Source organism: Lacerta agilis, chromosome 3, assembly GCF_009819535.1.
Source record: "Lacerta agilis isolate rLacAgi1 chromosome 3, rLacAgi1.pri, whole genome shotgun sequence".
Taxonomy (NCBI): Eukaryota; Metazoa; Chordata; class Lepidosauria; order Squamata; family Lacertidae; genus Lacerta; species Lacerta agilis.
The window spans coordinates 25,588,416-25,660,504 of record NC_046314.1 but is presented as its reverse complement, the minus strand read 5'-3'; the positions used below and the strand labels follow the sequence as shown (position 1 = coordinate 25,660,504).

The following is a 72,089-nucleotide window of genomic DNA, read 5'->3' as shown; positions in this document are numbered from 1 at the left end:
ACCTAAGAGCTACTAGTTCTCTGTCTGCAGAAAGCATGGTCACAAGCAAAGCTAAAATAACTTTGAATTACATTGTTTCTTTAAAAAAAATGTAAAAGTTGCACCCTGAATTAAGCTTTTAACGGTGATTTAATTCCCACAGTCACATTCAAAATTATGATTTTGACATAAAAGTGACGTTTTAACACAAATTGCACTTCTTTTGCTAAATAAGCAGAAGGGGCAGAATGAAACTAACAAATAGGAGAGAGAGAATTACAATTGCGGATTTGAAACACAATGAAAAAAAATCCCATTGCGTTTCAAAGAGGGCCTTCTCAGCAGTGGCATCCACCCTGTGGAACGCCCTCCCATCAGATGTCAAGGATATAAATAACTATACCACTTTCAGAAGCCCTGTATTGGGAGCTTTTTAATGTTTGATGTTTCGTTATGTTTTTTATATGTGTTGGAACCCGCCCAGAGTTGGAACCCAGCCAGAAGTGCATGGAATAAATAATAAAATTATTATAAGATTATTATAAGTTCACAAACGAATGTATAGAATAACTCTTATAACATTACAAAACTGCCTATAGTTTAATACAATTAAGATAAATATCACAGCATGATAAATTATATCATACCATTTAACTATAGAATCTTTAAAAAATACACTAGGAATGTTTATTGCAAACTATATCCGCAAACTCTCTATAGTCACAAATACAAAATGACACATACAACTGTGAAATTTTAAAAGTTTCACCATCCAAGATGGGTTTGCTATAAGGATAAGTCACGTCAGCTTCCTATACAGAGGTACCTTGGTACCTGAATGACTTGGCTCTCAAACAAATTGGCTTCCGAACACCACAAACCCGGAAGTAAGTGTTCCGGTTTGTGAACGTTTTTTGGAAGCCAAACATACAACACGGCTTCTGCTTGAGTGCAGGAAGCTCCTGCAGCCAATCAGAAGCTGTGCCTTGGTTTTCGAATGGTTTCGGGAGTCGAATGCACTCCCTTAACAGATTGAGTTTGAGGACCAAGGTACCATTGTAGTTAGAATTGCTCTATTAGGCAGCTGTCATTGGTCCTCCTAGATCAGCATTACATACACAAGGAGTAGGGGACCTTTTCCAGGCAGCAGGCTGGATCCTGTTGGCTGTCCTACCCCCATGGGGCACTTGGACACTTTGAATTCAAGCTGGGTTAATGGTTCCCCATACCTGATCTACACCGATGGGTACCACTTCTCCAATGATTCAGTTGAGGATCCTTCTCCAAGGATTTCCCAGCCCTACCTGGAAATGCCAAAAATTGAATGTGGAGCTTTTTATATGCAAAACTCTGCTTGCAGACCCTCCAAGTTTCCCTATTTTCCATAGACAGTCCTGGATTTACAGAAGCCATCCCGGTTTCTGATTTGATTTCGAAAATGTCCCACTTTTCCTCAGAATGTACTTATTTTCATTGGAGAAATGTTGGAGGGTATGGAGTTATGCGACCCCCCCCCCCAGCTAAGGAGATAAGTAACTATACAAGTTTTAGAAGACACCTGAAGACAGCCCTGTACAGGGATTTAATTTTTTTATGTTTTAGTATGTTTTTATATATGTTGGAAGCTGCCCAGAGTGGCTGGGGCAACCAAGTCAGAATTATTAATTAATTAATTAATTAATTAATTAGAACGTCCCTATTTTCATCAGGTAAATGTTGGAGGGTATGTGCTTGCAGCCATTTCCTAGCACTGAATCTGAGAAGGAACCATTGCCACTGAATTATACGGCTTTCTGCCATATAGATTTCCAGTGGATGAGCATATACCACTGCCCCTATCAATAAATATTTAAGAAGCATAGCAGCTACCATCTATAATGTAAGATGCTACAAATAGGAAATCAGTCTGTAATGATGCAGAAGCATCATGAAGAGAATGAAGCACAGATAACCAGTACAGAACCACCTTACAGAAGGAAAGAAATCGAAGAAATTATCTGGAGCAAAAGGGTTGGCAAAATCACATTTTTACGCAGTCAACAGAAAAAGCATTGCAATACGTTCCAGTGCCTGGGTGAGGAAGGGAGCGGGGCGGGGGGGGGGCGACCGGAGGGGTTGAGGGAGAGAAGATAGATAATGTTCTCATGAACGACACTTTCCGTGTTTGTTGTGCAGCTGGACAGCACCTGCCTAACATTTACACCGGATAGCTTTTATTCATTTCATGGGATAGTCATCAAAAACATGGTTGAGAGATGGAGAAAATTCCAAGTATGTGTCATCACTTTCCTGGCTTGTGCAGCTGTTTCCTAAGGCACACAATGATGTTGTGTCATTAAGGAAATACACTGTTACTGTGCTGGACAAATAACACATTTGGTTTTATTGAGCCGCTCGACAATAATGAAGGGAAATAATAGGCCTAAATATACTGTTTATTCAGTGGCAATGAGCTCTAACTTCAGCATCTCAAAAAGCAAACAACAAAAGGTAATAATCCCAAATCACTTTCCTACTGTTAGTATCTTCTGTGCAGCCTGTTGGCTAAGACTGTTCTCAAATATTTGCTGATGATTATTCCAAGATCTGCAGCTGACTCCGGCAGCAGAATTCCACAAAGGTGCCAGTGTCTCTCTTAATAGATTCGGATGTGGGGCTGAGGCTAGGCCTGCTGCTAGAACTGTAATCGTTGCATTTAGACTGTGATCCAGACTTTCTGGTTTATGTGGGAATCGGTAGGTCTACTCCAAAGTCCTGTTAATTTCAGTGGGGCTTATTCCCAGATAGTTTCATATAGGATCAAAACCACCTGATTAGCCTGTCATAGAACCAGCTTGGCAGTAAGTGCATAGCTGCAAGCTGTGATATCTTGTTTACAATTTTCAGTAGCTTTGCAGTAATTTCCTTTATCAACATATATGTCTGTAATAGTCCAGAATAAGCATGGCCACTGTGCTCTTGAAGACTGCTGCCATCTATAATGTCATCCAGCTGCACCCATGAAAGACATCCTGGCTGCAGACTCCAAAATCACGATTCTAGCTACTCCAGAACCCATGAAATGGTCACATTCCATTTTCATAGAATGGTCACCATTTTTCCAAGATGGCGGCAGTTGCTAAAGTGGGATTGCTTGGGATTTTTAGCATGTTGTTCGGGAAGTCAAACTGCAGTAATGTACTTCAGCTTTTATTTTTTTAAAATCCCTTCTATAGCTACTCCATTTTGTTGGGGTTATTGTTCCTGGACTACGGTGGTGTTGGCTTTGTTTAATTTAATTCAGCACGAGGATGTTTTGTTTCTTCCTACTATCCACTGGACAGTGGTGTGATAGGTACACCAACATTGAAGGCAGTGCTATTTTTCTAGAAAAAGAGGTACTAGAACTCACCATGAACGTCTCACTTGTTCTCTTAGAAAGGCAATGGCTCCCACCTGAGAGGTGCCGGAATTGAGTTCAGTTGAGTTCTGGCTGGGGAAAAAAAGATTCAAAGATAACCTTGCCTTTTAAAAATAAAATAAAAAATATCCTTCCGGTAGCGCCTTAGAGACCAACTAAGTTTGTTCTTGGTATGAGTTTTTGTGTGCATGCACACTTCTTCAGATGCACAGTATCATGTGCATGCACATGAAAGCTCATACCAAGAACAAACTTAGTTGGTCTCTAAGGTGCTACTGGAAGGATTTTTTATTTATTTATTTTTTGACTATGGCAGACCAACACGGCTACCTACCTGTAACTTGCCTTTTCAAACAGGAGTGTGAGCCATCCTGAAAGCTGGGTTGCTGACTCTTAAAACTAAAACTAAAATAAAATAAAATTTTAAAATGCTGGTACCTGGGCAACATGTAGGGACCAATTCTTCTGTAGGTAAGTTACCCAGGAGGAACTGGGAGCAACTTCTAGCAATTTCTCCTTAGTCTGGAAGTTAAAGGCCCCTTCAGACCTGAGTTTTAGTGCCAGCTTTTTCTGCAATGTGTTCTTGGCACAGTAATAGTGCATTAGTGGTGGATTTCTTCTGCTTTATCAGTTGCTCTGTGGTGCTTCCCAATGATACTACATTATTGTAGTATGGAGGGGCTATCGTGCAACAAAAGAAGGACAAAAAATAAACCAGGTAGCTGCCATTTTTGTGCCACACAATGCAGTGTCAGAAGCTGGGGGCAATGGTGTATGTACCACAAGGGGGAGACGTGGCAAGAGATGGTTCATATGGAGGGGGAACATCACAAACACTATGCCAAGCACTTGTCCAGTTCTGGAGCCAGCCCTGGGCTCTTCTTCTTCTTTGGTGATCACTCGTAGCTGAGTAAGATTGTCTTCCATAAACACGGTTTTAACAATGAGTCCGTAAGTGACTGTGGAAGCCAATTCTGGATCCACATGTCCTTCCACAGTGGGGACATTGGTTCCCGGGCAGGAGTTGATCCCGGTGTGGATTTGCCATGTGTGCCTTCCTCTTAGCACATTTCTCCCTTGTGCTCTGAGTTCGAGTGTCTTTAAACTCCATGACACCTTTGGTAAAAGCTGTTCTCCAACTGGAGTGCTCGCAGGCCCAGTTGTCGGTGTTTATACTACTTTTTTTAGATTTGCCTCGAGAGAGTCTTTAAACCTCTTTTGTTAGGAAAGAAGGAGTTGGCAACAGCAACTGGAACGGAGCCCGGGACTAACACCCAGGTAAGTGAGGAAAGGTGAGGCAACACAGTCAAATGAGAGGCTTGCTAGCGATACTTCTTGCAGCTAGCTGGGACTGATCCTTTGCTCCCACAACTCTTCTGAAATTGTTAGCATTTCTGCTTGTTACATTTCTCATTAGGATTCCCCATTAGAAGAAACTGCTATAAAGACGAGTACCCTCGTCTTGCGCTCTCTCTCTCTCTCTCTCTCTCTCTCTCTCTCTCCAACACTCTCGCTACCATTCCACAAGACACGTTTTCTTTTTAATATTGAAAATGGTTTGCAATTGTCTGTTCTGACACAAATCCTTGTTAGGAAAAAAAAAAAGCGGGGGCACCTCAACCTCTGTGGGAAATGGAGCCATATAAAGAAGAGGCTGTGCTTGTCACAGACCATAATGGACCTTTGTGGCAAAGCGGGGAAGGAAAGCCAGATGTCCATAGTCTTGGATTTCCTGTACATCAACGAACACATTGAGGTTTAAAAATAAGGCGAAAGCTGCCATCTCTGGCTCCTTAGGGGAACAGTGAAGTAGGCTTTAATATATTGGATGCTGTTGTTTATGGACAGAAGAGCTATCCCTGTTGTAAACCTGCCTGTCATACATATTGTATGTGGATCATTTCAGAGGAATGAGGGAAGGAGTGGGGGCACACAACAACAATAAAAATCACTTAAATTCACTGCAGTTTACAGGAGAATTCTGGACACCACAATCACAAGTTTTGTGTGTGTGTGTGTGTGTGTGTGGCAGGGGGGAGGATATTGTTATAGAAACTGCAGGGGCATTTGCCCTTCAGGAGTCATAGTACTGTCACCATAGGAACTTGGAAGCTGCCTTATACTGAGTCAGATCATTGATCCATCTAGATTGGTATTGTCTACACTTGCAGGCAGTAGCTCTCCATAGTTTCAGGTGGAAGTCCTTCTCAGCCCTGCCTGGAGATGACAGAGATTGGTGCATGCTTTTATTAAACAAATCTGAGCACCAAAGGTGGTACTACATGGAGTCATAGGGTTGGAAGGGACCACAAAAGACATCTAGTCCAGTCTTCTTCAACATGGCACCCTCCAGTTGTTTTCAACTGCAAATCCCATCACCCCTGACCATTGGCCATGCTGGCTGGGTCTGATGGGACTCGTAATCCAAAACATCCAGAGGGTATCAGATTGGGAAAGGCTGATCTTGTCTAACCCTGATTGTTGCTGGCATCTTGAGAGACAATGGAGTGCAACTCTGGAAGTCAAACAACTGTGTTAGCAGCACCAAAGGGACCTCCCTGGGGCGCAAGCCTGGGCAGAGCATATGGAGGTCCTGGGATGCACAGACAACAGGACCCCCTCTCAGCCTCGTTGATGTGGTCCAGAGAAAAGCAGCACAATATTTTTGGCACCATCTTGGCAGCAGGAGCTGCTGGAAAGAGGCGTACAAGGTGCCAACCGAGCGGGACCCCAGATTTGTGTAGGGTTTATTTCTTTGCCTTTTGTTTCCCCAAAGATATCCCAGAAGGCAGCAGAAGTTTAGGATTCCTTCTTCTAGATGGACTACCTTCCCAGGATGATGAGCCCCATCTGCCCCTCACTTCTCTCCACAAAGCATGCAGAATGGCCTTCTTGACCATTAGACCCACTATTGGTCTCATCGGCTCAATTCTCCAGAGCCTGTCTTCACACACAGGGGAAGTCACTAACTCACTGAGGGTTTGAGACCCATCAGCTACCCTCACCTGGTTTAGCCAGTCAGTCAAAGCTATTTCCTGGGGTATATCTCTGTCACTTACTAACAGCTTCTATGAGCCACAGGTGAGAGCTGAGTGCAGGATGGGGATCAGAGGTGGACAACCTACCCCAGAAAGACCACAACGTGTCCCCCACCAGAAGTACTACCTCTCCCCAAAAACCCCTAACACGCCAACCCTGGTGATGCAGGAACTATAGCATCCCTGATCATGGCCATCTAGCCTCTACTTTAAAAAAAAAAAAACCCATAACAATATTTTATTTGTTGTATAATGCAATCAGATGCTGGTGAATGATAGCATGGCTTCACTCTGATCCTCTGTCTTGATCTACTTTTTCTGAGGAAAATGGAGGGACAGACTTATAGTAAACACTGAAAAGTGGGGCGCATGTTGCAGGATGAGGTTAAATGTGGGTTCTGGTCTGAGATGATGGAAGGCTACTAGTATATGTCATTGACAACAGTCAGAGTTTATCAACAGATGGTTAAGGTAGCATTTGTCATGCTGTAGGTCGGGACTGCATTTTTACTGTGCAGTGGTACCTCTGGTTATGTACTTAACCTGAAACTGTTCTTAACCTGAAGCACCACTTTAGCTAATTGGGCCTCCCGCTGTTGCTGCGCCGCCAGAGCACGATTTCTGTTCTTATCCTGAAGCAAAGTTCTTAACCTGAAGTGTTATTTCTGGGTTAGCGGAGTATGTAACCTGAAGCGTATGTAACCCGAGGTACCACTGTAGTAGCACCAGTACAAAACTACAATGCTAAAATGGATGTTTTAGCCAAACTTTATTGTTAGCATTACTAGTGGCAGAGCTTCATGCTCCGGCACCGGGGGTGGGAAGCAGGCGGGGGTGTGGCTGGCACGCATTCTGGGGTGGGAGCGCTGCCTACAGGGGGGCGTGCCACCTGCAGGGGCGGGGCATGCGTTCTTTGGCGGGGTGCCGCCCGCAGGGGCAGAGCACGCGTTCTGGGGAGAGGGGCACTGCCCGCAGGGGCAGGGTGTGAGTTCTGGGGGCAGGGCGCGCAGCGCGGGTGGGGGACAGCTGAGAAGGAACCCTACCGGGATCACGCTCCCTGGGGCGCCCCACCTCCTACGCCCCGCCCTTCCTACGCCAGTGAGCATTACTTTGTGTATATATCCAGAGAGAGGGGGAAAGAGAGATACACACATCCACTAAATTTGTTATTGTTGTTTTGCAAAATATTTAGTTTTCACATTCAGATCATTGAAATGCTATAATTTGGATCAAAATTCTATCTTTCCGAAGTATATATTTTAAAGTATAAATAGTGCGATCCACCAAAAATACCTTACTGTTTCTAATTTTCTTTGGGGCACAATTTAAGAATAATTTGCACACCTAAACAAACTTTTTATTACACCTTTTGAAAAATAGTGAAAGCTTTATTTAATGAGTGAATGTTATGCTGGCTTTACATATTACATGTTATGCTACTGTATTTATGCAAGTTTCAATGTTGTTTTCAACTGAAGATGTATTGTTGCATCATTTTTCTCATACGCCGATATACAAAAACGTTTTATTTAGAGGCAGGAATTTAAAATAACTTAACAATGCCCATAAACCATTCATTTAAAATTATTGGGTTTGTTTCTTCTGGGAGGTGTCCTTTTGTCTCTTCTCTGTAAATTCTACTAGCGGCTTTCTCTCCTTTCTTTTTAAAGAAGAGTGCATTGAAAATTAAAACACAGCTGACACTCCCTTTTGGAACCTCAGATTTAAATTAGCAGGGTCCCGTTTCCTTCCTTTGTAAGAAAAACTTTAGGTCCAGCTGGTTCATGAAGCCAGTGCAGCAGGAGTGTGATCAGAGTGGATAAGATTTGCATATACATTGTTGCCCTTGGCTACTGGTCCTCAAGAGTCTTCATTGTTCTGTTGTATAATTATCTAGCTCACAGGCAGCTCCAAGGAACCAGAAGAGAATAGAACACACACCTGGAAAATAGTGGCTTGCCAATATACCCATATGGATGCCATCTTCGCTTTGATCTTGTCCCTACCATAAGCAGGGAACGCAATTCATGCTCAGATGAGATTGTCTCAAAGCCTCACAGTGTGGCATGATTTTCGAGACTCAACCCCCCACTCACTTTCCCGAGATGACAAGCAGAATAAAAATCTCCTCCTGCCACAAAACCAGTCAAGTGTTTGACATGCTGATGTTTCCATTCCTGTAACAGGGGGGGGGGGGGGGAAATGCCTTAAATCCGGTATCTCAAAAAGCAGTGATTTTTTTATGAGCTTACCAGATTAATATACCTGCACTCAATTCAATTCAAATGAGTTTGTGTCACATCTAGCATGCCATCTTGCAATATGGCGTTGCAAGGGCACAGTTGGTTTGTTTTGTTTCAAATACTGCTGCTGCACTGTCTTTCAGTGAAAAATCCCAGGATGTCAATTCAATAGAATAATAATCCTTGATTATTGTTGTATGTTGCTTTGGAAAATAGCATACAGATGGAAATGTGCATATAGATATGTATTATGCACAATGGAAATATGCATATCTTTGGTCAAATACTATGTACTTTCGTTATGCATATTACATATCAATATGCACATTTACATTTGTGTGCTATTTTCCAAAGCAACATACAACAATAATCGAGGATTATTATCAGTAAAACAATGAAAAAGGCAGCAACAAAATATGCAAAGACATCAGGAGATACTTAAAAGCCTGCCAAGAAAAAATTCTTTTTAAAAAGCAAAAATCTTCCCTTCCAAAATATTCAAGATATAAGAATGAGGCGTCAAATTAAAGTATCAGAAATCTTTATTTCCTGAAAACTAGTACCAATTTACCAGAAAAAAGTCACAGGGACTGTAGAAAATTAAGACAAATGTGAGGTAAACTCAGATTGCAGTTGCCTCTCAGCTGCTAACTTGAAAGTCAAGAGGTGTCAGAGCTCTACCTTCAAGTTTATTGAAATGAGCACCAATCCTAAGCCACTGGCTACCTGCTGTGGTGTCACAGAATGTTCATTAATATTTGAGTTAGCCAGGGATATACTTCCAGCACAACATAGCTAGGCACAGAGGGGACTTTATTATGTTGATGGAAAAGGATAGGGGCACGATGAGGAGAGATTAATGCAAAACAAGCCAATTAGAATAAACTTTTCAGCAAATTTATCTTTTTTCCAGAGGTCAGTTTGCATCATTACATTTTTGTACTTCACCCATACACCTGCTCACTTGCTGCTGAAGACAATGGATGACTTCAACAATACATATTTTCACTAGAGAATTGGGTGAAAAGCAGCCAACACAACTCTTTCATCACGACAGAAGCATCAGATAGGAGTTTGAGGCGCAATTCTGTGGGACTTCTAAAGCAGCCTAGAAGGTTCCTATGTAAGGCTTGTTGTCTAACTTTTCTCAAGTTAAGGAGTTTAGCTATTTGCATCCAGTTCTGCAGCTGCACCAGGATGGAAGGCAAACCAAACCAACCTCGTTACAACTGGAGTTAACACAGAAATAGGAAACAGCACACCATCTCAAAAGATAATTACTGTACAGTGATTCTTAGCCTGTGATGTGTACATAGGCATTCTCGTGTGAATACTATGTTCTATGCATGTAGGAAATGTTTTATTTTATTGGGATGAACAATTACAGCCCATTCTCCCTGCGCCGGTCCTGCCTGTACATAGCCAGAAGCTAGTTGATAGATTCATTAGAACCATTTGACTTAAGCAATCCAGTCTGGCTTGTCCAGATTGGAGTGTTCCTGGTAAATCCCCTTTAGTTCCCTCTTAAAAATAACAATGACATAACAGTCTTATTTTAAAAGTTTCTTCAAATCCATGTGATCACAAGGACAACTTGTATCGTTTGAAAGCTTCTTAAAACCTTAAACGCCACCCTAGCCAGATAACTACTACAAATCTTGATAACTGGGCACAGGTCAATACCCATAATTACTGTGTGAACCATCCACCACATCCATAGGACCAGGGCTTTTTTTTCCAAGCCAGAGCTCATCTGTGCTCAGCTCTGGCACCTCTCAGGTGGGTGCCATTGCCATTCTAAGAGAACAAAAGAGAAGTTCAATTTTCTCTGGAAAAAAGGTATAGGACTTATACCTTCGTGTCTGCCAGTGTTGTGTACTTAATTACATGCATTAAATGTGCACCAGCAACTGACATTGGGCAAGTGGGCCTAACCTGAAGGCGAAGACTCAAGGACCAAAGTCAGATATAAATACAGAGGACACTCAAAACAAAACAAATCCTAAACACAGTGTTGCAGATTTCAGAGCTACTCTTAGGGAGGCAAAAACCATGTGGGCACATGAAATGCAAAAATATGTGGACAGGAGTTCATCCAGAAATGGAACTATATTAATCTGTAGGGTTTAACAGAGATTATGGTTTCTTTCCACACTATAAATTTGCACTACAGTGGTACCTCTGGTTATGATCCTAATTCATTCCAGAGGTCCGTTCTTAACCTGAAACAGTTCTTAACCTGAGGTACCACTTTAGCTAATAGGGCCTCCTGTTGCTGTCACGCCACCGCCACACAATTTCTTTTCTCATCCTGAGGTAAATTTCTTAACCTGAGGTACTACTTCCAGGTTAGAGGAGTCTGTAACCCGAAGTGTTTGTAACCCAAGGTGTTTGTAACCTGAGGTGCCATTGTATTTAGTATTGTCCCTTTAAGAACTTTTGAATGCTTTTTCTTGATCTGTTTTTAACTGTTTTTTTTTTTACTTTCCCCATTTCCAATTCAGCATCTGAAGAAGCAGGTGTTTGCCTGTCGTGCCAATTTGTAATAGAAGCATATTAAAAATCAGTCTTAAGGTGCCATCAAACACATTTCTCTTTAAGACACAATATACTATTAAAGAATCTTGCACACGTCTGTACAGAGATTTCACATTGAATGCATAGAGTATTGCTCACTGCACTTCCTATATAGGAGGAATCCCATGTTTGCATCTGAGCCTGCAGAGTTTGGATCATGCCCAATACACACACACACACACACACACACACACACACACACACACACACACTATGTTCCTTTCCTTCTGGCTTTTCCTCGATCTCACAACTCTTGCTCTTGAAGCGTTTCTCTATTTAGCAGTTTGCATTTCAGACAAAAAGCAGAAATTTAAATACAAGAATAAACTGAGGTTTTTATCTTGAAATACCTTGGAGAGCAAATGCTTTACCAAAAACGTGTTAATGCTGACAGCGTGATCATCCCCTCCCTCTCCGCTAATAAAATACCAGCTCAGTCTGTGGAAATGTTCAGGAAGAGATAAGTGCCAGTGATAATTCTTACACAGAGACAGCTGAGAGAAAATTATTAGCAGGCGTAACTTCAGTACAAGGCCATCATCAAAGCACTCATCCTGATGCTCGAATTGAAGGCATTACTTTACATTTAACGTGATTAATTGCTCTTAAAATAATAAAGATCACCCAGAACCGTAAGAACAAAGGGGTGGTTGAGCACTTATAAATATTCAAAGTGCAGACATATGGCTTCTTTTTATGTCTCTGCTACAGGTTGGAAGCCTAGCTTTAACCCACGGACATGAAATATTAGGCGGAATATGTATAAAATGTTATTGACTTGAGTGTCCATGTGTACTTTGCACATTTGGATCTCATCTGTAAATTCTGAGCCATGGGGAAGAAATGTAGCAAATGTATACCTGATGGGCAATGAGCACACCAAAGAATGAAAGGTGCTTCACTGTGTTTTGGTAGGACGGAGGTCTACAAGCCTACTAGTTCTTAATTAACAAGGCTGGAACTATTCCATTACTACTCCCGATTTTAAAGCAGGCATATTGAATGAATGAATTTATTTTTATGGTCACGGACCAACTTACTAAATCAATAATACAAAAATAATACATTAAAATTTACACAACGAAAACAATACACACACACACATATACGTATACAGCAGCAAAGCAGGCATATTGTTTCTGTCATGTTTGTCTTTTCAATTCTGTGCTCAGTTAATAACTTGTTTGGTTCCCACAGCACACCCAGCCATTTCTTCTTTTCCATTTGAGGAGAGCAACAAAAACATCTTAGTTACGGGTAGCTTACCTGTAGCCCTCCAATTGTTGCTGGACTACAACTCCCACCCCCTCTGACCATTCTGGCTGAAGCTGTTGGGAGTTGGAGTCCCACAACATCAGGAGGGCCACAAGTCTCCATCCTTTCAGGGCCGGCCTGACCGTTTGTCTCGCTGAGGCAGTTGCCTCAAACAGCAGGCTTGGGAGCGCTGGGAGGGGCAGCAGATATGGAAAGGAAAGAGATGGGTGTCCTCACACATGTCCTTTGGCTATGGATGCAGCACCACAAAGTCGAATTAATGGAGTATTGGGGTTTGGGAATTTGTTACCTGGTGGAAAGTAGTACTAAAAAAGGGGGGGTTCTGGAAAGTAGTACTAAAAAAAAAGGGTTCACTGTGGTAACTCCCATTATTGTCATGCTTCATGGTCCAATATTTTACCACAGAAGGTTGCCATTCTTTATATACTAAAAGTCAAATGTTTTACCTCAGAAAGAAACACACACACACACACAAATCCCCCCCCCCCAATCCACTTCTGCTGTGGCTGCACATTCCATTTTAAATCTTGTTGCTCCATTATAGTTGTGTTTGTTAAAAAAAAAACTGCTCCCAATTTCCCCCACAATGAATCTATTTTAGACCACCACCAACCAGCCTTATAATAATTAATATTAATTTTATTATTTGTACCCCACTCATCTGACTGGGTTGCCCCTGCCATTCTGGGCAGCTTCCACTATACAGTAAAATATTAAACATATAAAAAAACCAGCACCCTTCCCTGCTGCCTTCAGATCTCTTCTAAAGGTTGTAGGTACTTATCTCCTTCTATTCCAATAAATATTTTCTCATCTTTGGACACTTCCAGCTTAAGCAAAAAGCACTTGTGTGCTTGACCTCAGTTCAAGTAATATCCCGCCTGCTTTCATTTGTGTATTTTTCCTAAAACAGAGCATGCTAATATGCAATAAAAGATGAGTTAACAATACAGTATTCTGCAGTGGCCTAAGCGTGTGCCTGCCTCATTGTCAGCAAGGATCAAGTGATCACTGATAATGTTTATTACACAAAATAATGTTTAGTGGATCTGCACTACAATAAATTTATTTCTTATGTGATGCATGTTAAATATTTGATCAAGGAAGCTGTTTGACATACTTTAATGTGTGTAAAGACTGCGCCCTGCTGGTTTCCTAGCAAAATAAGTGGAAAATATGAGATGCTTAAAAACCCACTTGCTTGTAAAAGAAACAGGCAGAATTGCATCATTAAAGTAACAATTGTTGGGCCTTTAGCCATTCAGTTTTCAGGATGAGAAACCAACATTTACTGAAGCATAAAACGTATGCATGGTGGGTTTTGTCTGGAAATCTTTATGTTGGTAGCTCACATTTTCTAGCATGGCTAGACAAAATATTTATTATAATGACAAAAATGACACTCTCATGCTAATAACTGCACTTTTTTGATTTTTTTTAACACTTCACTTGCCAAATATTCATTAAAAAATCACCTCATTGTGTATCTATTGGGTTTGATTTAACTGAGACCTGTTCAACAGTTGCCCAACCAGGCTGAATACAACTCATATCAAAACTGGGGGCTATTAGTGATTCAATAAACTTGCTTTTAGTGGCTTGCCTGAGATTGCAAAGCAGATTTTTTAAAAAAAAATGTTTACAGTGTGAATATATGGCTGGTAGGCTGCATTCAGTTTAGAGAGGTGAAAACTGAGCAGGCCTTATTTATCCATAGCTTGAAAACAAAAAGGCTGTTCTTTTCACATCTTCCTTTATTCTTCTTATTTTAAATTAAACTTGATATTGCACTAGAATGATCAATTCATCTTCACAAATAAGTGTACACAAATAACAGATTGAATCACTTCTCAAAGGTGCTGCTGTGGAAATGATGGATTTCCCTGGGGAAACAAGGAAATCTTGTAATTTTTCTAAGCCAATATAGGGGTTTGGAAATCTACCCTTGCCCATACCAAAATACCGTCTCTGCCAGTGCCTTCGCCCACAATCCACCCAAACAAAATTCCAACTTCTTCTCCCTTCCTCCATAAGTGAGTGACAAGGGGTCACGGCAGAGGTGAGGTTCCCATGAAAGTCTTGTTCTTCTTTTCCCTCCCTTTCTCGTTTCTCAGTATACTTAGCAATGACACTTACCCAGCCCTCCTGGGTACATTTCTGACAGCCACTTGGGCTTTAGATACTGGCACACTGCTACCAAGTAGGTCAGGGTGATGGAGGAGGGAGGGGAAAACCTTGTGTGCCTGGCCATTATCATTCCAGCTTACCAGATATATGAATGGATGGGGCGAAATGTGTTTTGGGAGAGAGGGCTGGAGGGACAGGCAAGGGAAGCTAGGAATTCTTCCTCGGGTTAGATATCACCCGAAGCATTTTCCAGGCAGATGTCTGCAAATCTTATGGCTGTCTTGAGCATGCTGGCATTTTGACCTCGTTTCTGTTTACATCTCCAAAGGCACAGGTTGAACTCTCAATTTACTATACAAAAGTTGTGGCACGATCCTAAGGGTTCTTTGTTTTAAGTTGCTTTGCGGTGCCTCTTGTGCAGAGATTTGTTAATGGGGAAAAAGCAGTAACGATTGCGTTTTGATTCCAGGAAGAAGAAGAAAAAAGGACCAAGTGAGTTCAGATGATAATTTCACCTCGATTTGGCAGGTCAAAGTTAAGGCACACTTGTCGTCACTGTGCCCATGCTCACCTTCCTGTCAAAATGTGATCCTGCACACAAATAACAGTGCTGTCAAGTATCCCGTTTCCCCCGGGATTCTCCCTTATTTTAAGCAGTTTCCCGCTGCTCTCCCTTATTTTTTATTTCCCTTAAATTTCCCGTTTTTAATGGAAGCAGCTCCTCCCCTGCTGGCCAGGGACTGGGTGGGAAGACCTTGCCTACTTGGAGAGAAAAGCCTCAGCCCTCAAAGCAAGTGGGAGCCGTTTCCCGTGCTTACAGGGGGGTGTATTCTTCCCCCTACATCAGCCCCTATCCGTTGCCGCCAAGCCCCTCAGCCGGCCAATAGGGTTAGCTGGCGGGCAGAGCCTGGCTGCCTTTGAGCAGCTGCTGCTTCCTGTCCTGCTTTGATGGGATCACACAAGAAGACAATGGGGCTCCATCGCGCAGAGCACATGGCTGCCCTCTTTGCTGGCTGCCCTCCTCTTTGCTCCGCTCCAAGCCCAAGCCCGCTTGGAGTTTACATTGCTGCTCTGCCCACTTTTGCTTCTGGCTCCGCCCACCACTGACATGTGACTGTCCCCGGGATAGGTGAGACTGCTGATCCCTTATTTTCAAATCCAAAACTTGACAGCTATGACAAATAATCCAGTGCATGTAAGCTTCAAAGATACAGCTTATTCCCCAATGGAAAATCAACTGAGTGATTAAGGATTAAACACAGGGATGACCACTCGGTTCTGGCTCCTCTCAGGTGGGCACCATTGACATTATAAGAGAACAAGGAAGGTATTCATGGCGAGTTCTGGCACCTTTTTTTCCTAAAAATAAATATAGCAGTGGGAATGAAACATACAAAATCAGCCTGTATAGAAGTGCAGGGAGAAAGCATGCCAGGTTGGGGAGGGGGCAACCAGGCCCTGCTTACAGGCAGGGGGTTAGTTTGGGACAAAATATCATTGGAAACAGGACACAGGAGGCACTGTGGGTTAAACCACAGAGCCTAGGGCTTGCTGATCAGAAGGTCGGTGGTTCGAATCCCTGCGATGGGGTGAGCTCCCTTTGCTCGGTCCCAGCTCCTGCCCACCTAGCAGTTCGAAAGCACGTCAAAGTGCAAGTAGATAAATAGGTACCGCTCCGGTGGGAAGGTAAACGGCGTTTCCGTGCGCTGCTCTGGTTCACCAGAAGTGGCTTAGTCATGCTGGCCACATGACGCGGAAGCTGTATGCCGGCTCCCTCGGCCAGTAATGCGAGATGAGCGCCGCAACCCCAGAGCCAGACACGACTGGACCTAATGGTCAGGGGTCCCCTTTACCTTTCATTGGAAACATCCCAGGCTTCTAAGTTTAAACCGGGCCTTTTGACAGCTGCAGGACTGTGAACAGGTTTGACATTGAAATATTATTTCTTCACCATCTTGAGATAGTTGGGGTATGTGGAGCAGAAGTAGCAAGTAGGATGTTAGTGAAACATTTGGCAAAATTGAAATCTTGTCACTCTGTTATGGGTTGACTGGGAACAACAAAGGATTGGAGCCACCAGAGTCTCTATCAGCTAAAGTTGCTGATAAAGAGATTCTGGTGGCTGAATCTCTATCATTGCTCAGTTCCATGGGGGGTGGGGTGGATGGTTCTTTGTCTTGCAAGCATCCAAACAGATGAAGCGCATATTGCATGTGACGAAAGAATATAGTTTATCTGAAACAAACCAGTAGTCCCTGTGGCTTGCTGCTGACCCCAGGATGCAAATCTTAAATGTGTGGTTTTTTTCCCTTGCAGTTGAAAACATCCAATGCATAGCCCTGAAAAAATAATCACTTTGTGTTGACTTCTCATTGAGAACAAGCCCATGAGAAGGCTATTACGCTGAGAGGGAAAGGGAGTGGGAAACAAACAAACTTCTGACAGGAGACAGGTTCATTTAAAATATCTATTGAAATTACAAATAAAACTCTTCAATATGATTCAAAGTACAAAACAACATTCAAAGGCATTCAACAGCTCTTTTATACATCACAGTGTTAGTGGCACGAAATGTAGTTACATTTCAAATACAGAAAACAAAAATTAAATTCTTTTTTACACTAGTCAAATACATCATTTATACATATGCATGACTCCTCCGTGCTTCTCTATACAAGGTTAAAAATACATCCATGGTAAAATGAGTAAGGGAGGGATTTGTTTATAGGGCACATACCTATACCTGTACCAAAGGTTCCTCATCTTTGTTAAGAAAGATACACACATTAACAAAGCCAGAAACATCATGGGGCTTTAAACACAAATGGCAGGTGTTTACTTTATGGAAGAGTATTAGTAAGTAAGCATGATTACAAGCTGTTTGGAAATTCCTAATGCCATCATCATCAGCTAAATCCATTATTGTCCATCTTCAGTAGAGTCCCTGGGAGAAATCTCTTTGTAAAGCTAACCAGGCCAAAGAGCTTTGACACACACACACACACACACACAACCAGAGATGAGTTCCATGGGTTGGCTCTGTCCTGCATTCCGTCACCATTTTTTCTTGTTCAGCTCAAGACTTTTTTCAACACTATTTTTGGAATTTGCTGCAGTTTTTAGTTCACCTTTCTTTTGTGCCACCCTCTCTCCTACAGGTTACTACTGATGCACAGGAACTCAAATTGAAGTATGGGTTAAAACAAGGCCTTCAAAGGATCTTGGTGCAATCACAGCATTGCCTCAGGTGGACTTAAAAAGAAATCAACAAGCATGTATATGCACTCACGTTCATTAAAAACAAATGAGCAGGAACTGAAAACTGTGACACATTGTGTGCATGCATAGCAGCAGGAACAAAGTCTGAAAATCAAAAAGGAACAATGATGGATTACTAATGCATTGGTGCGATACTGCAAAGAAGATCAAGTAATTCAGAAACCCAAACCCATAGAGGAAGCAGCTCTAGGAAATAAACTACCGTATTTTTCCGTGTATAAGACTGGGTTGTTGTTGTTGTTGTTTTTTGCCAAAAAACTAGGTTTAAAATTTGGGCTCATCTTATACACAGGTAGTGCTGAGGGGTGTTTTCTTAATTTGGAGTCTTATACATGGGGATGTCTTATACATGGAAATATACGGTATTACTTTCTCCCCCTGCCAAATATTTACAATTGCAAACAATTATTTGTATATATTTCTTAACATGGTTCATATGTCCAAAATTTCTGTCGCTCTGCTTCTCAGACAAAAAGATATTGTGCTAACTACACTAGACCATTCGTTGCATACGAAAATTGGTCTAAATAGTTTTGATTTATTTTTTGCAGCCAAAGGTACACAGAATAAAACATCTAAAACACTGCCATGCCCAACGTTAGAAAAACGATGACTTTGTATAGTACAAGGGTTGAAGGTGAAGACAACCAGAATTGTACCCCAAATGCTTCCCAAAGAAGCTTGAAAGTCACAAGACATCTGCAAAATCAGGTTTGTTTATAGGTGGGTGATGAAAGATGCAGTCGAAATGACTTGCCCACATAGATGAAGCTCAATTTGGCATACACTGAAGTTTGGTCTAAAGTTTAGGGACCAGGTGTAGCAGAACATTTTGCTAGTTGCTGCTCTTCATTTTAGAGTGTGCAGAAGTATAACCCAGGTCAGCTGGTAGGGGTTGGAACGTCCTAGGCCACAGAATGAGCTTTACATCAGTATCGTCCAAAAGAAAACACATTATGTCCACTAAAATGGGATTTAAGGCAATTCACTAAAAGCAGCAACAGTACAGAAATAAAATACAAGTGATACCAGGAGATGAGGTCCACCCTTCATTAGAATGACAATAAAAATGCTAATATCTGATGTTCCTCTACAGAGGCTTGAAATGTAAAGTTTAAATAAGTTCATGTTATATCACACACCCCCCCCCAGCCCATTTCAAAGAAATACTGACAGTCAAAATATGTGATTCCTGACAAATGGCAACTACTTGATTCAAAGCAAGGACCCAAACTTAAAATACAGTGTGATGTGTCTGATATGCAGGATGCAAAAGCGATTTCAGTGTCTAATTTTAAAGGAGGTCCCCCCCCCCCATTGAAGTATTATTTGAGGAAGTGATATGTTAGGAAGAGCTTGACTTCCAAAGATAAGATGGAAGCTGCAACCTGAAGGCAAGTAAAGAAGTGTGCCTCTAACGTCATTTTGCTTCTAGCGCGATGCAACTTTGGATTTTTTTGCCGTCTGATGGCGTCAGATGGACAGAACGCCTCTGGGGGTTCTGTACCCACCCACATGCAAGCACACACAAAACAAAGTCGCAGTCTGCGACCTGAGGTAACCAGAGAGAACAAAAGCGAGTGCCCACCTTAGCGGGTCTCCTCCACTTTTCACCGATGCTCGCTGCCTCAGCTCCATCTTTATTTGAAAGGGTGAGAAACGGGAGAGCCAGGCAGTGAATTTGTTAACTTCGTAAACGGAATAGCTGAAAACACAGCAGAGGACTAAGTGTTTCCATACGTGACGGCCTGTGCAACTTGACAGGGAGCAGGCAAACCATCCTCACTCTGATGTTTGAGGGGACACCTCCACAGCAACATATGCTGCTGCTGATTGGGCGAATTAGTATATAAAACAAGGTCCAAAGATAGACAGAACAGGTTCCTTTCCCTCCTGCAATCAATGGGTCGATTATTTGGCATGTGGGGAACAGCATGAACCAGGTGTACATTAGATTCACATGCTACCTGCTCAATCCCCACTGCTGTGTACTGGGAATGCCTGGAAATTTTTGGTAGTCACCTACCTGAGATGTAGGCCTAGCTCCTGTTCACTGTCATTGCACAGGCATCGAAAGATTTCCCATTCCCTTCATTCTTCGGGATCACGTTTCATATTGATTATATACTACATTTTCAACTCATACTTTTTCCTACTATGGAAACTTACGTGCTTTTAAAAGAGTTTGTTTACAGTTCTCACCCAAAGCAGCAGGAAAGAATCACACAGAGTAGCCTATCGATATAGTAAGTTGGTGTCCACATCGTTCTCCTTCAGGATAACAGCAGCACCTCACTTTAGGCAAGACTCGGGACAACAAACAGAGCAGCAAAATGATAAACAAAGGAAAAAAGAAAGTGGGAGGAGAGGGCTGCTTAAAAACAAACAGAACAAAATGTTTGTTGTCACAGTATCATACAGCACGAGATATAACTGTTTTAAAAATGGATGGAAAACCCTATCAATCTCAAAAGACTCTATATTATTACAACTGAGGGCGCTTGCATTCATCAAACAAAAGTGAAAACAAAGCAAACTCAAGAGAGCGTAAAAATCTGCATACTCTATAGGGTGGAGATGATTGTAAATTTGCATCTCATGCGCTGAGATGGATGTAAGGCTCAATACTACTCTCTTTCCTTCTTCCCTCTTCATTCTATTCAGGAGAAGATCTATTTGGCTTAAACAGACATATAGGTACATAAAAAGATAGCCCTATTTATGCAACACGTAGCCACGTAACAGGCATGAGAGATGTAGAAAAGAATGTTGGACAGACTTTCAAAAAAAAGGAATACCAACATCTGTTTGTTTGTTTGTTTTTTAAAAAAGAGCCTTGATAATAATAACAGGTCTGGGTTGTGTATCTCAGCCTCAATGGTTTACAGTTCATTTTTCTGTTCCAAAGAACAAATGTGCATTCACACAAATAGTTCACGTTTCCCAAAATGCTAGGAGGCAACCTACTGAAAAGCCATAGGCACAGGATGCCCTAGATCAGGGGTGCCTAACCTTTTTCTATGGACACATTCATACTTTGCTAACCCTCCATGCCAGCGGTGGGTGCAGCTCGACCCCCCCCCCCCCATATTCTCACATGCTCACGGACAACACACATATGCATGCAGATCAGCTGAGAAGTGGGGGCTACAGCCCAACCCTATCCAATTCCCCATTATGGGGAAATGGGGATTTGCATCCCTATCAGGTGCAGGGGTGGGCAGAAAGGTTTCAATTCCCCCCTTCCCCCCGGGCAGTGTCTACTTTTTTGCTGTCACTACCAAATTTAGTGGCATAAGGGATGCAGAAACATTTGCTTGGAGGGCTGCATCAGCCCCCACCCTCAAACATTCCTGGCCTATACGTACTTGACCAGATTGTTTGTATAATGTTGCATGGGAAACAGCTTCAGGGGTGTGTGGATGCTCAACATTTTCCCAGGGCAAATATCAACAGAGACTTCAGTTTCATTAGACAGATATGTAAAGTCACACTTTAAAATGGGCTGATTTTTTTTTTTTTAATGGTAAGCGATTCTTAAAACACACATGTCTAACACCTCAATTTGATGCAAATAGATATGCTGAACGGGCTTTGTTTTGACACCGTAGCGTCTCAGTTCCACATCTGCCAACGTAGCCGTGCGTTACTGAACACATGATGTTTCTGACGTCCCAGCTTGCTTCACGCTAGCCCCCCTAAAACACACCAGGATATGCCTTGCACTCTGCAAACCGACTTGCGAGCGAGATCGCTGGGAATCGTGGCGCCTCCTGTCTCCTGCAACGTCGGGAATCAGGGCGAGTAAGGCCAACACAATGTCAAGTGCAAGAAGGGGGTGGGTGGGTGGGTAGGAAATGCACTGCGATGATGAGCCAGTCCCACTTTCACTCCACCTTAAGTCGGGAGGGGGTCATCGTCTCCTTTACTACATTTGCACTTGCAGCAAAGCACGAATGGGGTAGCAAGCAGAAGGAAAGGGGAGGCCACTAACAGTAACAGACCAAACCCTGCAAAGATCCCCACGACCTGGATAAAAAAGAAAAAATAAAGAAGATCACTTATGAGAGCAGTTGTTCGCAAATAATCTGCTTGTAGGGGGACTGGGGGAAGAGTTCTCCTTGCCCCCTTCCAAACTGTTCTGTGGCAAGGGGTTGGACACTGTTGCTACACACACACACACACTAGAATAAAGGGCTGGCAACTGCAATTTCAATTGTTTTGCACCCCTGTCACCTGTCTCATGAAAGGCCCTGAGCTTATCCATGGAATTACACACTCCTCGGGGTAGCCTATGAGGAGGTATGGGATTCAGAAGGGTATTGTTCAATATGCATCTAAGGATTCAGTTTCATGGAAGATCAGAATCTCCAGATTGCTGGCCTACTTGAAAAGTATGATTCCAATGATTTATAAAATTGTCCAGCTAAAGAAAAGCGCAACAGGTGCGGCCTTTAGTGTTTGACGTAATAATCCATTAACATAACTGTCTTAAGTTAAACAAGGATGATTTGGGTGGAGGGTTTTTCTTACTAAAAAAAAAAAGCCACTTTATAATAATCATTCTTTCTTTTTGCATCAGATTCAGGTTACTTAACTTTCTCTTTATTGGTCCTGAAAAAGTCAATTTGTTTTTGGCCAGCAGGTGGTACTGTTGAACAACATTCAAAATAAGGAATGGTATGCATTACTTACTGTATTATATAATGGTATACTTGGAGGTTTTCATTTCATTTCATTTCCCTCCCCACCCCACCCCATAAAGCCTTAAATATTTATATTTTTGTGCAGCGGCGAATTTATTATTGTGCTTAACACGTGCTTCCCCCGAATCCCCTGAAAAATACGTCTGCTTCCCTCTCTGCAATCTCCTGCTATACATCATCTGCGAAGTGTAATTTTGGCACGAGAAACACAGCTCCCCATTGCAACAGCATGCCTGCTGTAGTAATAAAAGCTCAGTTGCTCTTTAATATTATTATTCCAAGGTTCTTCTATGTCAAAATAAACATGGTAGGTTTTAATGGCTATCAATCTGTCTTGTGGGCCACCTCGATCAAATTATGTCATCTTGGGTTTGCGGACTGATGTCTGTAAATCCTGCAACAGAAATCCAGCAGCTACAGACCCACAGAAACTACAGAGAATAACTGACTGAGACCCCAATTTTGCCTTACTCTCCACCTCATTGCAAGTTGGGTAATTGCCTCTATTTTCCTGCAATGTGACTCTATAGCAGGCACCCCCAAACTTGGCCCTCCAGCTGTTTTGGGACTACAAATCCCATCATCCCTAGCTAACAGGACCAGTGGTCAGGGATGATGGGAATTGTAGTCCCAAAACAGCTGGAGGGCCGAGTTTGGGGATGCCTGCTCTATATATAGTCTCCCCACCTTGAAGAGGAACTATTATTTCTGCACCTCAGATCAGCTTTCATCAGGCTAACATTGCTTTTTAAAACCTTCCCATTTACCTCATGCCATTTCCCCTCCTCTGATTCACAATTCCCCACATTCACTTTTTAAATGAATAAGACGAAAATTGGGGGGTGGGGCGGGGAACCAGCAGATACGCAAAGTCACATTGACACCTACCTGTGTTCTGTGCCAAATAACTGATGCCCTGGAATGACCGAGCTTATTTCGGCAAGGTCCCTTGTCATAATGTATAAGTAGGAAGTCATCCTGCAAAGTGTCAATAAAAGAAAAGGGGGAAACATGCATATATATTATTTCAGCCGTGGTTAAGAACTTGACTCTTGACAAGCAGTCAAAAGGTTACAAAACCTTTTCACTTAGCAGGTATGGTTGCAATTTCAGCTGAATTTTCGGGAAACTAATTGAAGCACCCATTGTGTTGAGCTATTTCAATTGCTTCTTGTCTTCAGCAAACAGCTGGAAGTCTGCAAATTTTGGTAATAAACCTGATTTGTGATGAGGGCTGAATTATTTCGATTGGGCGTCCAATTCTGTACTCAGAAAGAAGTCCTACAGGGTTTAGCAAGCAGGGCTTACTCCCAAGTAAATGTGCAAAGGACTGCAGTTCCAGGATCCTGCCACAGGCTAGAGAGAGGAGTGAATGGTACTTCTCCCTGTTTCTCTGCCCCCACCCCCAGAGGTCAATTTTCAATTTTTTTCCCTCTATCTACTTTTGGCACATCGGCCACATTTCACGATGCAATGGCAACGTCAAAAGCTATGGATTCTGCTGCTGTGCCAAGTGCAATGACATCACTGAGTTGGCTCCTTTAGAACAGGGAGCAGCTAACAGCCAGCATAAATGAGTCAGACTGCTCACCTCTATGGCACGGAGCACAAAGTCAATATCAGCTGCAGAAAGGGCCCCATGGAACCCAGTAACGCTTATTTACAGGAATAGGGCAAAGTGGGCCATTGTGCAATCTACAGAATTGGCAGCAGCCCAACCTAAGATAGTACAAATAAGACCTCCTCCCAATTCATCCCATTTCAGGGTTTGTTCTTGTGCTCTTTTTCTGCAGTTAAACCATGCCCAAAGTGCCATCATCGGTATAACAGTTAAACAATATTATGTAACAAAAAATGTAACCCTAACTTTTCAAAACAGTTCATTCCTTAAAAAAAACAAAAAACCCCATACCAACAAAGTTTACAGCAGCAGAGAATCGACATTTAACAGGCAGATTCAAAAACATCCCGCATCCAAACGTCCAGTACGATAACTTAAGATTAAACAGCCCATCATATTAAGAATTCACAAAACCACCACCACCCAGAAACAGCCCTAAATTTAGCAACAAAAATTGTATATCTAAAACAAAGCTAAATTTGCTTTCGATAGCAGGTAATATGTATGAACTCTTTAACTTTTTGTAACAATGTAAGTTCATGCAATGGTATCTTGCTAATTGTTTCCTGCAGTACAGCTAAATGTATGCCACAGTCTGTATTTATGTCTAGAGAGGCAACCTAATTTTCTGGGACTTTTAACATTTCAATGCTTCCCTTTACAGTTTTTGAATATTATATCAATGGGCATTTTGAATGCTTTATTTAATTAACAGGAATTTATTACAGGCATAAAGGTAAAGGGACCCCTGACCATTAAGTCCAGTCGTGTCCGACTCTGGGGTTGCGGCGCTCATCTCGCGTTACTGGCCGAGGGAGCCGGTGTACAGCTTCCGGGTCATGTGGCCAGCATGACAAAGCCGCTTTCTGGTGAACCAGAGCAGCGCACGGAAACGCCGTTTACCTTCCCGCCGGAGTGGTCCCTATTTATCTACTTGCACTTTGACGTGCTTTCGAACTGCTAGGTGGGCAGGAGCTGGGACCGAACAACAGGAGCTCACCCCGTCGCAGGGATTCAAACCGCCGACCTTCTGATCAGCAAGCCCTAGACTCTGTGGTTTAACCCACAGCGCCACCTGGGTCCCTCATTACAGGCATAGTTTCAAGGAATTTCATCTTCCAATCTTAAACTCAGCTACATATACTTACGTCAAGTGATTCCAAACAGTACCAGCAAAAGGCATGTTTACAGTTTTTGCACATCATTTGGGCACAGCCTTCATCCCGTTCAATGTAAACTTTGCATTTCGGGCAGCGTTTGATGGGTGCATCATCTTCTTCCATTTTATAAGCAGAGCTGGAAGAGACGTTTTGTAAATTTTATGGGAGAAATGTGTTGTGAGTCCAGGTTCCCAGCTTGGTAACACGGTAAGCATCATTAATTAAAAAGGAGGATTGCAAAAACAAACAAATAGCTCCGGACAGCTCTAACAAAGCCTCAGGCATCATCAATCAAGATGATCCTTCTGAAGACTCTTTCCGTTTTCTACAGAAAATATTGAACTTTTGCACCTTATGTATCTTGTTTTGTTTCCTGTCTAGCAGCCCTCCCATTCAACAACTCTTGGGAGAGATTGGATCAGCTCCAACCTCTTCCAGTTCTGACAGATTGCTTCCTTCTCTGTTTGTGCTTTCTGAGAGCTTTGGATGTGTTCCAGCCTGCTCTGTCGTTCCCTTGGCAACCGGCATTCCAATGTCCAGAAGATTTACCCTTGTATGTTGTGGTCTTTGCTCAGCCCAAGTATAATCTAAGCCAGTGGTGGCCAAACTCGGCCCCTCCAGCTGTTTTTGGACTACAACTCCCATCATCCCTAGCTAACAGGACCAGCGGTCAGGGATGATGGGAACTGTAGTCTCCAAACAGCTGGAGGGCCGAGTTTGGCCACCACTGATCTAAGCCTCTCTGTTCCTGGCTGCTTTCTGCAGTTGGCTGCAAACCTTCGCTAGGAATTGGCTCATTCCTGACAAAATGCTCTTGATTGTTTAAAGCTGCATTTCTTAAAACACTCTGACCCTTTCGCAGACTGAAGCTATTCCTATGTCTGCATGAATTTGTCACACAGCCACAAGACCAAAGGCAGGTTTTCGTTTCCACTGAAGCTACACATCCTTCATCTTTATCGTTCAATCTTAATAGCTTCTACAAACCTCAAATAAGTCTGCCAGGTCTTATAAGTCAAATAAGTATAAACCAAGGATTTGTGGTGGGGGCAGCTAAGTTGTGCAAACAATTATGGGCTCCTTCCAACGTTACTTGTGGTGGTGGACTGCTCCATAACTTTTTTTTCATGCTGATCAGCAGCATTAGAATTCCACTGAGTAACACAGGTGTGCTGATAAAAGCCATGGTGTGGAATATTTCCATCAGAACATGGACTTCTTACCAAACAGCAGGACAAAGAGCCACAGCCCAAAAGGTAACCCACATTGACAAGGTGACATCCTATAACTTCCAGAACCTTGAATTCCTAGCATATACCTGGTTTCAGAGGTGGGTCAATCTATCTGCCAGTTGGCTTTTTCTGCTTCAGTCTTGTGGTGGGAGAGAGAAATGGCTTCAAATAACAGGTAAATAAGGAGACACCTGAGGCTATCACAATGAAAACCAGTCTTTTTTAAAAACAAAAACAACAATAACTGCTGATCGAAGCTGTTAATGCGTTAAGAACTATGCCAACATCAATTGGTAATGTACAATTCTATACCTTGTTTCCCCTGGAAGGTAGCTGATTGGCATATTTTCTTGACAGCCTTGTCCTGGATGCCAATTGGATTTGCACGCCGAGCAAAATTCTATGTCGCAAGATTTGCATTGTACTAGCTGGGGGTTCTGGGGGCCCGATTCCTGAAGCTGACAAACCGCTTGGCAGGAAGAGGATGGGCACCAAGTCCGACAAGGATCCAAAAGCACTTCTGCGGGGGAAACAAATTGCAATTGGGAAAAGGCCACAGCTCAGTGAAGGAGCACATATATAATATGCTTTTGCATGGGTTCAATCCACAGCATCTCAAGGTAGGGATGGAAAATCCCTATCCTTGGAAGATAATGGCCTGGCTCAAGCATAAGGCAAAAGTTTTTAAGAAGCAGAATTTTTTTTACGCTGCTTTATTTATAAAATGTTTCAAGTGATGTACAACCATACAGTGGTGCCTCGCAAGACGAAAATAATTCGTTCTGCGAGTGCTGCCGTATAGCGAATTTTTTGTCTTGCGAAGCACCAACGGGAAAATAGCGGTTTGACAGGAAAAAAAAAACTTTTCGTCTTGCGAGGCAAGCCCATTGACAAATTCGTCTTGCGGGACAGCCTTTCGCTAGCGAATGCCTTTCGTCTAGCGAGTTTTTTGTCTAGCGAGGCATTCGTCTAGCGGGGCACCACTGTATAACGAAGAAATAAGAAAAATAAATAAGAACCTTGTTAAATAGTATCTGTAGCCTCATTAAAACAGAGTCTACAATAGGTGGTAATGCATGTAATCAAGATCAATAAATGCCTGGATGAACAGGCAAGTTTTTAACATCTGTTGGAAATACAATATTGATAGCACATTTCGAATTTCCATGGGGAGACTATCCCACATGGTTAAAAAAAAAAAAGTAAAGCGCCTCTTCCTCGTGGTTTGGAAATGTATTTTCCACACAGAAGATTGAATCCAATTTTAGTCATGCTCAGAGATGACCCTTTGAAGTTAATGAACATGGGCACATTAATTTCAGTGGGTCTACTATGAGTGGAATTTAGTTGGCTACAACCCCCAGTTTGGGGCCACCTGGGATGTCTGCTGTATACCTCTTTCAAACTGTAGCTTCTTATACTTCTGCATGATTTCTGATGCAACCATACACTCAATCTGTTTTAAAGAGAGAGAGAGAGAAAGAGAGAGAGAGATAGAGAGATACAAGCATCCGATTAATGATAGTGATAACTAAAGGGATAACAGGCAAAGATAGACAATGAGCTTGGAGCAGAAGTTACATAACGGCAACACGCACAAATATCTGCAATAACAACCGAGCTGAACTTTTTACGTAAGACAAATTCGTGTCAGGAAACGTACTTCATTTTCTTGAAGATGACCTCGCTTCGGGCAGGAGGCATCAGGGCAGCTAATGGCTGTTTCTAAGCCTTCCTTGATCAAAATCTCCACATACTGTTTCAGGCACTGTAAGAAAGTCAGACCCAGTGGATGTCAATATTATTCACCATTGAAATATATGCTTAAACAATAACAGTTGTTCTGCCATCCAAAAGGTGCAAATCCAGATGGGTCTGTGAGCAGCGTTATTTCAGATCTTCCTTGAGCGTTTCCCATGCTATTAACCTTCCTTCTCCAATACCTGGCTGCTCACCCAAGAAGACCCCGGCCTCTGCTCCCTGGTTTGAATGTCTATTTGCACTCGTCAGACAGCTCCTACAAAATCTGACCTGCCCATGGCCCAGTTGAAACAATATGGCTGAACCACAGTTTGGATGCCAAGCATGCAGTGAGGGACTCATGCACCTTTTCCTCTGCACATGCCCATTCCCTTTTTAACCAGGTGGGTAATATATTGGAAGGAAACAGTCATGTGGTTGGTTAGACTCCCAACTTCCTGGACACCAGCTGGGAAACTTTGAATAGTTTATTTAGAGCTTGGTTTGCCACGTGAGGATTGGCCAACCCTTCATCTTAAAAGGAAAGCCAACTTTCATTTAGTGAACACGTCACTAGCCTGTTAGAGTAAGCAGTGTTCTGTGTTAATGCCCTCCTGCACATCATTGGTTCAGGGCAAACCATAGTTTGCTGTCACCTTCATGAAAGACCAGTAACTATGGTTGTAACTGGCTATAGTTTGCTTCCAAACCAGGATCAGAAGTGCTTTCCATTTCTGGTTTGGGGGAAAACAATGGTGACTGGTGACCCGATTCAGACCTCATGGCAAACTATATTCATTTATGAAGCAGAAGGTGCATGAGGGTCTTTCCTCCCCCACCTCCGGTATACATGTTCTTGATGACCAAGCTATAGTTTGACAGGAACGACTGAACCAGACTCAGACTTGACCAGACTCAAGAGAAGGTTGACGAATGACAGAATCAGACACCAGGGACCCAAAGGGCTATTTTAGGATAGCCCAATGGCTACAGTTCAGCTCGCCCAGTGGGATGTGTTGAACTCTTTCCCTTTCAACAGCAGCCTGTCACATGACCAGAAACAACTGTGGCATGGGGGGGGGGCTGCTATGGACTAAGTTCATTCATATGATCCTTGGAACTGTTTGTACACTTCTATGGTCCCTTCAGAGCCCAGCACACAGGGCCTATTGACAGCTACATTTAAAACCAAGTTTGCGGCAGCTTCATTTTCTAAGACTGATAACATGTTTTCATCCTTCGTGGTGTGAACTGTGAATTCCCACAGCTCTTTCCACGATGCTCTTAGCAACTAACCAAGCCGTTCCCATCTTCAAGGATACAATACTAGAGCATTTTGCTATAATCATTTTCTTTATATAGCTGTTTCCACCCACTGTGCTTTACATAAACGAACCCATGCTTTTTAAAACACACACACACACAAGCACGCTCAGGCAGCCTCCATTCACACCAACAGATTCCCGCCCACCCCCCAGTTGCCATAGCTTTCTTTCATATGACGTTTAATAGGTTTTAAGTGAGAATCCAGGTTTTGGGAGATTAGCGGTTGCAGAAGAAATGGAAAGCATATAGGTTTGTGTTCTGCTCACACTCAGCCTCTCTCGATGGGAGGGAATGGGTGCACTGAATGGGACTGTAAGCAAACACGCATGTACACATGTGGCAACTTGGTGCTGTGCTCTCTTTTTCCTTTTATAGTACCTCTGAGGCCAACTTCCTTCTCTCTCTCCCAATGTTCCCAATGACTAAGAAATGCAGATTCTAAAGAGAATGGAGTGGTGGGAATAAGAGGCACAGCTAGGCAGAAGACGGACAGGCGGTCATTTCAATTTCAATTTCACTTTGGCTTCAGGGGAGGGAACCAAGGCAGTGTCTTCCAAAACTTGCGCCTCTAGGTGTTTCTGGACTACAATTCCCAACATCCCTGACCATGGGTTCTGTTAGCTAGGGATGATGGAAGTTGTAGATATCTTTCCTCCCAAGGCACCCCCACCTGGACACCCTAAAGCAGAACGGGCCTATTTCATGGTCTTTTCAGGAGACTGGATCTGCTCTGAGAGATTCCTGTTCACAGCCCTATTACAAATCACTCAAATGAGACTAGGCTCTCCAGAGCACTGCTCTGTTGCACATTTGACGGTCCCTCTTCTTCCTCCAATGAGACATACAGTGACACGGGAAAGGGTATTCTCAGGCACCTCAACCTCCCTCGCAAACCCAAACAATGCCAACTCTTAAGTTGCTGGCATCAATTAAACACTTATTTATTTGCACACCCCCGTGGGTGATTTATTGGCCTCTATGCCTGCTGCTGTGCAGTTTATTTATCTTGCTGCTATTTTATATTTTTAGAGTTTGTTGATGTGTTCCCTGCGGGTTGGGTTGTTGGGTTATGTATTTTACTGGCAACCCGCTGTGGGATCATCTTGCGTGCTGAACAGCGGGATATAAATATTTGGGATGAACAAAGAAATATATATACACAAATTGCCTTGTGTAAGCAGAGCAGCCTTTTGCAGAGAAATAAATACAGGCAGGGGAACTCTGTGCACATCACAGCTCTGTGCGCTCACAGAAAGAAGCACATCTTTCTCCAACAGGAGCACCATTAATGATGATCAGCCACACACCACACAGTACTGGGTCCCGGCTAGGCAGGGACATGGAGATTTCCAACAGGACGCTGCAAAAGCGACCGAGAATGCTACCCCACGTGCAAAAGAGAAATGTGTATTAAAATGAGACTGCATGCATATCTGATGACAGCATTTAGCCCTCACATTTGAGCCACAGAGCCACACACAGATGAGTACACTTTTGTGAATGATTAATTTAAAACAAAAGGGCTTCTTCCCACCAAGGTTAGCTGGAATTTTATTTTATTTTCCCAACATCTTCCAAACAAAAGAGGATATAGAAGATCCCCCTGTAATACACGGCAGGCTGTCCAGTTGTGTTAATACAGGTCTACCCATGCATTACCCTGAGATCTACACGTACTGGGTGGTATGCAAATTTAACAAATAAATAACAACAACAACAACAACCCAGGTTTGTTCCCACTATCACCAGGTTCTTTTTAGTGCAGAGGTAAACTGCCAAGTGGGCAAGGGTGGCAGCTGTGTCATGACACATAACACAATAAGCTGTTGCTACACATAAACAGCCAGAGGTAGCATGCTTGTATGGCGACATACAACATATCCATGCATCAAAGCTAGCAAAATATAGTTCAAGAAATGCAAAACCCATGCTTTGCATTTATGAAACACACCGGCCATGAGCTCTCATAATCTGAATAATTACTTGATAATTCATTCGGGCTAAAGCATTTTTATATACAGATGATAAATGTCGCTGAGGGCTGTTTTATCTCTGTCACAAATAACATCTCTTTCAATGTTGTTGCACAGGATATTGAACCGCACATGTTCACATTGCTTACCACCCCTTTACACTTTTTTTTTGGGGGGGGGTGTCCACTTAGTGCCAATGTTTTTCCAATCCTCTCTGCTTGGGGCAGGGAAAGAGGGCACCCTTGTCTCTACTGCCAAAGTAACTAGGACATCATTTGAGCATATAACTCCAATCCTGGTGCAATTCCTGATTAGTTTCCAGGCCCACTTCAAAGTGCTGGTGTTGACCTATAAAGCCTTACACAGCTCAGGACCTCAATATCTTAAGGATCACCTCTCCCTGTACAAACCCAGCCTCGGCCCTGTGCTTGTCATCTGAGGCCTTTCTCTATGTCCCCCATCCCAGAGAGGTTCGGAGGGTGGCAACAAGAGAGCGGGCCTTTTCTGTGGTGGCTCCCCGATTGTGGAATGCTCTCCCCAGAGAGGCTCGCCTGGCGTCATCATTACATGTCTTTAGGTGCCAGGCAAAACATTTCTCTTTACCCAGGCCTATGGCTATTACATCATCTATGGCCTGTGAAAGTGTGTGTGGGGGGGGGGGAGGGCTGTTATTTTGATTACTATTTTATTATTAGACTGCCTGTCAGTATTTTTTTATTATGTTTTTATCATCGATGTTCTGTAATGTGTTTTTAATGTTGTACACTGCCAGGGATCTTTTGATAAAGAGTGGTGTATAAATTGCAGCAGCAGAAGCAGCAGCAATAACAACAACAATAATAATTCCCTTGCATGAGGATGTGCATCCAACTGAGTACAGAGGAACAACATCCATACATGGGTGTCATTGCTCATTCCACTTCCAAATGCAAGTGAGCAGGGGACCAGTTCATTCATGGGAAGCTGCCTTGTACTAGAGAGACCTTTGTCTCTCTAGCTCCATATTATCTGCAATTACCGCCAGTGGCTCTCTAGCCCTTCATGGAGATGCCAGGGATTGAATCTAGGGACTTCTGCATGCAAAGCAGGTGTTCTACTGCTGAGCTACAGCCCTTCTCTGAACAGGAGCTCCTGCCCTCTTCTACCTGCCTCTTTGCAAACTCGTTTCAACTGCATTTCTTCTACAAGCAAGGCTGGCCAAATATGCCAGGGCCAGTGCTATGTGTGTGCTTTTTTCCCTCTGCACCAGAAGATAACAGGCAGCTTGACAACCTTGGAAAGCTCTTCCCGCCCACACAGTGGAGAAACGTGGGCCGAGGAAACGGGTCTGTTTCTGCAACCTTCGTACCGCGCTAATCCTGCTTGGCTGGCAAGTAATTCCCCTGTAAAGCATCAGTGCATTTTTAATCACGGCTGTGGCTTATACAAGGCCTCAGATGGAGCTGAGAGGGGTGCTTCCTTAAAAAAAGGACACAGGGCTACATGTGTGCTGGAGAACATGTCAAAGGGCATTGGCAGCAGATGCTCCCGCAAAGCTGCCCCGAGACACAGCACAGCGCTGGCTACCCGTTAAAAGAAGCTGGGATAAGCATGACTAGGGGAAGTGACTGGCTGCGGACGGTGAGATTAATAACAGAGAAACTGGAATACATTCTAGGAAAGCAGTTTCAGAAATTGTTGCCGAAAAGATTAATTAGCAGTACTCTTAGGTGCTTCTCTGCTCGTGAATTGTGTTTTAATTTAAAGATGGCTTGAGTGCCCAACAGCCGCTCACCCTCACATAGTTAGCAATCAGGGAGAGGCATGGGTGCGGGAAAACAACAAAGAAACACAAACCCTGGTTAAGTGCTCAACCCACCCCTGGAATCTCTTGCTATCGCTTACAGGTGATTGGGGTGGTTTGTAACAGGAAACTGTTCCAAAATATAACATTGTGAATTAAGCTGACCGATCTATTTCCTCCCCACCACCACTGAAAAACGACAACATTACGCTAATGTGTCAAGGAGATTATCCTTTATGAGCTCCTTTCCAGCAACACTTCAGGGGTTGCCAATGTAGTGAGCGCTATTCAGTTATATAATGCTCTTTTACCGGTGCAGACTAAAACGTTGGCGTAGGATGTGCACTTAGATCTGACTGTGTAGTTCTGAAAGATCTCTGCAAGGCTCTTTTTCCATTCATTTTTCCACCCACAAAAATGAGAGCGATCTTCCAGCAGTTCCTACCAACATACTGCACTGTAATAAATGGCAGACCTCCCCAGTTTAAGGAAGCTGCTCAGAGCTGCAATTCCCTATAAAAAAAAGTTTGGAGTAAAGCCAAACCCAGCGATTTCAACAACAACAACAACAACAACAACAACAACGAGTCAAGAACAGTCAAGTTTGTACCTAGGCTCAATCGCTCCTAGGAACCCTGCCTTAAAGGGCACTTGCCAGCATTCCCTTTATTTACAATATTCAGGCTTTCAGTATCATTGTTTATGTAGCCAAAATGCTCCCACGCACACACAAAGGGAGATGTTAGCCAGCTTGGGGGGGACCCAGAGGTTTATGGAAGTACAATGCAAGCTTTAGAGCAGGGCTGTCCAACTTCCAAGAGACTGCGATCTACAAACACTATTTAAAAAAAAACAAAACTGGCAATGATCTACCCATTGGGTTGGCCAGAGTTGCTGAGCTTTCTTTAGGAAAGCCAAAGTTGTTGAGCTTTTTTGGGGGGGGAGACAAAGTTGTTGAGGGGGAGGGAAGAGAACCTCAAAAACATCCGAATGTGGAATGAGTATAGCCACAGAATTGTTGACTATCCGGATAGTTAAAATTCAGGCAATGGGAAACCTAAGCAGGGCAGCACTCTGTCTGGGTTTCAGAACTCTCCGCAGCCACCTCTTCTCTCCAGGCCACACCGCTCACCAACCCTGCTTCGCCTCCTCGTGGAGCTAGAATGTGTCCGTGAACTGAGAATAGGCCTTGCTTGCCAAGGGAGCGCTGCAAATTAACACTTGCTGCTCTGCTCTGGTTTGCTTCCTCCCCTGCCCCTTGAAAGGTTACTCAGAACGGAACATGGCACTGAAAAAGATTCCCCAACCTTGCTTTAGCAAAAGGACTGTGTAGACCAGCCCGGTGCTGTCTTTCAGGCTGAAAAGCGAAGTGCAGGGCTGCCAGTCGTGGATTTGAAAAGCTTGGAACAGGTACCTCGAGCAGCTGCAACCATGCAAGTGGGTAAGCAGGAAAAGGCACACGGCGGGGAGGTCCAGAAAATAGTTAAAAGTTTGCCAGTTACCTGCTCTATAAGGGATGATTGCTGCTTGTCACCAGCAATTTGTATGAGTGCAGAAATTGCTCCTGCGACTAGCAGTAGAAAGCAAAATAATAATAATAATAATAATGATAATAATAATAATACCCCACCCATCTGGCAGGGTTTCCCCAGCCACTCTGGGCGGCTCCCAACCGAATATTAAAAATACAACATAGCAAGCTAAGGGTTTTGTTGCTGTTGTGAAACCTTGCATAATTGAGCTAGATGTTCTGGTGCTAAAATGTTGGTGAATGAAATATATGCAATGTTGGTGGGGGGTGGGGAGAGAGAACTACCTCACTGCCCAGGGAACACAGAGTTGCCCTTAAACCTTCCTGCGCTGCAAAGTGCAGCGCCTGAAGGCAATAAAGAGTCATCACCTGGGCAAGAAGAATGAAGCTGCAGAAGAATGAAGCCGAAAGTCAATTGGGTTGCATTTTTTGTTTAAGCCAACGGGGGAGTTTTGCACCCTCTAGCCACCCCCCAAAATCTCCAAAGAATTTTCTGCTGGCTGTTGCTTAGACTCAGTCCTGTTAATTTCTTTTTTAAGGGGGGGGGGACAAAGTGGATTGTGTTCTTTGACTGAAACTAGTCTGCCTGGCGTGCTCTGGTCCATGGGGTCACGAAGAGTCGGACACGACCGAACGACTGAACAACAGTCTTCTTCCTTACTACCCTTCTAGACCCGACCCAGCCAAGCTCTCCCTGTGTAAATACATACTGAAGCTACTTTAGGCTTTTGTTTTTAACTGGAGATGGATGAAGCTCGACGCCCACTCGCTTCCCGCCCATGCCATTCTCAATACACTTATGACCTTAACCAGATGGCTCTTTCTTTTCTGTGGCACGCTGCTTTTCAAAACCCAGACGTCAAAAGCTCCACGCAGCCGTTTAGGAGATTGCTCTTTGGCTTCTCTGTTTGAAATGTCGCTGATGTAGCACAAAAACACCCTCCTCACACACACACACACACACACACATTCCGTTCCCCTCTTTCTTTCAGATGTGCTTTTTTATGAAGAAAGGCACACAACTTAACAAACGCAACCTCACAAACGGGTAATGGATCATAACAATATGGGTCTGAATAAGCCCCGCGTGCCCGCTCTTCCATAAACACGCACATAATTATGAGTATAACATTTTTATCCCTCTGAGAAAGTGGCACCTATAAGGATTACCTTCGTCTTATCCTCTCACAGGCGCTGCAAGTGAGATTAGGCCAAACGCCAGCGACTGAACCAGCAAGGTACATCTTGGGAGCTTCTGTCCAATAAACCTCACCACTTCAATTTTCCCTGAAGCAGCCCAGAATTTTCCCGCAGGTCTGTATGTGTGGTATTAAGCACCGGGGTAATACAACAGGAGGTGCAAAAGCACCACAACAACCCTGGGACTATGTGCACACGCCTGCATTAACTATGTATGCATGCGCGGCACGTACAACCCACAAATCCTCAAGCATAGCTCTTGTTGGCTTTGCACAGATCTTGGCGGTATGGACAACAGAACCGATTCCAGCCAAGGCGCGTACATTGTTTGAAGGTTACTAACCAAAGTACAGAAGATGCATTGGCATTGTGCGATTGTTGTCATCTGCTCCACTGGAAATTCCCCAAGGCAGAGTTTGCACGACACAAGAGGATCGAGCACCAAGTCCCAAGTAGGTCTGTATCTTGCTGTAGTCATTGCAGAATAATCTGAAATGAGAGAGAAGAGATGCATAAGTGAAAGAAAGAAAGCAAACTTTATCAGACACCTCATCCATTTTCTGCCATCTGGCCTCGATGTAAAGCTGTGCATAGCCTTATTTTTCCCTCACGAATGGGAAATGTGCATAGAAAGGGGACAGGCATGGCCACCCTACTTAACTGGGTGTTCTGCCCACAGTGTTCGGGCCACAGGTCAGTTTATCGCATCAGGCTATTCGTCACTTCCATCACAGCGCTAATGGGCTCAATCACTATTCCCGTTTCAAACTGCAGAGCGTAACGATGCATAAAGTGGACACTTAAAGACAATCTTGTCCAGGGGAAATGGTTTTGTGTTTATCACATAACTCATATGCACAGGCCAAAGATGATGTTTATATTCAGCAATGGCCAGCCTTGCTGGCAAATGTACTGAAAGCTGAGTCCAAGCTTCAGACTGTGCCATGCTAGTGAATCCTGAGTTTGACAGCCCCACAGAGCCTTGGTGTGTTTTTAGTTCTGTTCTACTGAGGTGGGGAGCAGAGCAACAGAGAATGAGCTTTCTGCCACAGGCTACAAAATCCATAACACACATCTCCCCCATTCTTTTAAATTCCCAAACACACACTTGCACCTTAATACTAAAAGGGATAAAAGCCCATGCACTCCCACCAGTCTAACAAACAATGTAATTACATGATTCATCCCTATATCGAGCTACAGTTTTAGCTTTTTTCGTAATTCATATCTCAGCTCAAAAGGCTGCATTTTCCTGTAAGTATCGATTTGCGGACTTGAAGCCCTCCAACCGTTATGAAAAATCACTTTATAGTTTGGCCTTCAGGTCTCCAAGGAAACAAACAAACAAAATATTTCAGTTCTTCGCCACAAAACAGCATTGGGCAAAGCTAACACTGAACTGGCAAGAATTGGATGAGAGAGAGAGAGAAAAGCAAGAAAAGATCAAGCAATCACATATTGGGGTGGGCGTCCCAGATCATTTCTCCTGAAAATCCACGGCATGAACTTTGCTCCGGGGGAGGGGGTAGAAAAAGTCGCTGAACAGGATATTAGCTCTAAATCATGTTGTTGCAGAGATACAGTGGACCTCAGAACAAACTATTTTCCTTGTGGGAAGTTCTAAGGGTGTGCAAGAGTGTGTGAACCAGGCATGAGGAGGAGGGTAGAGATATTTGTGTGTATATTAAACCACACTTTTTGTTGGTTTCAGTTTACTGGGGTTCACTCCCCCCCCCCACCAACCCAGTGGTAGTTTAAAAAAATATTCACACAAATGTGTTTCTAGAGATTTCCCGGAATATGTAGAAACCACTTTATTTTTAGATGGCTCCATTTTTTGCTTCCAAACAGAGAGGCACTGATCTACCTGAGTTTATGCGGGAATGAAAGTTGCTTACCAGTACATTTTCAAGCACTGTGATGCATTGGGTGTACTACTTACTGCTGCATTACAAAAACAAAAACAACACCGAAAGTGGGAACATCAAGAGATGCCATTTCATCTATTACTACTCAAGGCGCTGTTCTGTTTTCAATATGCCAGGGTGGCTCAACTGTACTATTTTCCTCTCAAGATACACACAAGTAGCAGAGAAGAGAGTTCCCCAGTTGCCAAGTCTGTGGATTTTAAAGGAGAAAGTGGTTAATTTATACATATGTGCACTCTCACAAGTGATGTGGAGGCAAGTGTGTTTTCTACTTGCTCTGCTCCCTATCCCATTACAAAACACAACACAACAAGCTGCCCTTAGGGAGGAAGTCTGTTGTCTGTGGTTGAGAAAAACGCAGGCACTTGTTTGGTGCGAAGCAGAGAACAAAGAGGCCTGTTTACTTGTCAGGAGCCAAGTGGGAGTAGAACACTTAATATTTTGAAATCCAGGGTTGTGTTATTTCCTGTTGGGAAGTGGTATAGGGCCAGGCTGTGTGCAGGCCACAGAACCGTTAAAGGCGCAGAGTCCGTACAGGGAAGAAAAGGGTGTCCATCTCTTCTATTATTGTCAGGGATGGTACACAGGAGAGACATCATCTCTGAGAGAAGCTTTCGAAGAGGCTGGCCCTCATGCAGAAGCAAGCAATAAAACGTTGACTTGTGCCGTCAGCTAATTTTATTTTTATTTTTATTTTAAAAAAACCATCAGTATAATATCCACCATCCCATAAGGTCTCTTCTCTCTCTGCTGACCTCATCCCTCTTGCAGCCTCATCCTCCAACTCTGCCCTTGCTAATTGCCCTCTTGGTACACTGGCCGATCTACTGTGATGTCACCTGCGGCTGCAAAGCAGCATGACATCACAGGCACTCTGGCTGCCATTAGCTCAACTGCAAATAACTCACACATCATGCGTAATGCCAGTCCAGTAAATGTTTCTCCCTTGTAAAGGAACCCTCATTAAATATGAGTTGGGAACCCTGCAGGGCGGGGAGTGGGGAGACAGCTTAGGACAGTGTCAAGAGAAAATAGTCTACTGAAGAAAGACCCAAGCCTCTTCCAATTCTGCCCCCTTTTTTGCTACAAGCCCCCCCCCTTTCCAAAGATGTTTCAAAAGGGGCAAGCAGCATAGCTCCATTGTAATGATTTTTTAATTGGACCCGAGTGCCTTAGAACAGCCCTCCTCAATCTGGTGCTCTCCAGATGTTTTGGCCTATACAACTATGAAGTCTCACTGGACAGCTCAGTTAGTAGAGCATAAGATTCTTAATCTCAGGGTTGTTGGTATGAGCCCCACGTGGGGCAAAAAGATTCCTACACTGTAGTGTGTCGGACCAGATGACCCTAGTCCAACTAAGGTCCAGTTCTATTCTTCTAACTCCCATTGGCTATGCTGGCTAAGCCAATAGGAGTTGGAGTCCAAAACATCTGGAGGGGCACCGGATTGCCTTTGAGCAAGTTTAGTCATGCCGGTTGCATGACCCGGAAAGCTGTTTGTGGACAAACACCAGCTCCCTCGGCAGGAAAGTGAGAGCACCGCAACCCCAGAGTCGCCTTTGACTGGACTTAACCGTCCAGGGTTCCTTTCCATTTTACCTTACCTACAGGTAAATGAGCAGAAGCTATGAAAATGCTATTACAGATTTTCACTTTACCCAGAAATAATTCCCGCCATCTTTTTGCCCGCCGTGGAATCTTGCACAGCTTCCATTCACTACAATGGGGGTTTTGCTGGAAAACCTCCCAATGGGTTGTGTGCCCGCTGGCATCTGTGACTGCATACACCAGGTAGTAGACAACACACGCCATATTGTGCTGACCGTACTCCACGAAGGAGTACAGCTTGTCCTGCCAGGAAACTATTCTGGGAGGAATTTTCCTTTCGGGCTATTTTACCTTTGCGAGCCTACCTATGTCGGTGTTAATAATATTCAGGGCTCCGTGAAGGGCTCAAACATAGAGACGTCTTGAATAAATCCTAGTGTTCATTACAAAGCATCTGCTTGTGCATCTCAGAACTCCACATTCCAAGCAGTGAAGTGGTTTTGGTAGAACATCAAACAAAATCCTCCTTCGGCCATGTCCTGATGTGAGACCCAACATGTCCCTGCTTGAGAAGCTGCTAGCTGTCAGTGGTTATCAGAAGAGAGAAACTGCTTTTCTTACTTTTACCTTGTGAGGATTCCATAATGCAAAAAAGAAACAGGGAATTAAGGGCTGTAAAAAACCAGACCGAAAACAAACCTCTGGTTTGCTTACAAACTTTCGAAGCTGAGCATTTCAATGCTTTTTCCTGCTCCGTAAAAAGCTTAGTGCCTACAAATTCCAGCCAATTCTGTCCACATTTACATAGCTCAACAGGGGGCTTATTCACACTTACCTTTCCTCTGCTCTTTCCTGGCACAGTTCGTGATTTAAAGCTCTCGTGTCTGAGTGCCTGGGGTTGTTGTTTTGCATTTCCTGCAAAAACCAGCTCTTTAAAGCTCAGTTGGAGCAAACGTCAATCCACGGAGAAACTCGAGCTGACATTTCCACCGATTCAGCTTTAAAGAGCATTTTTTTGCGACAAAAGCTTGGGGCAAAAAAAGAGCGGCGTGGGGGAAAAAGTAAGTGTGGATAAGTTTTACTTGTGAGTAACCATGCATGGGACTCCTCCATAGGGCTGAAATCCTCCTAAACACACTTATCAAGGTGCGAGCTGCAGTAAAGACTTATTTAAAGCTTTTTAAAAGAAATCTCAACCTTCAGCTAAAGAGGGCTTCTGGAGCAGCTTACAAACGTAGTTCCTGCCCTTAGGCTTACAATCTATAAGACACAACACAAATAGGATTGTGGGGGAGGAGGTACAGTACTTCAGAGTCGACCTGCGCAGAACCACACAATGCAACTGGGAAGGAAAGGTTTTAGCTTCCTCGCAGGATTAAGGGACCCATTCTAACAAATCCATCTGTGCTCAACAGCTGCACTGTTCATTCTGCTTGGATTGGCTTTGCCTGCACGGAACAGGGTTGTGTGAATATGTGCACACTGCAGCAAACCCTTTAGACGCTCCTGTTGTGGGAGGGTCCTAAAAGTCTAGCTGTGCAACTTCAGTGTGTGGCAGTTGCGTGACCCTTCTGGCGTAGAACAGTGTGGTTTGAAATTAGCTTGAAGAGGCCAAAAGGAAGGAAGGAAGGAAGGAAGGAAGGAAGGAAGGAAGGAAGGAAATGACAACCACCAGCACATGCCATGTGCACAAAGGCTCATGTGAATTGACTCTGAAACTGGCAAGGAGAGGAGAGGAAAGTAAGAGATAGGCACATCACTGCTACTGAAGTATACCCAAAGCAGGACTTGGGTAAAATTTGGGGGGATTTGCCAATGCAGAATACTACCCTGCAGAATACTAAACAAATCTAATGCATACCCATTTATCAACTGAAAAACTGCCTTGTGTACAGTGATGATGAAAAACAGTATATAAATTTAAAATTAAATGAAAAGTGCAGACCCCCCCCTTTCCCTTGACACCATTTTTATAAATAAGCATTTTGTATTCTTGCAATAATCTTTATCCTTGCAGTAATATGATCCATTTAACTATGGTGGTTAAAAACAGCAAAATGAATGCTTGAATCGGGCTTTGCTCTGCAAACTGTTCTCTCAAAGAGTTCTTTTTGGAATACGGTACGCTTAGAAGACCTCATGCACAAAAAGTAAACGCTTCAAATAAATTCTTATAAAAAGCTTCGCTGGAAAAATCAAGTTATTATTAAAAGAGACTGTGATTAAAGAGGAAGAAGCCTGTTCTAAAGTTTCCAAAAGAGAGTGTTTGTTGAATATTTTAGAAGGTAGGAATCTCAAAACCGAACTTATGCTGACAGAGATCAAACCAGTCCAAAACCCACAAGGCCCTGCCCTCTGTTCAAGCTTCTGGGACGATCATAGATGAAGATCACTTCACAGTAGCCCAATTGATTCATGTGGTAAAAGAAAATCAGCTCCTGGGACATACATGTCTATTTAAAGCAATACCACCGTTCCAACAGGGAATCTTTTTCTGGGTCACTCTCTTTCATTATTGTCCTTTCCTATTTACTTTAATGACCGCTCTTTCCTTAAGGGCAGCCTTACAGTCCAGAATTACCATCTCAAATACAAAAATAGGATCTGGGTTCTAAGAGGGCACTACCTTGGGTTTTCCTATTTTAAAACTGTACACCCTAAATTACATCGGAATGCTTAAATTAGGACTTCCAGGCTGTTTTTGGACATTTCCAGTAACAGATTAAATCTTAATAAGTCATAAACTTTCTCCTTTTTTCAGGGGAGGTTGTTTTTTTGTTTTATTTCACATGCTACTACAAATGTGCACCAAAGAGGTCTGTGCTTGAGCAGAATGTATAAATCCAGAGCTTGGATAGCTCAGTTGGCTAGAGCTCGGTGCCGTTAACACCAAGGTTGTAGGTTCAATCCCCTACATTGCAGGGGGTTGGACTGGTTACCGGTAGATGATCCTTGGATCCCTCCCAACTCTACAGTCCTATGATTCTATGACAACACTTGCACTAACCAAATGCAGTCCTCAGACGGTCAGAAAATGAAAACAGAAAATACTTAAGAGGGCAATCCTTGCCTTTGGTAGAGGTTGAGGTGGGGAGAACAGGAATAACTGCGAACAGTGAACTGAAATATAGGCCTCCGAAGGAACAGCCCCACACCCTTGGTCTGTTATACTATCTAGCTGGACTGGGATGGTTGCTCGCTGGGATCAAACATTTTGGAATAGCACATCTCAGCCTTGAAGAGGAGCCTTGCAGAAAAAGGCTCTTAAAAGTGGTTCTGGGTAGAATTCAACATTGTGCTTTTCCAATGGTTCTACTTGTGCAAGCATTCCAGCTTGTCAGGTGTGTGTGTGTGTGTGTGTCCCCTCCCGCTGTTCTGGGGTTCTCCTGACAGCCCCTTGAGGCAATACGGAGGGAGTGGGGTCCTTGCTGTGCAGGCGGAAGTACTTGCACAGGGTTTCCATTGATGGGTGAATCCCACCCATTCTGAATGTTATTTGCCCATGAGGAAAACAATGTCTCTTTCTACCCAGGAATCACCCTATTTCCTCCCTATTCTTCTGTACATGGATTTAAAAACAAAAAACAGTATTTTGGAGATGGGAAATCCAAGGCCCTGCAGATGTTGTTGAACTCTGGCTCCCATCGGCTCTAACCAGGATAGCCTAAGGTCAGGAATGATTGGAGCCAGCAATATCTGGAGGCCAAAGGTTCTCCATCCCTGACTGTCCATAGTGAGGAAATATTCTGTCCAGTTCTGTAAAAGACAAAGACACACACGAGAGAGAGAGAGAGAGAGAGAGAGAGGGAGGGAGGGAGAGGGAGAGAGATAGGGAGAATGAATTGGCCAAGGAACTCTTCTTGAGGCAAAAACATGAGTGTGAGTCACCAATACATCAAAAGTCATCAGTCACGACTAAGGCTGCAGTTCTAACCCTACTGACCTGGGAGTAAGTCCAACTGAATTCAATAGGACTTATGTCCACTGAGCAAACATGGCTGGCACTAAGCTATAAAGCCTCACCAAAATCAATGGAACCAATCTCAGTTGCAAGTTGGCTTAAGTGCCGTTGGTGAAATTCAGATGTCCTGGTTTGAGCAATCAGGAACAAGCCCTGTGCCTGCACATTCCCTCTCTGCTTCCAGCTTCGTATATTATGCATTATAATATATAATTTCTGTTACCATCCTTCAGTTGTATTCCCAGGACAGTTTACACAAAGAATAAAAGAATGGAAACGCTTTTACGTCTACACCTGTGAACCATGACTTGATGAAACTTTCCAAACGAGGATCAAATCAGCAATGTGATCCGTTCTTCTCAATGTGCCTGGCAATGTTTAGGGTTTTACAGGTCAGGACTTTCAAAGCCATGAGTAGCAACATCCCACATTAGTATTTGCTTGACACCCAAACTGAATTAATTACTAGAAATTAAGTCCATATTATTTCAATACAACTTCCTGGAAGTGGCTTTGGCTGCGGCACCATGCCGCCATGATTAGTCAAGCTTCCTAACAAAGAAAACCAAAGGACTGATGGTTCTCAAAAGACCTTGCATAACCGGAAATGAAGTTAGCTGTGCATTGTCCCGATACCACCCATCCAAGTCCCCGGGTTTTGTTTTGTTTTTTATCAGTGGGAGACCTGCTGCAGACAGTTCTAAATTTGCCCATTCCCGACCACAGAACACAATTAAAATGTACTTTAGCCTTCACCACATTCCTATGATAGAGCTCTTCCTGCCCTTTAGAGGCAGTTTAAAGAAAACAAACAACCGCTTGACCTGTGTAGGCAAGGTTACGCTTGCCCTCGTAGAAAACTATTGTTATAGCGGCCCTCTCTGCGTTAAAAGAAATGGTTCCGTCCTCCCCAAGCATAACCTCGACAAAGTAGCAACAAGTAGCACATTCATCACAATTGCACCAGAAATGTGAGCAGTAAAGGGAGAGAGCACAGCACGCGAAACGGCCAGGATCCAAGAAGCTACTACTGTTCAGTTGTCAGTCATACTTAGAGCGACCTCTGCCTGGGCTATTTCACAAATTGCTTTTGAAGCTTCGCTCATCTTTAAAAGCCATTTGGCACAGTCATGGGATGGCGGGGAAGGCTGCGGTTTTGGAAGCACGAGTTCGTTTAGGTGGAAGGAATGAGTTATGCAGTTGCCTCCGACACTGGCCAAATCTAACTATGAAGGAAAACTCAAAAGGTGAAACAAGAGGGAGTTGTGGCCAATTCATGTGATCCTACGTGGGGTTGGTCACAAGTGTTTAGGTCAAGGGCATCTGAGTTTTGGCACCGGGCGATTCGATTAGGCCTCTACAGGTGTTACAGCCCGCTACACGCGTACCACCTTGAGAGGGAGAACGTTCCCCTCTGTCACCACCCTGCTCTGCAAACTGGGTGGTGAACGTCTGAAGTTAGGAGCACCCTGTACTCACAGAATCTCCTTTTGTGATTCAGAATCCAGGAAATTAGCTTTCTAAATTGCTCTAAGGTATTATAACATTTGGAGAGGGCCACTGATTTAGCACATGCCCCTTATTAACTCAACCCATGTTTATCTACCCATGTTCAATGCACTTGTAGCTATTTTGTGTGGTGCAGTGCTTTCGAGAGTACTCTGCAATACCGTCTTTTGAACTCAATTGATTTACTGAACTTAACACACAAATCTGCTTGTGGGACTCAACAGGGTCGGAAAAGGGTAGGCAGCAATTTGGCACCTGTAATCTGGCCATGGACAAATTAAGTCTACACAATATAATCTTATTTCATCACTTAACAGACCTGAAACATACTGTGGCTAATTATGAAGCTCCCAGAAAGGACATTTACTTATCTCTGGCACAGCAGCACAACTAAGGTCTACTTTGTATGTAGAAAGAAGGAGCACATTAGTTGACCCTACAGGTGTATTCTCTTGCTCAAAGTATACAGCACAGCTGAAATGGAGTGCTGAAGGAGTTGAGTTTTAATTTGGAAGCGGTTTAGGGAGCATCCCAAGTGGTGGCCATACCGCCAGAAAGAAAACAGCAGTTCACAAAAGCCATGTGCTCTAAGTCATAAAGATACCAGCAGTGATTCCCAACTGGTGGTCCGCAGACCCCAGAAACTCCATGTAACCCACCCAGGGGGTCTGTGGCACCAATCAAATAACAAAAACCACCACAGAGATATCAAAATTTTCCAAAGTAGGAGGTCCATGCTTTGGCTTTTGAAAAACAAGCGGATCTGCCTTCCTTAGCTAAGTGGGAATCACTGCAATATAGGATTCTCATTTAATGAGCTTCTCCAGTATGAAAGGGAATTTGGCATTTTGTTTCTCTAATTCATTATTTGGATAGCAGCCATTCTAGCGCTATTTAAAACTGAAAATGCATTTCTCATGCAACATTAAAATAATATATTAAACTGATAAAGTACATCAAGCTAAGTATTTTACACAGGGGAGGGGGTCATTCCAGCTAAAATGACAAAGAGCCACCCAAAATCACTTTAAAAAGCAATTTACCCTGGTCCTGGTTAGCAAAGTGCCAAAAACCATGTCAACTCTGTCCTTTCTTTTGCGCTGAAATTTGTTGCCAAGAGTTTAGTAATGAGCACTCATTTTATCATATACATCTTTCCAGTTCTTTTTTTAAAAAGCAATTGAATTATTTTCATGGTTGGTATGGGGGGGGGGGAGATATATAAATAGAAAGTTGTACTGTATCTCAGATTCGTTCAAAGGAAATTGCCATAAATTTTTATTTTATTTTTAAGCACAGTAAAATCCATGTTCTTCTTGGCACCGGACGGCAATAAAAGGATAAAAAGTGAAAACTGTGTGCAGAGGCCAACTGTTGTCAAGACAGCTAATGCAAGGTCCAGCACAACAATGTCTCTTTTGTCTGCACTGCCTATCCCAGGAGAAGGGGCAGCAGGGGGAATGGTAGAAAACTGTGAGACAAATATCTAACAGAAGAACTAGTTGGAGGACCAAACCTTATCTAGATTACTAAACTAAAACAGAGGCACACAAAGCACTGAGTCATGGAACCACCATTATTCGTGTCTGAAGGGTCACTCTTTCATACCTCAGGCTTTATAAGGCTGGTAACCAAAGAGCTAAATGAGCTGTCGCAGGTTTTCTGAATAGCGAGCCGCTTTTCAATGGGAAGAAAGGGCAACTGTCCGCTGCCACTGAATACATTAGATGGAAATGGAACTAGGCTGTTCACACTGCTTTCAGGAAAGACCCAAAGTTAACTCTTAATGCTGAAACCTCAAAGCTCTGGATCTGGGCATAATCTGAACTTCGGAAGCAATCGCTGTTCTCTGCCCACCTCAGCCCTCAATTCATACCTTTGAGGATTGAGGAAATAGCTCAGCTGGTTAGAGTGTGGTACTCATAATGCGAAGGTCGCAGGTTCGATCCCTGTATGGGAAAGCTGCACGTTCTTGCATCGCAGGGGGTTGGACTAGATCAGGGCTTCCAAAACTTGGGTCTCCAGCAGTTTTTGGACTACAACGCCCATCATCCCTAGCTAGCAAGACTAGTGATGGTCAAGGGTGATGGGAACTGGACCAGATGATCCTCAGGGTCCCTTTCCAACTCTATGGTTCAGTGACTTGTTTCCTATTGCTGGTGTTGGCAAATGGTGCAACTTTTTTCCATGTTGCTGGTTACGTACACCGTCTCTGTTGCCATAGGCCATAGGTAGGCAAACTAAGGCCCGGAGGCCAGATCTGGCCCCATCGCCTTCTAAATCCAGCCCGCGGATGATCCGGGAATCAGCGGGTTTTTACGTAAGTAGAATGTGTGCTTTTATTTAAAATGCAACTCTGCGATATTTGTGGGGCCTGCCTGGTGTTTTTACATGAGTAGAATGTGTGCTTTTATTTAAAATGCATCTCTGGGTTATTCGTGGGGCATAGGAATTCGTTACCCCCCCCAAAAAAATATAGTCTGGCCCCCCCACAAGGTCTGAGGGACAGTGGACCGGCCCCCTGCTGAAAAGGTTTGCTGACCCCTGCTTTTTTGCGGTTCCCCACTGCTGTTCTTAGACTCATTTGCCCAAGAGCTTTCCGCTGCACAGCTCAAGTGAAGGAGGGGAGGAACCGAATGTGGGAAGATGCACCGCCACCTTCAGCGGTCTCTGCCTACGTAACACTTTTGCTTTTAAAAACCATAGTCCTCACCCCACCCCTTTATATGCAGTCCGGGCAAATCCAGATTTTAAAACATCTGGATATGCTGCAGCTACATCTCTGTTTGGCCCTACCTGGCAAACACAGTGCTGATGACAAGGTCACGTGGGCAAAGAGCAAATCACATGGGCAGCACCTTCTCCACAGGTAACAGAATCATAAGAGTTGGAAGGGACCACGAGGGTCATTTTGTCCAACCCCCTGCAATGCAGGAATCTTTTGCCCAATGCGGGACTTGAACACACAACTCTGAGATGAAGAATCTCACGCTCTACCGACAGAGCTATCAAAAGACTGCAGGTGGCGAGAGGGAGCAGCAGCATGACTCAATCTTCCTGCATTTAAAGAAGCTCTCTACTCATAAAGAACTGGAGGTGGAGGAACAGGGTTCCAGCCTAGCTTTCACTCCTACGCAAACATTCAAACATGCAAATCCTCTGCTGCTAGTCCAAATAACAGAGCCAGGAACAGCTTTTATCGCATGATCTGAGGCTTGTCGAAACCAGGCCAAAGTCATCAGGTGCCCCTGTGGGCAAAATGTGGCTTTGCTATTAACCAGAAACTTACTGTGTTGTTATCTTCATTTTCTTAACGTACCACCTCTTTTTCCCCCCTTGGGAGAAATGCTTGATTTCTTAAAGAGCTGAATTTTTACATCACTTTGCAAGCATACTTAGAAAAAGAGACACACACAACTCCCTTCACCCAGTAATGGAGTAACATGCCGCCATTTAACTATTATTGAATATACGTCAATATTTCCAAAAAAAATTTAAAAAAACAACAACGCGGGTATTTTGTATTACCGAAGAAATTCAAGAAATACATGCCTTCACCAGGAATGCTAGTAGTGCCCATTCAAGCTGATATGGATGAACACATTTATGTCTTCATCATTCTCTCTTCTCCCACATACATCCTGGATTGTGCAAAAGCAGGTTATGCTGAGTTCTGGCATATAAACAAAGCATCTAAAAGCAATTTTGTAGGAATCTACTCTCACCATAAGCAATGCTGGACGCCCTCTGGTGCCATGCATTGAGATGGGAGAAAGACTACCTATCAAAAGTCACAGCCTGTCTGTCATTCACCATTTTTTGCTTTCTGCAAGTCTTTTTTTTTAAAGGGGGTTTCTATTTATATGTCTGTCAAATCCTTGTGACTTTGATAAGGAACATGGGTCCTCTGCATGCATGGCTTGCCATCATTCCTCTGTGCCTTGAGAGAGATTACTCTGAAGCCGTTCCTTTTTGCATTTATGCCCCCCCCCCCTGCATATGTGATGCATTTTCAGAAAATAAAAACTCTGCTACATCACAAGTGCTGGCTGAGCTGACCTCAGAGCCTGGCAGAGGGGACGAAAGCCTTTAAAACAGAGTTTGGCTTGGCACATTACCACTAAATATGAGTCTATCTGGCAACATTCATGAATATTTGGTACAAATATAAACCGTGTATTTCAATATGGAATATATTTCACGCCACTCATTCTTTTAAAAACTTTCTATGATCATTCATTTATTACCTTGTAACTGTATTCTTCCTTTGGAATTTGCTGGATCCAGAGGTTAGCAGGATCTCAAATACAGCTTGCTTCCTCCCCAGTCTCAAACTCATAACAATCCTTAGGGTTATCTCTCAGCAATGATAGGAGCTAAAACATATTGGAACACTTTGCAAAACCGAAGCGAATTGTTCAGCATAAACAGTCTCAGCAAAGAACAGGGCAAATGAATGAAAGTAAGCCTGCACTATTTCAAAAGAGCAACTGTCTGGTAGTTAGAGAGACAGGCAATTAAAAAACAACAGCAACACCGGGGTGAAAACTTTGCGTGACAATACAACCAGGGCTAATACATGATCAAAAGTAAGGAACAAGAGGGAAGTGTTAGGCTTTATGTACAACTGTGAACTGGAGCTGTTTGATGATTTAAATGAAATGTGAAATGGCTGGTGAAAATATTTTAGCACCAGCTGACAGTCTGCAAAGAGACATCAAAGTGCTTTGATTCTGCAAGTCTTTGAGGTATTTTGTCAAAGCCTCGTTTCAAGATAAACCTCTAACACAAACTGCAGTTAAAATTAATTTCCCCTTCCCTGTGAAATCTGTCTTCCACATTGGGAGTTCCAAAATGGGAGCTCCCATCTTGAAACAAAAGACGGAGGTTAAACGGGAAGAAACTGCACAAGCAGCCTGATTTTGCTGGCAGACTTTTGAGTACTAGTGGGTATTGTGCTGCCTCCCTTTTTCCATAGAGGCAATGACAGATTTATGCACGTCCAATTGACGTCCCCACAGGTATCGCGGCGACTCAGAAGTGGCCGTCACACACGATGACCAGGCTCATGACCCCCACACAAATCAGGGGTTGCCTGTACACACAGATGAGACAATGGAAACATAATTTGTGTGGAACGGCCAATTTATTTATTTACAAATAAGGCATTAAATGTGAGTGCGTATGTATAGGGAGGCGGGATGTTACACATTTCTATATTAGATGTGTTACAACACAGGTAGAGAAAACCTGTAGCAACATATAGGACAGGCATCCCCAACCTTCGGCCCTCCTGATGTTTTTGGACTACAATTCCCATCATCCCTGACCACTGGTCCTGTTAGCTAGGGATCATGGGAGTTGTAGGCCAAAACATCTGGAGGGCCGCAGTTTGGGGGTGCCTGATATAGGATATGGAGACAAGCAAACTGCAAGTGCCCCCACCAATGCAACAAGGGCCCTGCCTGCAACCATGTTTTCTGAAAGCACTCCAATGCCTGCAACTGCATGGTCGGCATGTGTGCAGGAAGCAAAACTTTCCTCTCATCTGGAAAAGCTGCATTAGCTGAAACCTTGCTTGCTGTGCATTTCTCAAGGCACCTGACACCTGCAAGGAAAAGATGGCAATTGTAGGAATAAATCTATGGCATTCATTTGGGCAGGAAAGAGGGTGAGAGCAGCAAGTTCTGCATGGGTGGCAGTGATCCTCTGCCTTTAAGGGACGGCTAGCCTGGTGTTCAGCATTTCCGCAGAGGAAATTTTTCTAGGCCTGGAGAAGTCATGGGAAAAAGCTTCCCCTGCTAAATTTCTAAAAGCCAAGAAGCTATTTAAAGGCATGGAATGTCTGCCAGGGAAAGTTGGCGACTCTAGCAAAGGAGTCTCTCTCTCTCTCTGTGTGTGTGTGTGTGTGTAAAAACAGTGAAGATTCCTTGGTTTTAAGGAACAATTAACAGTGCATGAAAATAACCAACAAAAATGACAAACAACACTGTTTGTGCAACCCAGTACATGTAGTTAAAACTAGATCAAACAAGTTGAAGTAACAAAAAAGGCAAGAGAGGGGAACACCTAATACAGCCCCATCCCAAGACTGCAAGTCAGTCTCTTCTCCTCTGTCCTTCCCTGGGCAACATCCAGGTTCTAGATCTCTGGAATAATAATAAAAATAAAAATAAACCTCTGCAAACCTCAGTACCCTGCTTCTCAATGGCAAAAAACAACAACAACCCTAACCCAGCAAAGGGTAGCAATTATGAGCCCGTTATAAACCTGGGTAAATAAAAAGCCTCAATTTTTATAAAGTGGCTACGAATCATCACTCACAGTCATGGAACCCAGCTGTAGGGTTGGCAGGTCCTGTCTTTGCAACTACCACCTGTAACAATGTCTTTAAAAAACAAAAGGAGAAACACCAATGGTGTGATCTACTGTATTGCGATTTGCATGTGATAATGTTCATCTCCTTACAGGATAAAAGTTTTGCTGGCTAATTCTTGCCTCAGGGGCACACTGAAAAGCTGGATCTAGGTGACAGTCCTCTCTTGCTTGTTGAAGCAGGCAAGACTCTGGGTTTTAACCCCAGGGACCTGTTGGAGAAAACTTGGGAGGGGGCACAAAATCTCTGCCAGGTATATAAGCTGCAATTGTATACCTACTGGCCCGAAATTATGGAGTTGATTTCTGAGTAGGGACTGGCAATTCGGTCAAATTCAGTTTCTCATTTTTCTAATGTTTAGTTCAGTTCTCCACATTCCCACATAAGTTTGTAATTGTTTTTTTAAGTCCTCATGAAAATTCATCAGCAAATTTATCCTACTATATAGGCTTCTATGCAGTTTTGCATAATCTACACCTTTTCGTAAATCAATTTCCCCTAACTCAATGCCTTTCCAATGTTGCTTCCACTAATAAATACATTTGTATGAGCACTTTGACCTAGCATATGTGTTTCCAGTAGCACCTTAGAGACCAACTAAGTTTGTTCTTGGTATGAGCTTTCGTGTGCATGCACACGAAAGCTCATACCAAGAACAAACTTAGTTGGTCTCTAAGGTGCTACTGGAAGGAATTTTTTATTTTGTTTTGACTATGGCAGACCAACAGGGCTACCCACCTGTAACTAGCATATGTGTGTTAGCACACACTGCTTGGCTGGAGAACTGCAACAAAAAATTTGAAGAAGTGTGAATTCAGACGATGCCTGAATTTCAGTTTGTGTAATGTTTCGTAGTTAGGTAGGTTTGCCTTTCAATGTGAATTAAATCTAATTTGTCCCCCATCCCTACCTCTGAGTAGACACAGTTTTAAAAATCTTTATCTGTTGTATTTTATCAGCTAGGTGGTCGTTTTATTGGACTTGAGATGATAACATCAATAAACAACAACCTCAACGTTATTATTTGCACCTATTTGTACTTGTATTATTTGTAACTCTCTTCTCTCAACCCAGAAGCACTTGCGTGTTGCAGGTGGAAGGTTAAAACAAATGACAAAAATACCAAGCTCTATCTTTACATTACTGCTGAATGAGCTTCTGCATATATAGCTTTTCTTTCCAAACTTGGCAAACAGCTGGAGTCAACTTGCCAGCTAGCACTTTTTAAATTGTTAGCAATATATTTATTTTTAGCCATTTATTTTTCTTAAAGCCATTTGAACTTCAAAAAAATACACATCAGAAGAATTTATATGAATTGAAGACTTCTGAGGCATGAGGTCCATCCACTAACAACACAATCCCAGGTCTACTCAGAACTCACACTCAGAACTCACACTTGAGTTCAAAGTGAATTCCAGGTAAACATGTGCAGGATTCAGCCTAAACCTGTGAAGGAGGGTGGCTAGATCCTGTTCTACAGCCTTTTTATAATACCTATGGTTGTCTTTAAAACTAAGTGGGTTCCAGTACCTTTAACAGTTACATTCTCGTGGGGGGGGGGGCCTCATCGTGATGGGGAGTTTCCCTATCACTGTATGTGTGCCTGTTGGATTTCAGACTGTTACACCGAAATTAAAAGCACAAGAACCACGCTGCAACAAAACGTGACAGTCCTAAGAGGAGCCCCATTGTTACTAAGAATAAGGAGAACCTTTACAAAAATGTAAAAGGTAAAGGGTAAAGGGACCCCTTACCATTAGGTCCAGTCGTGGGTTGCGGCACTCATCTCGCATTACTGGCCGAGGGAGCCGGTGTACAGCTTCAGGGTTATGTGGCCAGCATGACAGCTGCTTCTGGCGAACCAGAGCAGCACACAGAAACGCCGTTTACCTTCCCGCCGGAGCAGTACCTATTTATCTACTTGCACTTTTGACATGCTTTCGAACTGCTAGGTGGGCAGGAGCTGGGGCCAAGCAACAGGAGCTCACCCCGTCGCAGGGATTCAAAATACAAAAATCTAACTAGTTACAATAAAGAATTGTATAAAGTTTATGGAATAAATTAACAAATAAACAACTTCAAAAACAACAAACAACAACAATGTAGCTAGTCTAACACGAACAAAGGGCAGGGAGCACAACGTTAACTTTCCAAGGAACTGCCTTCTGTTTCACCCTAGTCTAGTCAATATGTTTGGCCATTGCTTCCCCTCTGCAAGAAGGGCTTAATTTGCATTGGGGGGGGGAGCAATAGGTGGGATAAATATTTAACCCTTCTCCTGCTCACTGGTTTTCTTCCATGGGGGCCCCTCCTCCATTTTTCCTTCCAAAATTCAAACTGCCATGGGGAAGGGGAATTGCACATTCATGTCTTCCACACTCAGCTCCCATTCTCATCTGAAAGTAGGAGCGGGGTGCGGGGGAATTCAGAGGGTGTGATACGTCTTCATAGAGGAGGTGGGCAGGCAAGCAAGGAGAGTTCAATCCTGCCGCAACCTGCCTTTGACACAGAAACATGGGCCCGTAATCTGGGCTGCAGAAGGAAGAAGCTGGGAGTGGGTAGGTGGGTTAAGCCCCCTTTGCCCACTTCTCCGCCACCTCAATAAATACATCAACACCTTCTGACACCACCATCTCAACTTGCAGAGGAGAAACGGTAGCAGGGTGTTGAAGACATGAGGCTGAGGCAGAACGTGCCGTCCGTCCCCAAGATGGCAGTTTTAATTTTGGCAAGAAAGATGTGGTGACTCAGGCAAGTAAACTATATCCCAAGATTTTATTTTTTTTAATGCAGAATCTCTTGCCAAAACCTATCTGCAGAAGGCAGAAACCCTGCTGATGACTTAATATGGTGAGAAGTTAAAAATGTGAAAGAAAGGCTTTGAACACTGGTAGTTTCCTTATCCGATTGACAGCTACCTCAGGAAAATGCAATACATGCCAGAAAGAAAGATAGAAATAATGAAAGTCTATTTTAGAGGCTAAGAGGGGGAAAGTACCTACTGTGGAAGTTCAAAGCAGATTAGAACTGGGCAGTTTGCTATGTGTAGTTATTAGCTAGCCCACCAAGACTGGATGTCAAGTGAGAAAACACAGATCTTAACCCAAACAGATTACCACCTCGAGATACCACTGTCCTAAACTTGCCTTGGCTGGTTTTAGATTTGTCAGCTTCTGAGATCAGAAACTACCTCACTTGATGGCAAAACAACAACTAAACAACCACCCTGCCAGGAAACAACAACTCCAGGACAAATGGATCCCATCATGGGGTGTCAAGGCTTTAAAATTCCTTGCCTCTTTTCTGCAAGAGTATTCCATATCAAAATCCACTTCTCGCTTCAGGCTTATTAAGAGCGGGTGGCGCTGTGGTCTAAACCAGTGTTTTTCAACCACTGTTCCGCGGCACACTAGTGTGCCGCGAGATGTTGCCTGGTGTGCCGTGGGAAAATTACTTTATATATAGTCAATATAGGCACAGAGTTAAAAATTTTAACATTTTCTAATGGTGGTGTGCCTCGTGATTTTTTTCATGAAACAAGTGTGCCTTTGCCCAAAAAAGGTTGAAAAACACTGGTCTAAACCACAGAGCCTAGGGCTTGCTGATCAGAAGGTTGGCAGTTCGAATCCCCACGACGGGGTGAGCTCCCGTTGCTCGGTCCCTGCTCCTGCCCACCTAGCAGTTCAAAAGCACGTCAAAGTGCAAGTAGAGAAATAGGTACTATTCCGGAGGGAAGGTAAACGGCGTTTCCGTGCGCTGGCTTGCCAGAAGTGGCTTAGTCATGCTGGCCACATGATCCGGAAGCTGTATGCCGGCTCCCTCGGCCAGTAAAGTGAGATGAGCGCCGCAACCCCAGTCGTCCGTGACTGGACCCAATGGTCAGGGGTACCTTTACCTTTATTCTGGCTGTATTTGATGAGTAAAAATAGTTCCCCCTCCCTTTCAAGTCATCAATATGCCACAGGTAATTAGCTAACATAAATGGGCGAGGATATGCTCACTGGGTGACCCTGGGCAAATCAAAACCTCTCAGCCTCATAGGGGCTGCTGTGAGGGGGGAAATGGGAAGGGAACTATGTACCTGACCTTAACCTCCTCAGAGGAAAAGTGAGCTATAACTCTGTTGTAGATGTCTTGTGGGCTAGTAGAAACATACCTGCAAGCCTGTCTCACCTTTAAATGCTGGGAAGTTGTCAAGACTGAAGGGAGGGAGCATTACAAGATGGAAGGCCTAACACTCCAATGTTCAGCAGTGCAACATGTTCATTGTTCCTCAGTCAACAAAGATACAAGGAAATTTCAGACTAGGTAGCAGACTCGCCATTCTTCCTACTATCTCTACTGAAAACTACCAGTAAGCAGATCCTAGATACTACAGTACTATTCTGCTGCACAGCTTTCGTTATAATCAATAAAAGGTTTGCTAGAAACCAGAGAGGGAAGCTGAGGTTCTGTTGCAGCAGGATTAATCTGAGGAAAGAGACCCAATGATTCAAGCGTGCATGCCTCGTGCACTGTTGGTGGGGACGGAGGAATTGTGTCAAATTTCAGCTAGTTATTTTCCTTAGTAATTAATTTTTTAAAAAAATGATTCCGGCGAACAGCAGGACAGAGAAGATTAGCTGGCTGCTGGTTTCCTTGAGCTGCTGAGGCAACAGTTGCATGTACTGTATATTATTCTAACCTCAATTCAAGGCTTCAGATTCAAGATCTGATTTAAAGTGCTAGTGATGGATACAAGTCCTAAACAGCTTGGTGCCCAAATCTCTGCAACATCAGACAACTAAATCTGCTTGCAGACCCTGCCAAGATTCAGGGTGAGGGGATACACAGGGCAGTCTGTCTCCCACATGGTTTGGTTTCAGGCACCGATTGAAACCCTTTTTTATTTACCTAGTCTTTTACAGTTTGCCAAATAGCAGCTCCTCTCCTTATCAGCAACGTATGTATTTCTGCTTTCATGATTTGCTATTCATCTTTTTCGTACATGCATGCTTTTAGCTCTTCTGCTGAAATCAGGAGAGGATCAATAACCCCTGGCAGAATGAAGGACTCTTCATTTTTCTCAATGGTCTTAAAACAATGCCCAGTTCCACCCATTGTTTTTGACACAGAAATGTCAACATACAGTAATTTTACCATATTTTGAGGTTTTTTTTTGTTTGTATGCCCTGTTCATTAGCAAAGGTTGGCACTTACCTTTTAGGGCAAATTAATTTTCGTTGGACTCCTCTCCCCACATGGTGCAAATATCTGCTCAGAATCATAAACAGGCATATTCAAATGAAATATTCACCCCATGAGAAGTAACTTTGTGATGATTCTTCCAGTAACAGGGCAGTTACTGTATGCAGAAGGGAGCTGACTTCAACCTGCATGTGAATGACCCCCCAAAATGTTCATCTTTGGGGTGTGGCGCTCTAATAGTCTGGAATTCCACTTTTCTTTGTCTCGGATTAGATTTATTTCGAAATCCGCTATGTACTGTCAAAGTGGGGCTGGCCACACCGATTCCCAGAAGCCACCAGCATAGTGTGTACGCGTGGGGCAGGGAACCTGTGGCCCTCTTATGTTAATGTATTCCAGCTCCCATCAGCCTCAAGCGGCATGGTCAATGGTCAGAGCTGATGATGAGTTGTAGCTCATCAAAATCTGGAGAGCCACAGAGTCCCCGTTCATGATGTAGGTGCTCAAAATGTTCTTGAGATTTTATCAATTCACTGAAGTCAAATCACTTTAAACACCCTGTGTAGAGCAGTTTGGCACTGAATCATTTGTACTGGAAAGCTTCCTGCATACACACACGCACACCAACTTTGGTCTGCATCCATCCAAGGCTGCATAAAGTATTTGGCAGTGACAGTTCAGAAATAAATGTTCCAAGGCACATTAAAACAGCATCCCATTCATCTCATCTTGAGCATAATGAAAAACACAAGAAGTACACTACTAGCTAAAACGAGACCACACCTGTCAAAATGCAATTTACTTCCAATTCCCCGTGTGTTTCAAAACACTACGTATGTAACACTTAGTGGACCAAGCAGATGATCCGGGGGCCATAAAAGTTTGTTAACGCAAAATTAAAAGGGAGATACAAGAAAGAAAAACACAACAGAGGTTTCTCAGAAGTTACAAAACACGGCCACTCTGTTGTAAACCCAGCTGAACCGTAAGATCTTCAGAAGGGGCATTGCTAACCATACCATCATTGGCAAACTGTTGTTTAACAATTTCTCAGATATGGGTCTCTTCTGTGGTATTACCCACCCTCTGAAATGCTCTTCCTTGTACAGTACAGGAGGCACCACACATAATGAGCTCCAGACTTCTTCAGATGGGAAGTCTCATCTGTTCCAACATGATATCACTGACAGCAAGTATTAGTGCTTCACTCATTCTCTCACAAACTATACGTATCCATCAAATTTCCATGGTTCTGTGCAAGTTGAAAGGAGATCTGTGTGCCTTGCCAGGCGTGACAACCTTTGGCGCTCCAGATGTTGCTGAACTACAGCTTCCATCAGCCCCTGCAAGTATGGCCAATGGCCATGAATGATGCAAGTTGTAGTTTAGCAACATCTGGAGGCTAACAAAGGTTCTTCATGAAATCTGGGTGTCCAACCATTTGGAGAAGCCAATGTATGTATACAGCTGTATACACATAGAAAAACCCCTTTCCATGTTTGCACTGAACACAAAAAGTTTGGGAGACAGAGCTATTGGACATGATCAGTCATCCTCAAATGTATCCAGCATACATGGAAATGGGGAGAGAAATTGTATGACTGAATTGGGCTATGGATTTCAAACAGAATGAAATGAGACAAACACTGAAATTATACTGGAATGGGTGAAGTAAATAATTATATATAAGTCAGACGAAGAATCAGATGTTCTTTAGCTTCTTCTCTCTCTGAAATCTTTTTCTATTCTTTTTTCTCTATCTCTTCCTCTTTCTTTCTTTCTTTCTCTTTCTTTCCTTTAGATTATTGTTTTAGTTTGGACCAAAAAAAACATATTTGATAATATTCTTTGTATTTTTCTTTATAAACACTAAATAAAAAATTATTTAAAGAAATCACATTTAGATAACACAAAGATTCAGGATGATCAGTCTCCCCACAGAATAGAAAGGCATCTTCTTGAGCATCTTAGTGTGGGGAAAGATGTAAAAGTTCCACTTTGGATGCACTGAGGAAGTGCAGGAACAGAAAGTGCAAGTCACTTTTGCACCATTTCCCAGCATCTCCAAACATCTCGAGTCCCTCTAAATAATAAACGATGCTTTCTTTTTCTATGTTGATGTGTTTGTTTCCTTTGCCTCCTGCTCCCTCCCCTACCGAATCACTGGAGGAGACGGTGACTAGTTCACACCATCCCAACGGGATTGTTGTTTTGCTCTCAGCTTGAAGAACATTCAGTTGTCAGCAGCACTGGGAGTACCCAAAGTGGGCCCTTATGGCTAGGATTATGTGCCCATGAACAAAGGTTTAGAGATCCAGGGATAAGGATCACCCTGCCATCACATCTCATGGTGCCTCGGAGGGCACAGATGCAGTCTAGTAGCAGCTCCCAGGAGCCACAGTTCTCTCCAAACGGGAAGAAGCTTATTGGTGGTACTTCTCCTCTGCTTCTTCCAAGGCAGCTACTTTGGCTTGGATGTACCTCTTGCAAGTGCTTCTCAGGTGGAGAGTTCCATGGCTTTGTTGGGAGGCTGGCACCTCAGATGGGCTACAAATAACTTCCTGCCTCTGTCCAGCCCAGGGAAAGCCTTTAATGGTAGGGAAAGCACATGTCAGGACACCTGGACATCACTTGCAAGCTGCTGTACACAGTTTGCCCAAGATCCCCTTGCTCTGTGGTACCCAATTCAATGTTCACCTGTGCTGCCAGCTTATCCAAAGTCAGGTATGGCTCTGGAAATACCGGTACTCAGTTCTCAGAGTGTGTGTTAGGAACCACCACACTCCAACCAGCTCTGTATCAGAGCTAAAGCCACAACCAGCTGTCAGAGGAAAATCAGGAGATGGGAACCAGAGGTCAGTAGTTGGGTCATGGAGTGAGACAATGGTCAGCTGGGGGGTGTTTTTTAGTGGGACGAGGCCTGAAGTCAAAGCCAGGAGTCTGAACCTACAAGCAAACAAAAATGTGCTAGAGCAGTACAACCACAGCTGTGGGAAGATACTTCAAGCCACGGTTTGAGTTGCTCCTGAAACAGAGTCACTGTGCACAGGGAACCAGATTGAGTCTAACCCATAGACATATGTGACAGCCAGGAGCTAAGTAGCTGAGCCGGAAGTATTTTCTAAAAGTTGGATAACTAGCTGGAGTCACACCTATCTCCAGGCTGATCCATACATACATGCATGCTCTTCCCTACTTCATGACTGTCAGACTTCATAATGGACCATCACCACAGGCAGCAAAGAGTTGCCATCACAAACAGAGGGCTTTTTAGTAGCTGACACATTTAACAGTCAGTCAAATAAGAGCTGACAGAAAGATCAAGGGATGCATGCGAATCATGCGTGAAACAGGCCTCAGATTAGAGTTTTGCACCTCAGGTTCAAAGAATTCCCGCATGGTCGCAAAGCTATCTAGAAATTGGGGCGGAATTTAAAGGATATTATTTTGAGTGCAGTTTTCTGTTGAAAGCTCATTACCTCCAAAAGCTACCCTTTCAAAATATTAGCTAAATGCCTACAGTGCTGTCAAGTATCCCATTTTCCCCGGGATTCTCCTTATTTTAAGCAGTTTCCCGCTGCTCTCCCTTATTTCCCTTAAATTTCCCGTTTTTCATGGAAGCAGCTCCTCCCCTGCTGGCCAGGGACTGGGTGGGAAGACCTCGCCTACTTGGAGAGAAAAGCCTCAGCCCTCAAAGCAAGTGGGAGCCGTTTCCCGTGCTTACAGGGGGGTGTATTCCTCCCCCTGCATCAGCCCCTATCCGTTGCCGCCAAGCCCCTCAGCCGGCCAATAGGGTTAGCTGGTGGGCAGAGCCTGGCTGCCTTTGAGCAGCTGCTGCTTCCTGTCCTGTTTTGATGGGATCAGACAAGAAGACGATGGGGCTCCATCACGCAGAGCACATGGCTGCCCTCCTCTTTGCTCCACTCCTAGCCTGAGCCCGCTTGGAGTTTACATTGCTGCTCCGCCCACTTTTGCTTCTGGCTCCACCCACCACTGACATGTGACTGTCCCCGGGATAGGTGAGACTGCTGATCCCTTATTTTCAAATCCGAAACTTGACAGCTATGAATGTCTACCTGGGCTGGAGTTCCTATTTCTCAAAAGTCTGGACCCCAAAAGACCTAGTGTTCTGCTTTAGTGTACTGGAGCTTGGAAATATCCTGCTAATATGCTGCTTTTTTTTCTTCTTCTTTCACATCCTTCTGCAGAAGACAGCAAGAATGGATTACATGGGCAGCTCCTGAATGAGACATTAAGCTCCTGAATGAGACATTATCTAGAGGCTTTCGAGGGAGCAACTGGGCCATTTATGGTTACAACTGTTTTTTAAAGGTCCGGAACATAATGCGCCAAGACCTAAATAGATAAAAAGAACCCTGACTGCTGCTTCTTTTTACCTCCCTATAAAAATCTAGGAACGATACTGTACTGTAAGTTCTAGTAAACAGATAGAATTTTCAAACCAGTTAACCCAAGAATAGTCCTACTTAATTGGTGGCACCTGAGCATTTTCCCCAAAATTACCGCAAAGCAAAAATGCCACATACCTTCCATAAAAAGCACAATTTACTTCAGCTCATACAATAAAGCAGCATTTCTGAAACACTACTCAGGTGTTCTCAGAGGCAAAGGTCAGTCTTTTTACAGAACCAAATTATGCTGGAGAAGCTGGCCTCTGCATTTAATGGGCAGTCCAGAAGTATGAGTAACCAAAACAAAGATGGATGGATGTTCTATATTACACAAGACAGCAATCAGATCATAAAATAAGCTGAGGCGTGTCGGCAAGTGACAGCATCGAAGGACAACTCAAGCTAGGCTGAAACAACTTTCCACCTTCCTTAAATTAAGGGTGGGGGCACAGGCCATTGGTGCTGAGTGGAACTCTGAACAAACAGCCTTTTAAACGCACTGCTGAAACATTTCCACAAACTATGCCTCAGACCTATGCGGGGAAAAATGAATTGCACTGAGAGTTCAACACATTCTGTCAGCCTGCCCAAGCAACACCAACAGCAAGAAGTCATCATCTGCACCAGCTAGGGAAAGGTGTCAGACGATGGTCCCCTAAAACATTTCTGCAAAATATTTGGAGGGATAGCCACACACCCGATATTCGCTGACACCTCTGCTGTTGGCGTTACCCTGGACAGAAATATGTGGCCATGCATTCTCAAAACATTTAACTTCCAGGCATTTTTAAGAATGGATAGATCTCCGAGGCCCAGATCTCCTTAGTTCAAAAGCTTACAAATTTAGTGCCAAGCAACCTAGAAAATCTAAGCTTATTTGGTTTTCACTAGCTACTGTTGTTGTGAATCCCTCCCTTAGCTTACTCTACATAAATTGCCTTTCACTATCCATTCTGCTGCCATCTGACCCCCCCCCACTGTTTCTTCCACCCATGTATAAATGCGCCTCTTAAGATAACCCTTTCACCCATCTGATGAAGTAGACTCCAGTCCATGAAAACTAATGCCACAGTAAACTTGCTATTTGTTAAAATGTCACATAGATTCTTTGCTTTCTTTAATCCGTTCCTGAACCAAGTGAGAATCCACCCTCTCCCCTCAAGTCTGCCAAATTTACCCAAGAGCTAATGAAGAGAAATGCTGAAACCTTTTTGGAACTCCAATGGGTGACTTCCTCCATGTTTGGTGACAGTGCCAAAGACCAAAGACTATAAAGCCATGCCCATGCTGTGCTTTGTGCTAGCTGCTTATCTGCATGGCGGGTGGTGTTGAAGGTCCCGAAAACAGAACAAAGTAACTACTGCTCAGCAGATGCATACTTGGATGTGGGAGGGCCTTCCCAACCAGTGTTCAAAATCAGCCAGGTGCCAGGCGCTTTTTGCACCTGGCTATTGGCCACTTGCGACCAAGTGAAGATTCCTGGGTGCCAAGATGGCGCCTGACATCTCCACCATCTGGAGGTGCATGCCTGGGGATCATTGGATCTTGACAGTTTCACACACTGAATGGTCCGTGTCACCATTAAGAAAAAGAGGTAGGAACAGGCCAATATCTATGTGGACTGTCCCTGGGTCAAGTGACTTTTCTTCTCAAAGTTCTTAACCAAGCTCAAGATTGTCTTCTGCACTAGCCCGATGTTTAACTGATAATCAATCGGAATCAGTCCATCATTTGAAAAATAATACTTTAGAGCTGTCTTGCCCCAAAATGGCAAATGGACATTCTGTTTTGGCGACTGCAACCCTGGTTTAAGGAGCCATTTGGTGCCTAGATTATATATCTGACACTGTTCCCAACCCCCTCAAAATAGCCAGTATCTCCTTTGTAATTCAGAAGTACAGTGTGCAGTTGAGAGCTGCTGATGAAATGGACACTATACCTAAGGCATGGATATGCAAACTAAGGCCCAGGGGCCGGATCCGGATCAATCGCCTTCTCAATCCAGCCTGTGGATGGTCCAGGAACCAGCGTGTTTTTACATGAGTAGAATGTGTCCTTTTATTTAAAATGCATCTCTGGATTATTTGTGGGGCCTGCCTGGTGTTTTTACATAAGTAGAATGTGTGCTTTTATTTCAAATGCATCTCTGGGTTATTTGCGGGGCATAGGAATTCGTTCATTTCCTCCCCCAAAATATAGTCCGGCCCCCCACAAGGTCTGAGGGACAGCGGACCAGCCCCCTGCTGAAAAGTTTGCTGATCCCTGACCTAAGGGTACAATTAACCAAACACTGGTGCCCCATTAAAAGAAAGAAAAAAAGACAGTGAGAAGAAGAAGAGAAGAGTTTGGATTTGATATCCTGCTTTATCACTACCTGAAGGAGTCTCAGAGCAGCTAACATTCTCCTTTCCCTTCCTCCCCCACAACAAACACTCTGTGAGGTGAGTGGGGCTGAGAGACTTCAGAGAAGTGTGACTAGCCCAAGGTCACCCAGCAGCTGCATGTGGAGGAGCAGAGACGCGAACCCGGTTCACCAGATTATGAGTCCACAGCTCTTAACCACTACACCACACTGGCTCTCGTGAGATCATTGTGAGCAGCACAATTAGTACTATTCCCACCCCCACCCCACCCCAGCTAAGGGTGCCAAATGTTTCCTGGAAGGACTCCTGGGTCTTTAACACCTACCTAGCGTGCAGAAATGTAGCAGATGCAGCTTTAGCCATTTGTCTTCATGGCAGGAAAAGCTTCATCTGCTATATTTCTGCCTGTCAGACAGCTGTAAAAAGGCAAATGAACCTGCCAGGGCTAAAGAAAAAGAAGAGAAAGTTGTTAGCCTTTATTTTTAATTAGCTTACACTGCAGGACGCTTTCTCTCTCTCATTATTTTTCCTCTCTATAAAAGAGCTGTTTCGACCCCTGTGATGGAAGGTATAGCTATTCCACCGTTGTGCTGAGAAACTGCAGATAATTTCGCACAACAGGCCAAGAGCAAGCCTTTGTAAGGGTTCCTTCTTTTGCAGATTTAACTCCATGGTGCCGTAAATATTTACAGCAATGTTCCTTCCATCTCACCCAACTCCCCCCACCCCCACTTCTGTTTTTGGAGAAACCCAGCCAGATGGGCGGGGTATAAATAATAAATTATTGATTATTGATTATTATTATTTCCCCTCTTATAGATAATAAGGAAACCATCAGTAGATATTCACATTTAAACTGACAAGCAAAAAGGGAAGAGGATGGAGAGATCTCTTGAAGAGAAACCATAGGATCCTCATAACTCCCCATAAAAGTTTGGTGCGCTGCTACAGATTAGAAATGGCCGGGGAGCAGAAGAGAACAAGAATTCTGAAGGATGTGAAGAGGTCAAAAGTCAGCGAGGGAGGCTCATATAATTAGACCGGAAGATCTGCTGGAATAAAATAAGATTCCTATGATGTAACTAGATTTGAAATAGCCTGGGGCGACTCATGACATTAATGAAATCTGCCCCAAAATATAAGCCAAGACGGAAAGGACGCAGAAAACTCTACCAAATTATGGAAAATGCAGGCAAAACAGCAACAACTGATAAGTTTTTATGCTGCCAGTGTTTAGTTAGCAAAGGATGATAAGCCAACCAGTTAATTCATCCGTTACAGTTACTCAAAAACTAAAATTCCAGATTTCATCAACCAACTGCAGGTGGCTTCAACTTTGCAAATTTTAAAATCTACAGGCTTTAAAAAAAAAAGAAACAAAAAAGCCAGTTTTAAATTTAGGCCTTTATTTTAGGAGCTAAAATTAAATAGCTGTTTTGGAATGCATAGCTTTTTTAGCTTCTGGAATTCATGCTGCTGTTCCATTTATTTTTAACTGGTCCGGTATGTTTCGGGTAATTTTGTGCTGCTAGCATTTAAAATGGTCTAGTTTGGCTTTAAATGGTATTGTGTTTTTACGATAGGTAAGCCGCGTTGTAAGGACTATGCCCATAAAGGCAGCCTATAAACAAGTTTATAAGTACATAAGTACAGCCCAGACACGATGCAACACATGCACATATATTCCTAAATTTTGATATACGCAGGGAAGAAACCTGCATCACCAGAAAGCTTGCACACAGCAATTCTGAACGATGACTTGGCCAAGCAATACTTACTGCCTTTCTTTCTCCGTGTTCTATTTCTCACACTTCGCTCTCACTCTTAGCCTCTTTATGTGAAGCAAGGTTATGGATAAATGCCCAGCGCCGCTGCGTTGACAGCATACTTGAGGGTACCATTCCCTCACCCTGCCCCCCCATCTATCTCCTTTATGTTTCCCTGCAGCAAATGATGAGTATCCTGAGTCAATTTGTGTGGGTTTCCTGCCAGCGGCTTCAGCAAGGCTCGCTTTAAAAAACATACCAAGAATAGCATATGAGCCTCTCCAGGAAGCAGAGTTGGAGGGAGTGGAATATATGCCAGGCCAGCCTATGGATGAGATGACCGGAGCTCCTTTAGAGAACATGTAAGGGGGCCTCTGTGCAGTTCTGGGGTCTCGAGGTGGCGGAATGCAACATATAGTTCCTCCTACACTTGGTATTTGCACAATTCTGCTGCTTCTTCTGAGGCTAATTTTAGGCACACGCCACCTTTCAGCCATTTTAGCAGATCTGAACTTCCAAGAGCGAGGCATCTGCCAGTAGCAACACAAGAGAGAGGAGAGAGAGGGAGACTTGACATTCACGCAACTCTGGCTCCTCCAGCGGATGGAGGGAATGGGAGAAAGGGGCTTGCACTCTAAGCCTCAACACTTCCACACTTGCATTTTGAAAAACCCACTTGTGAAGTGCCCAAAGAATGTGTTGCAAAAAAATATTATTATTATTATTATTATTATTATTATTATTATTATTACTATCAGGACGTTTGCTAAACATGTGAACAGGAGGTACAAAGCGTTCCCAGATTGTGAACCAGGTACTCCATAAACCAGATTGCCCCCTTATGTAGTCCATTAATTGGTCCAGGCAAGCTCCACCATCTGGTTCCTTATGATCACAAGGAACTGGTTCACACATGCGAGCCGGCCACTTTCTCTTCCCCCCCCCCCCACCCATCTCTCAAGCGCCCTCGCCCAAGGCTTCCCTGGTTATAGGGTTGCACAGACAATAGATCCACAATGGCTTCAGGCAGCAATTTTCTAGCCGGAGTGATTGGGGGTTTCACACTCAAGATCCCCATAACAAGAAGCGGCAAGCATGGGTACAGGAAACGGGTGGAAGCCAGGGGGTGTAGCCTAAACAAGTGCTTCCCAAACTTGGGTGTCTCCGGTTGCTTTTGGACTACCGCTCCCATCATCCCCAGCTAGCAGGACCACTGGTCAGGGATAATGGGAAGTGTAGTCCAAAAGCAGCTGGAGAGCCAACTTTGGGAAACCCTACTCTAATGGAAGCCTCCACTGGATTCAAATGGCTTTCCAACAGGGGATTGACATGGCTGGATAGCACTCTTGCATCACAAGGCAGAACTCATAAGTGTGAGATGGATGAAATGACAACAGGTGCAGCTGCTCCCAACAATGTATTTCTGAAGAGGCAGCTCATCTGAAAATGTCCACAGGTATAAGAATAAGTCAATTACCCAACAGCAGGGATGGGGAACCTACCGCCTTCCAGATACTGTTGGAATCCAACTCCCATCAGCCCCAGGCAGAATGGCCAATGCTCTCGAATGATGGGAATTAGGAGTCCTAAAAAAGCTCATCTGGGGGGGCCACAGGTTCCCCATTACAGCCCTGACCTTCCCGAGGGACACAATATTATCCAGTCTCAACAAATCAGAGGACCAGCAAAGGGGAATCTCTCAGCGTTATAATCACATCCATTCACACACACACAGCACTACCCCAGGCCTAAATCCTCTGAAAGCTTCTTAAATACTCTCCCAACGCTTCCCCCTCTGTTCTGGCAGCCCTCCCCACATACTCAGACCTTCTAGTGCGGCCAAAGGTTGTCAGATCTCGCCCTTTTTTCCCACTGCAGAAAATCTGCCAGTGGAAAGGATTAAGTTGGGAGATTGCTCTCCCTGCTGCTGCTTCTCCATCTGAAGGGATTCCAAGGCTGCCTGAGTATTAATGTCAGTGGAGGCTGTGGAGGCTGGCTGCATCCCCCTGCCTTTTTGTACTGTCTCTACAAACCTGCTTCTACCTTGGCTGGGGCAGGGTGGGAAAACTAAGCCAAAAAAGAAAAAGAAAAGTGTCCCATGGCTGCAGAGGGCTTTATAAACGGAGGGTCATGTCAGGATGGATGCCAAATGCGGCAGGAGGGCAGCAGGAGAGAACCACATGATTATATTAAATTGTGTGCGTACAAAGATTCATGGAGTCGGAAGGGACCCCAAGGGTCATCTAGTCCAACCTACTGCAATGCAGGAATCCTGCCCACAGCCGTGCCTTGGTGGGCTAGGACCACCAAGCTTTGGGGTCAACAGCCAGATGCAATGACCCATTGTGCCACAAGATGCCACATAGCTATCCAATAAAGTACTTCCACAGCTATCTGTACCTGCCACGGGTGCCAATCAAGCAGGTCTTCCCCCATACACCCTCATTTATTGGCCAGCGTGCAGGCCAGCTAAGGGAAATAAATAACCGACATGAAAACCAATTCCAAGAGAGATAAGTAACCAACACAAAATCAATTTGCACCTCTTGGCGATTAAGGACTTGCGTGGATATTTTTTTTTTCACGGAGATGCTATCTATATAGTACTTTAGAAATCAAGAAGCGTTAAGAGGCGGCCCGATCCAATTTCCTCCGCTCATTTGCCTGGCGGAAAAGAGTGAGAATAGCCAAGGGTGCCCACCACCCAAGAGGCAGAGGACCCTTCAGAGCGCATGCACACCCAGCCGGAGGGATAGGCGAAAATCCGGAGTCCGCATTCCCAGCCGCCCTGGGGGGCAAAGTGAACTTCTCCAAGGCGCCACCGCCTCAGCCTATTGGGGCACGGAGGGGGCTAAATTCTAACCCTGCACAAGGGTGCCAACTTGAACAAAATATTGGGGATGGGGGACCAGGTAAACTCCGCCCCGCGTAATCCATCACAAGACGTGGCGGTGCGCACACGCCATTTGAATGGCAATATACCCATAAACTGGGGGGAAGGGGCAGCTCCCTCCAATGTTTTATCGGGGATGGGGGGCGAAGGGAGACCTCGGCCCTAGGAAGGGGCTCCTATGCCCGCATCTCCGTCAACGTGAAGGGAGGGACGGCGGGTAGGAAACACAAAGCGCGAGAGGCAGCGCGGGCAAGACGCGCGTCGGTGGGGACGCCTCGGAGAAGGAGCCGCCTCGCCTCTCCCCAAGCGAGCGGCCTAGCGAGCGCGCCATCCCCGTCGGATGCAAGCAGACACAAAGCCGCGCGCGCCGCGCGCGCCGCGCCGCCTTACCCTCCTGCCGCCGCCGCCGCGCGGGAAGAAGGGGGGACTGTGGTCGCCGCTGCCTCTTCCCTCCTGCGCTGCTGCTGCTGCTTCTCCTCCTCCCGCTCGCCTGGACCGCCGCGCCTCAGTCTCCCGCGCTGCCTTGCCCGGGTGTTGCCTCTTGGCGCATTGTGGTGCTGCTTCCTCCGCCCGCGCTGCCTTCACGGCGAAGTCTTGCCCGCGCGCCTGGGCGCTTCTGTCTCTCCCTCTCCCGCCGCTCCTTTTCTTCTTCTCCTGCCCGCTGCCCGCCTCCTCGAAGGAAGGGAGGAGGAGGAGGAGAAGAGGGGAGGAGGAGGAAGAGGAGGAAGGAAGGAAGGAAAAGGGAGCAGCTAATCTGAGCGCGAGGACGCCATTAAGCTCCGGCGGCTTGGCAGCCGCGGCGGCTGGGCTTTGAAGCGCGCCGCTCAACTCCGGGCGCGGCGCGCGCGCGGGAAGGAGGCGCCCCCTGTCGGCCCCGCGGAGCACTCCCCAGTTCGCGCCTCGCTCAGACGGGGCGGGGGCTTGGCATGGTGCGGGGCTCCTTTCTCCGGCTTGGGAAGGAGAAGCGCCTCCGGAGAAGAGGGCTGGCTAGGGGGTGGCCAGCGCCCCGTGATCGGGATAGGCCTGCGGATGGCGCTCCAGGAGCTGGAGGGCGGTTCCTCTTCACCCGTTGCGAAAAAGCGCCTCTGGGTGGGTTGCGCGGTTGTGCGAATGCCTGCCGTCGACCCGAAAGCGAGGAGAGATTGTGTCCTCTCTTGCCAATATAGGTAGGATGAGTGTGAGTAGAAACTAGCCTGCTGTAAGTACACAGGTGGGGTTGGACTACAACTCCCGTCATCTCTGACTGCTGGTCCTTGCTGGCTAGGGATGGTTGGGGTTTGTAGTACAACATCTGGGAATCCGAGATGGAGAAAGGTAATAGGCACATTCATTGCTTTACCTGGGCAGTGTGTATGGAGCACCTGGGCTGCCCAGATGACAAGCCTCGCTGAAGGAAAGCAGAGCAATACGTTTGGCACCAGTTTGGCTGCAGGAGTTGCCGGAAGGCTACAAGGTGCCATCCACTCTGGATTTGTGTAGCCCTTTCTTCTCCTGAAGATATCCCACTAGGCAGTTCAGGTTCACGGTAGTTTCTTCTAGATGCTCCTAGCTTCCCTCTACAGCAGGCATCCCCAACCTTTGGCCCTCCATATGTTTTGGACTACAATTCCCATCATCCCTCACCACTGGTCCTGTTAGCTAGGGATCATGGGAGTTGTAAGCCAAAACATCTGGAGGACCACAGGTTGGGGATGCCTGCTCTACAGCATGTGCAGAAACTGCCTTCTCGGCTGTTGGACCCACTGTTGGTCTGTCTGCTCAATCCTCCAGAGCCTGCCTTCACTCATTAAGGGTTTGATACCTATCGGCTGCCCTTGCTTGGTTTAGCCAGCCGGGTCTGGCTGCTGTCACATTCTGACAGCTTATAGGAGCCACAGGTGAGAGCTGTGCGGGGCGGTGGGGGGGGGGGGACAACCAAAAGTGGACAAACTACTCCAAGAGGACCACAACATGTCTCCCCCACCAGAGGTACTACCTCTCCCCTCACACTCCCATCAAGCAGCATTTGAACTGTCTGGTGATGACCTGAATGGGTTATCTGTTCATAACAATGAATGCCAGTTGCAAATGGAAGCCTGGCAGTTTCAAAGCGTATAGCTTTTTTTTTTTTTTTATTACTAATTATGAGCAAGATCAACACACTAATTAGATCGTTCTCTGGGGCATCAGGAAGAATCTCCATGCAGAACTGGCCAGGAAAACTACATTGCTGGCTAACTGAGCTAGGAGATTGAGTTCCACAGGCTGCAATACATTCAGCTGCTAAGTAGCAGATATTCTGGATGAAGAGCGGGCAGCGGTTGTAATGGTAGAGTAGCATTGCTAGTAAGGCTGGAACAGACGCCATCGTGCTTCTTGCAACATGTGTGCTGGTGGCTTTGAGGTTTTGAGGCTCGATGCAATCCATAATGAAAGATAGGTGGTTTGGGTGTAGACTTGCAAACTTTATTTAGGCAAGATTCCATCTGAAGAGAGGGCAGATTTGGCTAAACTGCTGTGGAATCAAGCCCCATAATTGCTTCTTACATATTTTGAAGGCGGGGAGGGGGGGGAACTAATGTCAAAGGCCTACATAAAAGAAATAATAAGGATGGGAGAATTTCTGGACACACTTTGTTGTATATGATTATGGTTATGGCAATAAAAATAGTGATTCAGAGAATTACCATTCAAGAAGTTCTTTTTTATATATATTTATTTTGTCCCAGCAGCAAACGATACATCTTTATATAGAGCCCGTGGCTTTGGTCTAAATTGGTGTCTTGCCGATGTAACGCGGGTCGTCGTAACCAGCTTAAAATTCATCTTTCAAAATATTATTAGGCTGTGTGGTTACAGGGACAAAATAAAACCCCTCTCAAATGGAAGGGATTGTAGCAAAACGGTGCATTTCAGTACCTGTCCAGGTTCATTGTCGTTTGGAATATTATTTCTTCATTTATTTTGAGGATTTTAAGCCTGTCTTTCAAATGCAGTTATTCTCAGGGCAGCTTACAAGTTGCTGACAGCAGCAACAACAAGCTCAAAACTCACATGCAGGCCAACAGCCCTGTTGATGGTCAGAAAATGCTTCCTGCTTGGGGCCTGCAATCTCACGGTCTCTGGAGGTTGCTATCCATAGAATCATAGACTTGTACAGTGGGAAGGGACCTCTGAGGGTCATCTAGTCCAGCTCCCTGCCATGCAATCTCAAGGAAGGAGAGTCCAGTGTTATTTCTGGTGGTGGGAGAGGAGGGGAGCAAGCTCCCTACAGCGGCTCCTTCACTAATGGATTAGGGCCAAGCTGGTCTCCCCCTTGTTATGTTTGTCCTGGATAGGACTGGGCGCTATATTGATATATCGTCCAAAATAATCAATTTGAAGTCCATATTGTGATATCCGTTTCATAGTTTTTGACCTATCGTGAATCAGGATATGTGTTAGGGCTGGGCGATATATCATCCAAAACTGGTTTGAAGTCCATATCATGATGTTGCTTTCATATTTTTTGACCTGGCAATATATTACAATCATGATGTGTGTGTGCGTGCTTTGCAAAAATAACAATGTGGGGGAAACTGTGAAGCCAGCAGGTGCCGCTACATAGCTCCATCCTTGTTTCAGACATTGTGATATATCAGTATATTGTGATGTTTGGCTGGCGATACATCGCAATGTTGAAAATCAGCTCCATCCTTATTTTAGACATTATGTTACATCGGGTTTATTGCAATGTTTAACTGGTGATACATATTGCGATGTTGAAAACCAGATATTGGCCAGCCCTAGTTCTTGGGTGGAAATAGTGCAGGGTAACATCAGCCTCCCAGTGTCCCTCGAGTCCCTGGTCTTGTAGGCATCCAGTTTTCCCACCCAGATGAACTGAGGCTACCACCTGCTTCATCATTTTGGCAAAGTCCTGTTTCCAAGCTAGTTCGCCAAGGGTTATGGAAGTAGAGGGACATGGGGCATTG

General features: G+C 44.2%; 1 protein-coding gene across 1 annotated transcript; it reads right to left on the bottom strand.

Moving 5' to 3' along the window:
- Positions 1–21,412: 21,412 nt before the first annotated feature.
- On the bottom strand, positions 21,413–68,546 carry RNF144A (ring finger protein 144A). The gene is made up of 8 exons (XM_033143057.1): positions 68,527–68,546; positions 36,534–36,679; positions 28,301–28,405; positions 28,033–28,093; positions 26,950–27,157; positions 25,394–25,541; positions 23,513–23,602; positions 21,413–21,947 (listed from the first exon to the last, which is right to left on the bottom strand). Exons 2-8 carry the CDS (start codon positions 36,666–36,668, stop codon positions 21,816–21,818), a joined length of 879 nt encoding a protein of 292 aa, XP_032998948.1. The 5' UTR covers positions 36,669–36,679; positions 68,527–68,546; the 3' UTR covers positions 21,413–21,815.
- Between the last annotated feature and the right edge of the window lie 3,543 nt (positions 68,547–72,089).

What these genes read in the sequence shown, in the direction of transcription:
- RNF144A (XM_033143057.1), bottom strand. Translation starts at nt 36,668, where the DNA reads ATGACTACAGCAAGATACAGACCTACTTGGGACTTGGTGCTCGATCCT. An exon ending in AATGCATCTTCTGTACTTTG is followed by an intron (nt 28,406 to 36,533) that starts GTTAGTAACCTT and finishes ACTTTCTTACAG; the next exon opens with TGCCTGAAACAGTATGTGGA. An exon ending in GAAGCTACAGTTTGAAAGAG is followed by an intron (nt 27,158 to 28,032) that starts GTATACAGCAGA and finishes TTTCCCCCGCAG; the next exon opens with AAGTGCTTTTGGATCCTTGT.